At 60.6% G+C, this 60948-nt stretch overlaps 1 protein-coding gene across 1 annotated transcript; it reads right to left on the bottom strand.

The window, feature by feature from the left end:
- Positions 1–1583: 1583 nt before the first annotated feature.
- On the bottom strand, positions 1584–27929 carry WNT7B (Wnt family member 7B). Its single transcript, XM_049771661.1, has 4 exons — positions 27644–27929; positions 14615–14841; positions 5608–5879; positions 1584–2063 (listed from the first exon to the last, which is right to left on the bottom strand). Exons 1-4 carry the CDS (start codon positions 27724–27726, stop codon positions 1584–1586), a joined length of 1062 nt encoding a protein of 353 aa, XP_049627618.1. The 5' UTR covers positions 27727–27929.
- Positions 27930–60948: the final 33019 nt, after the last annotated feature.

The raw sequence follows: 60948 nt of genomic DNA, 5'->3' as shown, positions 1-60948 counted from the left end.
AGCTCATGGAGGACCCCCTGAGGCAGGGTCAGGAGGGCGCCTGTCCAGGGTGCCCCGCGATGACTGGACAAGGCGGGAAGCGAGTTTGTGGAAGTGCCTGCTGCAGTCTGGAGTTAGAACCGGCTACACCTTAGTGCTAAGAATCCTCTCGGGTGACTGAAAACATAAATAGTCGTCCCAGCCCAGACTGCCCGGTGCAGGGGTGGGGTGGCTTGGGCCCATAGTCTGGCGTGGGGCTGCGTGGCCCTTCGTGCCCGGGCAGGAGTGGGGACTCTGGCCCCCACTGGGCTCTGGGGTCCGGGTGTGTGTGTGTGTGTGTGTGTGTGTGTGTGTGTGTGTGTGTGTGTATGCAGTCCAGGTTCAGGGTCTGGGATATCAGAGGTGTGTGTGTGTGTGTGTGTGTCCTGAGGGTCACTGGCAGGGAACAAAGCAAAGGGGCGCCCTTGGGGCCACCAGTGTGTCTAGAGGGGAGGGAGGCAGGAAGTCCTGCCATGGGTGGGAGATGGAAGGGGAGGGCAGAGGGCAGGGGCGACAGATGGGCACGGGCCTGGGGACGCCACCCGGGCCCACCCCACCCCACCCAACGGGCCATCTCAGCCCTGACAGCAGGACCAGCAGGGAGATGTGCAAATCGGCACGGGACGGGGCTACACTCGGAGGCGGGGCTAGGCCCTCGGGGCGGGGCCACTGACAGGACCGCCCCAAGGGGCGTGGCCTCAAGGTTGGGGCGTGTCTGCGCTCCTTGGGGGTGGAGCTACACTTTCAGGGCTAGAGACTGTTCCCGGGTGGGGCTTCACCCTAAGGGGCGGGGCTAAGACCTGGGGCGTGGCCTTAACCGAGAGAGGTGGGGCTAAGGCCTGCTGAAAACGCCCCTCAGGAGCTTGGCTAACCCGGGGGCGTGGCTTTGGCCCCGAGGGGGCGTGGCTAACACAAGGGGGCTGTGTGGGCCAGGCTGACCTGGGGAGGTGGGGCCTCGCCCGGGGGCGTGGCTAACCCGGTGGGTGGAGCTTCACTCTCGCGGGGCGGGGCTAAAGCCAGTGGGGAGGCTGAGGCGAGACTATCCCCCCTGGGGGCGGGGCCTCACCCTGAGGGGCGGGGCTGTGCGGGCCAGGCCGTCATTGGATAGGTGGGACTACTCGGCAGGGCGGGGCTTCACCCAGCGGGGCTTGGCTTCGTCCGGAGGGCGTGGCTCAACGCACTGGGTGAAGCTTCAGTCCCGAGGAAGCTGCAGGGTGAGATGCTCCCTAGGGCGAGGGCGGGGCCAGGGCCGGTGGGCGGGGCCTCGCAGACCGGACGGCGCCCCGAGGGGCGGAGCGCTTCCCCGAGGGGCGTGGCTTCCCCGCGGGGCGGGAGCGAGGGCGGGGCCAAGACAGGTGGGCGGGGCCTCTCGGGCCGGTCCGCGCCCCGATTGGCGGAGCGCTCCCCGAGGGGCGGGGCTCCCCCGCGGGGCGGGAGCGAGGGCGGGTCCAAGACCGGCGGGCGGGGCCTCGCGGGCCGGACGGCGCCCCGATTGGCAGAGCGCCCTCCCGAGGGGCGCGGCCTCCCCGCGGGGCGGGGCCTCCCGGGCCTGGGCTCCCGCGCGCTCACTTGCAGGTGTAGACCTCGGTGCGCTCGCTGCAGGTGTTGCACTTGACGAAGCAGCACCAGTGGAACTTGCAGTTGCACTGCCACACCTTGGTGTACTGGTGCGTGTTGTAGCCGCGGCCGCAGCACATGGTGTGGCAGCCGTCGCCGCCGGGCGAGGTGCGGTTGCACAGGCGGCCGCGCGTGCCCACGCTGCCCGTGGCCGCGTCCTCCTCGCAGTAGTTGGGCGACTTGTCGATGTACACCAGGTCCGTCTCCAGCGGCTTCTGGAAGCTGCGCAGCTGCTTGACGCGCAGGAAGGTGGGCTGGCGCAGGCGGCTGGCGCGCACCACCTCCACCTGCACGGCCGCGTGGTACTTCTCCTTGAGCAGGTGGCCCACCTCGCGGAACTTGGGCAGCGTGGTCCAGCACGTCTTGGTGGTGCAGGAGCCCGACACGCCGTGGCACTTGCACTCCAGCTTCATGCGCTCCTCCAGCACCTGCGGGCGGGCGGGCGGCACGGCCGGGGGGGCGTCGGAGGGCGCAGCGTCCCTGCCGTCGCTCCCCCGGCTCCCGCTGGTGGCACGCCCCGGGGCCCTGTCCCTGGGGAAACTGAGGCTGGAGGGCAGAGGGTCCCGCCAGGCTCTGCACAGACAGCTCACAGGACCCCTCACTGAGCCATAGGAGGGACTCGGGGAAAGGTGGCACAGGAGGGGTGGGGTGGTGGTGGTCAGGAGGTTGCAGCACCCCTCCCGTCTCCTCCCCCATCTCCCACTCGTGGCACCACCCCAGGGCCCCCCGGGGAAACAGAGGCTGGAGGGCAGGGCATCCCGCCACGCTCTGCGCAGACAGCTCACAGGATCCCGGGCTGAGCCATAGGAGGGACTCGGGGAAAGGTGGCACAGGAGGGGTGAGGTGGTGGTGGTCAGGAGGTTGCAGCACCCCTCCCGTCTCCTCCCCCATCTCCCACTCGTGGCACCACCCCAGGGCCCTGTCCCTGGGGAAACTGAGGCTGGAGGGCAGAGGGTCCCGCCAGGCTCTGCACAGACAGCTCACAGGACCCTGGCCTGGGCCATAGGAGGGACTCGGGGAAAGGTGGCACAGGAGAGGTGGGGTGAGGTGAGGAGGTGGGGTGGTGGTGGTCAGGAGGTTGCAGCGTCCCTCCCATCACTCCCCCGGCTCCAACTGGTGGCACCACCCCCTGGGACCCCGGGGAAACTGAGGCTGGAGGGCAGGGCATCCTGCCACACTCTACACAGACAGCTCACAGGACCCTGGTCTGGGCCATAGGAGGGACTCAGGGAAAGATGGCACAGGAGGGGTGGCTGGAGGGGCGGGAGGGGGATCGGGAGGGCGCAGCATCCCTCCCATCACTCCCCCGTCTCCCACTGGTGGCACCACCTCAGGGTCCCCCCTGGGGAAACTGAGGCTGGAGGGCAGAGGGTCCCGCCAGGCTCTGCACAGACAGCTCACAGGACCCTGGCCTGGGCCAGGGGAGGGACTCGGGAAAAGGTGCATGCCCCCACCTTCTGGCCTGCCTGTAGGTAGCACAGAGCCTGGAGTGTGGATTGAGCCTTAGGATGGGGTGGGATGCAGGGGCCTGCATGCGTCAGTGAGGCCCGAGTGTGTGTGTGCGTGTGTGTGTGCGCGTGCGTGTGTGTGTGTGTGTGTGTGTGTGTGTGTGTGTGTGTGTGTGTGTGTGTAAGGGTGACCGGCAGGCACCCCCTCCCCTCCCAGCCCTGCCGCTGTTGTTCTTTCTCTCCGGCTCCTCGGGCACCTGCGACTGGCCCAGCCGCTGTGTTTTCCTTAGGCCCGGCTCGGAGGCCCCGCAAGGCGGTTCCCAGAGCCAGCCCTGACCCCAGGTACTCATTTACCCAGATCGAAAGGCCCTGCCAGCCCAGCCCGATGAGAGATGGGGAATCATTAGCCGCCGCCGCCGCCGCCCAGGGGCCATTTGTCAGCTGTCTGGGTGCCCGCCGGCCGCTCCCTCAGCCCTGGGACCGCCCTGGCCTGGCCCACAGGCCGGAAGCAGAGCGTGAATGAGCCACTTGGTCCCCTTCTGCACAGGGCACTCTCAGGTATATGAATGGGGCGGGGGGGGGGTCAGGGCAGGGCTCTGCTCCCCTGTGCAGGGTGCCAGGGGAAGAAAACAGTACTCTCAGGCCTCAGGAAGCACTTGGATCTGGGGTTTCAGGGCCTGGTGACAATGCTATGGGCTGTCTGTGTGGAACGGGCTCCCACACCCCCGGCCATCCTGTCACCTTCATCCTATGCCCCATTTCACCTCTGAGGGACCACACAGAGCTCTTCTCCCCATTGCTGAGCCCCTGAGCACCCCCCACATCCCAGGTCACTGGTGCGGGTGGGGGGAGGGATCCAGGTTTGAGATTGCAGACCAGGGGGTGTCCAAACTCAAGCACCCTCATCCTTGCTGCCCAGGGCATCCAGAAAGGCCTGGGAGGGAACCCTGAACCCATGGCTGAGCCCCACTTACTCCCCCCAGCCGGCAGATGAAGCTTCTGAAAGGTGAACTTTCCGGCCCAGCTCCCTGCTGCCCTGAAACCACCCAGAGACTGGTCCAAGGACATGAGCACAGAAAAGGGATAGGCTCTAAGAACAGTGCTCAGTGGAGGGCACTGGTGCTAGCATTCCCCACCCTGCACTGGGCTTCTAGATCATGGACCCATCCTTGGACCCTGGGGCAGGGAGCCAGCATCCCCTGTGACCCAGAAGGGACCCCCCCGGCCTGGGAACAGGGTTGAGCCACTGGGAGGGGGATGGCGTGTCTCCCCAGGTCCATGACAATGAGCCGGGGCCCCCATGGCTCAGGGGCCCCACCAAGTTGGCTCTGTTTCTCTCGGGGCTGAACCAGACATCCCAGAAGCTTGGGGTTCCCCACCCCAGACCCAGAGATGCTTTCCCCCCACTTCCTGCTGCTCCAAAGGCTGCAAGGACTTGAACCCGGGTCTTAGGACCAGTACAGCTCAGTGGCGCCCAGGGGTTCCTCTAGGGAGGCTCTGCGCTCAGAAATTGCTCCTGGCAGGCTCGGGGGAACTTATGGGATGCTGGGATTTGAATCGCCATCTGTCCTAAATCTGCTGGGTGCAAAGCAAATGCCCTACCGCTGTGCTACCTCTCTGACCGACCCATGGAGCTAAGATCTTTGTGCCTCTGCTCGGCTCAATCCCCTGCCCTGCACCCCTGCGGTGCCACCCTTGTCATTGCCTCTGCTTCTCTCAGCTCCACTGTGCACAGGGGTCACCACCTCCTCCAGGAACTCTTCCTGTGCATTCCCGGAGCCTGTGCTCTCCTACCTTTCTGTCTCTGTCTTTCTCTCCTCCCCACCCAGTTCAGGATCAGCATAGACACGGCAGCCTGAAGGTTGGGTGAGGAAGGGGGCAGACACATGGGGGTTGCCTGGGGGGTGCTGTAGAGACAATACTGCCCGGCCTATGTGGTGCCCTTCAGGCCCTGGTCGCTCCCCAGGCCGGGAGCCACGTTCCGCTCAGCTGGACGCTCTATCTCGGCCATCTTGCCGCCGAATCTGGGGCCCTCGGCGCCTGCGGAACAGGGCCTGGCCAGCCCAGTTTCTTTCCCACTGCAGGGACCCCACAGGGGATGCCCCTGCCCCATCCCCTCAGGGAACGTCCAGGCCTCCTCCCCCAGGAAGCCTCTCCAGATACATTGGTTCTGCCTCTCCTTCTTTCCCCTGGGGATAAGAGCAGGGAGCTGGGGTTGGGGGGCCCTGGGTATCTCCCCGCTCTACCAGCCCAGCCTCCTGCCAGCTAGAGGCATCTCTCCGTCCCCATTCCTGCAGCACACCAGCCTCAGTTTCCCACCTTGAGCACGGCAAGGCCAGCCTCCGAGCGCAGCAGTCAGGGGCATCCGTGCCTGCACCCAGGGGTGGCCAGCTGCCCCCAGAGCCAAGGTGTGAGTGCTCAGCATGGGTGGAAGGTCGAGGCAGACCGGCACCCCATACCTCCCGCCTGCTGCCAACCAGGCCCACCGCCTCCTGCCAGCCCACCATGTGTGCCCACTGCCCACCTTCCTGCCCGCCTCGTTGTTGTGCAGGTTCATGAGGCGCCGCGCGTTCTTCTTGATCTCCCTCGCGTCCACGAAGCGGCGGGAGAAGTCAATGCCGTAGCGCACGTCGGCCGAGCAGCCGCCCCACTTCCAGCCGTCCGCCTGGCCCGAGTAGCCTTGCTTCTCCCGGTCGCAGCCGCAGTTGCTCAGGTTCCCTTGGCTGCAGGCGGCCGTGACGGCGTGGGCCACGCCTGCCGCGGTGATGGCATAGGTGAAGGCGGCCTCGCGGCTCCCTGCGGCGACAGGACGGTGACAGGACGGCTTGGTGAGGCCCGGGCCAGCAAGCAGGAACCTTCGCACGGGTTGGACGGGCCCTGCACGCGGGCTGAGGGGCAACGCTGGGAGAAAGAAAGGCTGCTCCGGCTACTCCCTGCTCCCCACGGCCCAAGCCTCGATGGGGGTTGCAAGGCCTTCCCCAAACTACACAGGGCCCAGTTTGTCACGGTCAGGTCAGGCCAGTCTCACCCTCCAGGCCTGGCCGCTCCCCCTGCTTTCCCACGCCTCTGACTTCATCCCTCAAAGCACTGTGCCCCCCTCCTAGCAAACCTCACACGCGCCCAGCACTCGCCTCGTCTTGCGAGAGAAAACGTGCTCCCCTTTTGGTGCCCAAATCTAAATGACTTTGCACGTCCTGCTGCAAGGCGGCCTCCTCCAGCCAGCCTTCCCAGAGTGCCAACAAGAAGCCGTGAATTTCGGGCCCAGAGAGATAGCACAGCGGCGTTTGCCTTGCAAGCAGCCGATCCAGGACCTAAGGTGGTGGGTTCAAATCCCGGTGTCCCATAGGGTCCCCCGTGCCTGCCAGGAGCTATTTCTGAGCAGACAGCCAGGAGTCACCCCTGAGCACCGCCGGGTGCGACCCAAAAACCAAAAAAAAAAAAAAAAAAGAAGCCGTGAATTTCATCTCTGAGGCCCCTCACAGGTCGAGGTTTTAGTTTCTGGAGGGCCATGGAGTCACTGCTGGTCCTGGCTCCCAGCCCTGCCTTCACCAGCCCAGCGGACCCTGCATGGTGCCCAACCCAAAGGCCAATGAGTTGGGGTCGCTCAGTCTCAGAGAACCGAGGGACCGCACAGGGCAGCAGGAAACTGAGCCCAACTTCAGGAGTCTGAGAGTGGGAGAGCCATTGGGGGACCTGGAAGTTGGGACCCTGGGGCTTGGGGAGGCAACACGGGCTCCTAGGCAGATCAGCCCGACCTGTCTCTTGGGCAGGTGAAGTCAGAGAAGCTACCTGGAGGAGGCGGCATCTTCTATAGGGTCTTGATGGGGGGGGTGAGCCACACCCAGCGGCGCGCAGGAGTCACTCCTGGCAAGCTCCAAGTCACACTTGTATTGGCATCATAAGGGACCAGAGCGACACTAAGGCAGGGAGGGCGTTTCCTACCACGCTGCCAACCAGCCAGGAATGGGAATAGGGTCCTGAGAGACTGCCAGGAGTGATTCCTGAGCGCAGAGCCAGGAGGAACCTTTGGGCGCCGCCGGGTGTGACCCAAAAGCCAAAAAGTGTGACTCAGGCCCTGGGAGGATGCGTAGGTGGGAGTGTGTGGTGCAGGTGTGTGGTCTGTGACTGTGTGAGGTGCCTGCGTGTGTCACAACAGCTGTGGCGCGATATGTGTGGTGTGTGTCCTTGTGCACGGCATACACATATGTGTGTGACATCGTGGTGCATGCAGCCATGCTTTCACATGTGTCTATCGAGGGACAGAGCATACAGGTGTGTGGTCTATGTACAGTACATGTGATGCATCTGTGTGTGTGGTGTGAGAGCACACACGGTGGGTGGCGTGATGCTGTGTGTCTGGTACATGTGTGCAAAGCCAGGGTCTGGACACCCCTGGGACGGAGGCTCTATTTGAGTAACCAAGCTGTGGACTTTGCTCTCAGTACTCGGCAGACAAGGTTCTGGAACCTTCAGGAGCCGCCAGTGGGGTCCGCAAAGTCTCCTGTCAGCATGAAGCTGGGTGCCCCAATTCTGCCTCTGCTGCCACTGGCCCTTCCCCCCTGACCCAGGAGACTCGGGGGCTCTGCAGGGTCTGGAGGGTCCGGAAGCAACAGACAGTGAACCTGGCCATGAGGGGGTCCTGGGACCCCTGGAACTTGCCAGCCACATCACCCAGCAGAAACAGGAAGGCTGTGCTCAGGACACACCTGGAAAGACGCCCACTCCTGCCCTGGCAGCCTTGCCCAAGGACCTGCCCTCTGAAGGCTGGAGAGCTGGGCAGGCCCGGGCACTGGCTCTGTGAGCAGTAGGCCAGCTTGAGCACTGTTGGGGCCACCCGGGAGCACGGAGCTTGTGCTTCTCTCAACACAAACCCCAGCACCAGCCAGAGGGTTGGCTGGATGGACTTGTCCCCTCTGCCACTGTTTCCCACTTGGAGGGATGGGGACATCAGACTCCGGCTCTGCGACCCCACCAGGACCCCGCAGGGATGCCCCTTTCTCGAGCCAGAGCCAGGGAGAGGGGCCGGATCATGTCCAAAGGGCAGGTCACACTCCCCAGCACCCAGCACCCAGTGGACATGTTTAAGAAGCCGTGGTGCCCTCCAAAGGTGCTTTTTCCCCTTCCCTGGGGGAAATGCCCGTCTGGAGCACTGTGGGGAAGCACTGAGCCTCCGGTGCTGAGCCAGTCAGTCTGACCCGCAGTCTCCTCCCAGCCCAGCCCCATCGGTGCTGGGTCCTGTTCCTGGTGCTTCATCCACAGACACGGGGACCACAGGCTTGATAACCAGGTTCTTTCCCCAAGCCTCACTTATGCCTCATGTGGTCATGGGGAAGGATCCGAGCACAGCCAGGCACACGGGACAGGGCATCTAGGACACGCAGCAGAGGCAGGGCCAGGGGTGCTGAGGACTGCTCCAGCCCTGCCCTGGGAGGCTATGAGGTTCCCTGCTGGGCCCTGGAGCTGCTCTGGGTGACTGGACCAAGCCCACTAAAGCCCATGCTGCAGGGGAGGCTGGCAGGGTCCCTGTGGCTGTGGGAGCTTTTTGGGGCATCTCAGCTGGTAGGCAGCAAGCCGGTCACCACACAGGGTCCCACTGGGCTCCCAACACCTTGTGACCTGCTTCCCACCTCAAGAGCCAGGCCTGGGTTCGAGCAGGGGTGAGTCCTGATGGCAGAACAAGAGCTGCTCTGGGAGGAGACACAGCGGCGTGGAAGGGCAGGGCCAGCGTCTAAGAGAGGGACAGCCCGGCTAGGACACTGGGACAGTGTCCAGAGGGAGGGACAGCCGGCTGGCCAGTGTGGAGGGGCATATCTGCTCTTTGGGGTTTGTCCCCGCAGAGGCAGTGGGGGGTGACATGGGCACCCCTGTGTGTCGGAGGGCTCCCAGGTGGAGGTGTCTGTATTTGCTCATGATGAGGAGTTGCTGGGACTTCACAGAGCAGGGCCCCCCACCTTAGGAGTCGGGATACAGCAGAGCCTCTGGGAGGTGGGGCATGCTATTGAGAAAATGGGGGGGCTTTAAGGGGAGCATGCAGCTGTGGGTCAGGAGCACTGTGGCACGTGCACAGGGAGGAGAAACGGGGGACCAACCTGAGGAACCCGGGGAGGTGGGAGCACCCCGAGTCTGCTCTGGGATCCCCCTCGTTGGCCTGATCCCCAACCACCAGGGGGAGCTGAGGGCCCAAGTGAGCGTTTCCGCCCATCATTGCCTTCAGCCTCAGTTTCCCCATGCGACTGGCCTGGCGGGCTGCATGCTGGGCTTCAGAGCCAGTCAGAGCCCGTCCGGCAGGGGTCCGGAGTCTTCCAGACCAAGGGCTGGCCCGGTGGACATGCTGGGGTGATGGGGACACTGGTGACAGGACACTGCTGGGTGCCGGGTGTGTGCCCAGCTCCTCCGTGGACAGGCTGAAGCCCAGGGGTGCAGTGAGAAGCCCCCAGGACTCCACAGTTCCCATCATTGAGCCGTGCCTGTGTTCGCGTCCTGGACAGAGGGCTACAAGGGGCAGGGGGCAATCTGGGGAGGCTTCATGGTGTCCTCCAACCCCCACTTCCTGGCCCCTGGCCCAGCCTGAACTTGTCGAGGGTCACTTGATCCTGTGGTCGACCCAAAGCACTTTACTAAGAGCCTAAATGAGGCCTGAAATATGGTCCTTCGTGTGCACCCCTGAGGAAGCAGAGCCTGAGACCCGGCCAGGCCTGGGGCTGACATGGGTGTCTCCTGAGTCCATTTCTGGCTCTGTCAGGGAGCCGTGATGGCCCTGGGGTCCAGGCAGCCCAGAGATCTCATCACCCATCAGCAACAGGCCCCTGGGCTGAGGGACAAGTGGGGGGACATGAGAGGAATGAGTCTGAGAACAGGGTGCGCTGGCCAGTGTTGCATTGCCGTGTGATGCTTATGCTGTATGTTAGTGGACACAATTGTCTCTGTGATGCATCACTGCACATGTGTGTGTTTATCCTGCATATGGTTGTGCTCGTGTGTGTTCCATGTGTGAGGCGTGTGCCCACTGGCACTGCCCCGAGAGCCCGTCCCTGGGCCTCTGCTGCCCCCTGCCCCATTCCTGCCTGTCCCTGTCCCGCCCGGTGCTGACTCAGTGTCTCAGTGCTAGGCTAAGCCCTTCGCTGCCGTTGTCATAAACAGACTCTGGAAAAAGTCCTGCCAGGCCCCAACACGCCGGCACGCCCGCACCCCGGGCTTTGTTCTGACCCAGCTCAGCCCTCCCAGCCTCAGAGTCAGCGGGTGGGTCCTGCTGGGGTGGTGGTGGCAGGAGCCAGGGTGGGCAGAGCTGGTCCCTGTGCCAGGAGTGGTGGCCCACAGCCCTCCTGAGGAGACTGAGTCTGTCTGGGAAGGAAGACTCTGGGGCAGTGCTCCCTCACCAAGCCTCGTTCCAGGTACAGTCCCAGGTGCAGGTGGACTCTTCCCTTTTGGGGTAGGGACCACTGGGTCCACCGCATGTCCTAAGCCCACCACGTTCCCCTCAACCACTGTCCCTGCTGTCCTGGCCACTAGGCCCCTGCACGAAGGGGAGGACATGGCAAAGAGGGTGCACCCTGGGACCCGGGTCTGCAAGGCAGAGGGACACACCAGAGTGTGGGCGCCTATTTGGCCCCAGAGCTCCACAGCATCTTGGGCTCAGGGTTCCCCAGCAGGGCGACTCACAGCTTACATGCCAGCTGCCATGCCAGCCCAGCACCACTCCACGCCACAGCTGTGCTACGTGGACTTGGCACCCCAAACTGGACCACCAGGAGGCAGCTGTGAGATGTCCCCACCCACCCATGTTCATGCTCTGACCACTCGTGCTCATGCCCCGTCCACCCAGAAGCCACCAGCAAGAAGCCCCGCCCACCCACACTCATGCTCCGCCCACCAAGGAGGCAGTTTGTAAGATGCTCCGCCCACCCAGGCTGCAGGACATCTGTAGGACAGTCCTATGGAGACCTGCCTCTGCTCAGGGTCTGCCTGCCTGTCATGTGGCCGGCAGGGCCCCACCTGCCCAGCCATGACCATGTGCCAACATGCTGGGGGCTGGGACACTCCCTTTACCACAGAAGCCCCCAGATCCCGCCTGACACCTTGGGGTCACCTACATGGTCCAAAGCACAAAAAGAAGGTCATTCATTTCCTTACTGACCTTCAAAAATCTCCCCTCGGGGTCTCTGGGACCCCCGTGGCTTAGACTGGACAGCACAGCCTTGACATCCGGTCCCACCCAGACCTCGTCACCAGATTCATGATCAGGACCCAGCATGGAGGGACCGACCCTGGGGAGGGGGGCACTCGGGGCTAGGCCTGGCCATCTCTTCCCAAGGTCAGGGCTGTGAGCCCCCCATCCGTCCGCCCCAGGTGGAGCTGGCCCCAGGGGGCCTCTCCTGGGTTCCGCCTGCGTGAGAGTGGCAGCGGTCGTGCAGCCCCATGAGGCCCCATTAGGGCCACCCCTATGCCTGGTCATGCCCAGGGCAGCACATGATGGACTTGGCGTTCCATGGGCGCTCGGCTGGAGGGGCCCGAGGCTCCCAGGGCAGAGGGTCCCGGGGCTGGACTGGGCTGGGCAGGGGGCGGGGAGTGTCTGGAGGGCATCACGGGCACAGTGGGGGTAGGGCATGCTGCGAGAAGTCCCTCAAATGCTCAGAACCTTCCAGACCTTCTGCATTCCTGGTGTCCAGAGTCCTAGCCCTGCTCCACCACCTTTTGGGCTCTCCTCTCAGTGCTCCCAGAAGCCCCGAAGAATGTTATCGGGCCTCCGCCTTCTGTCCACGGTGGCCTTCGGACCCAGAACACGGGATTTGCCTCCCCCTCTGCACGGAGGCAGGCAGGAGAGCTGAGGGCACTTTCAAGCCTGAACAAAACTCAGTTCTGCTAACGGGAGAGGTGGGCCGGGACGGGCAGTGACACAGTGGCCACGAGCCACCCAGAGAGATGAAGAAACACATGGTGGGGGTGTGGGGAGCAGAACAAGGAGCCCAGGGTGGGTGGGGACACCTGCAGCGCAAGGTCACCCCTGCAGGACGTGTGGGCAGGAGTGAGCTCCCCATCCCTGGAAGCATCCAAGCTACTGCATCAGGTGGAAGAAGCCATGCAGGAGGTCGTGGGTGGAGGGAGGGTCTGTCTCCATCATGACCTGAGGCTGCAGGGAGAGCCCGAAGGGGACGTTTCACCCCCCCAGGATGTCCCTGCCAGGGCCCTTCACTAATTGGCGTCACTCTTGCCGCTGCCCCACCCCCATGCCCCGGGCACCTACATGCCCTGCAAAGTGCTCTCGAGTCCTGGCAGAGTCTCAGACCACCAGCACAGCACAACTATGGGGAGGGGAGGGGGAACTCGGCCCACTCTGCCTGTGGGCGGGGCCCGAGAGCTGAGTCCTCAGGGTGGGGAATATACGAAGCTGCAGGGCGAGGGGTACAGGCCAGCGGGATGGGGGTGGGGGTGCATCTCCATTGGTGGTGGTGGGGGGCTTCCAGGATGCAGAGTGCGGGAGAGCATGCCTTGATGCTGAGCTGGGAGTGCGTAGAGGTGGTGACACAGCTGGGAAATTTGGGGTGCAGGACAGGGGGGGACTCTTCTGAGAGCTGAAGTCAGCCTGGGGCGAAGGTTCGCCAGAGAGGGGGGGCGGGCTGGGTTCTCAGGGACCACTGCAGGGCTGGGAGTGAAGGAGACAGTAGTGGCCTGGCCTGGTGAGGTCAATGAACCAACCTTAGGATTTGGGGGCCTGAACAGGAGACAGAGGGTCTGGGGGTGAGGTAGGGGGTTCAGCCACCTCAGAAATGCTCTGAGGAGCCAGAGCAAGAGCGCTGGCCTTGCACACAGTTAACCTGGGTTCGATCCTCGCATCCCCTAGAGTCCCCTGAGCTAGGAGTGATTCCTGAGCGCAGAGCCAGGAGGAACCCCTGAGCGCCGTTATGTGTGACCCAGAAGCCAAAATAAGAAATTTTCTGAGCCCGGAGAGATAGCACAGCGGCTTTTGCCTTGCAAGCAGCCGATCCAGGACCAAAGGTGGTTGGTTCGAATCCCGGTGTCCCATAGGGTCCCCCGTGCCTGCCAGGAGCTATTTCTGAGCAGACAGCCAGGAGTAACCCCTGAGCACCACCGGGTGTGACCCAAAAACAAACAAAAAACAAACAAACAAATTTTCTAAAAGTAAGGGGGTGTCCAGGGGCCCTCAGAAGCAGGGACTGAGACCTGAGTGGACCCAGGAAAGGGCACCACCCACTGTGGACAGAGCAGCCTCCTCTCACCAAATGGTCCCTGACTTTCCTCACTGCTGGCCCCAGCCCCCATGTAGCAGTGAAGTGGCCGTGACCTGAGGCTCACTGATGGCACTGACTCAGTTTCCCCAGCTGGGCTGAACAGAGCTCATGTATTCAGGGCGGGGCAGGCGCTGGGGCAGGCACTAGGCAGGAGAGGCAGAGGAGGGCGGGGGTGGGGGCTCCCAGCTGGCACCTGGAGGGTGGGGCCTCTCCTGGGTGGTGGCCCCCCAGGAGGGGAGGTGCCATGCTCTGCCAGGAGCCACCCACAGGCAGCTCACCGCAAAGGGGCCCCGGGGCTCCCCGTGCCCTCCCGCCTGCCCCATCCAGCCCTGCGAGGCTCACGCTGGCCCGCGGCCCGGCAGCTGCGCTCCGTTCCGTGTGCCCAGGGAAGGAGGCGAGGCCGTGCCCACATGCTGGGGGGCCCCCGGTGCCCGTGGGGGGGTCTGGAAGGAATCACGGGGCACCTCAATTTATCGCCCTGCACATCTGACCCCACCAGGGCTCCGAGGGGCAGGTCCCAGCACAGTTCTGCCCTGGTGCCTGGGCCCCCCATCAGCTCAAAACAAAGTGAGTCCCAAGTCCTAAGGCAACTCCTGGATCCAGGTGGGGTTCTGAGAGTCGCCCCTTCCCCTCAAAACCAGGCCAGGCCCCCCCCACCTCGCACTCAGTGCAGGGCTACAGGGCATCGAGACTCCACCCTGTCCTCCGCCCCTCCGGGCCTCCTGCCCAAGCAATTCTGAAACTCAGACACCCCTGCTAGAGCCGGACTCTCGTCACAAAGCCCCTTCCCTTCGCAAGCTCCGGGATCCGGGCGGTCACGGGGATATCTGGCACCCCATAGCAGGCCTCGGGGACAGTTCAGTCCTCCCACAGCTGGAACTCCGGATCTGGGCCTGCTTTTGCTCCCAGCTCCTGGGTCTGCGTCCCCATAACACACACCTGCCCACCTCCATCCAGCTCATGGGGGAACCAAAAGGGGCTTGAGGGCTGAGGGCTGAGGGCTGAGAGCTGAGACGGTCAGGGGCCAGAGAGACAGCAGAGCGGGAAGGACGACCTGGTCTGTCTCCGGCATCCCATAGGGTCCCCTGACCCCACCAGGAGTGGTTTCTGCGCACAGTCGAGGAGCACAGAGCCAGGAGTGAGCCTTGAGTACAGAGCCAAGAGAAAGTCCCGAGCACAGAGCCAGGAGTGAGCCCTGAGCCCGGCAGCTGGGCCCCACACAGGAGGCTCTGCAGAGCAGCAGGGGGTGGGGCCGCCCTCCCTCCCTGCGCCCCAGGCCCTTACCTACTCGCAGCTCCTGCCCGAAGACCGTCTTCTCGCCCAGGGCCGAGCAGTTCCAGCGGCCGAAGCGGAACTGGTGCTGACACTCGTCGATGCCCATCTGTGCCCCCTCCCCGATGACGATGATGGCGTCCGGCCGGCTCTGGCAGATGGCACGCTGCCGCGGGGCCAGGCCCGGGATCTTGTTACAGATGATGTTGGCGCCCAGCGCCACCACGGACGACAGTGCCCTGCGGGGGGACGGGGGTGAGGGGCGGCCGCACCCACCTGTCTGCACCCTCACCCCTCCTGCCATGGGGGCCCCCTCGGGCTACAGAGGGTGCCCCCAGCCCCCAGCCCCCAGCCCAGCCCAGCCCAGTCGTCCTTTGTTGTGAAGTCTCAGCAACACCTTAATGACACTTCAGGGCCAGAGAAACAGGACCCATAGGTCTGGGCTGCCCTGGTCCCTGTGAACCTCCCTTTCCATGTCTTCCTCTCTCCCTTCTCCTTCTTCCCTCTCTCTACTTCTCTCCCCACTCTCTGCACATCCTCAGGGGACATTGGACTGTCCTCTTCCCAGGGTTCTTATGAGTGAGACCACTTTGTTGGGACCTTCGCCCCTTGATCCTCGGCTGAGTGCCTGGGCCAGGGCAGTGGGCTGTATGGTCTTTAATTTTTAGCTTTGGGGTGGCAGCGGCCACTTAGAAGGGGGGGTCACTGGCCACCAGCCACTGGGTTTCCAGCAGTAAACGGGGTGGCGGGCAGGTGAGGAGGGCGAGGCCCCGCCCAGGCCCCAGCTTGGCCACCTGCCCCCCTCCGCAGCCCCGGCACTGGTGTTTTTCCAGGGATTGTCTCCGAGTGCCCTGAGCCCACTGCACGTGCGGGGACCCAGGCTGACACCCAAGACCCAGCCCGCCCGCTAATCTTCCCAGACCCCCCGGGTCCCCGCGGCACAAAGGCGGGGAAGCCAGCCAGGGCTGGGAGCGGGCTGGAATCCGGGGAATTCAGCCCAGGGTAACTGTAGAGCCCCGGAAAACGGAGCTGGGGAAGTGAGAAGGATGGGAACCAGTGCCCAGCCGACCCGGCCTGCCATGCCAGGGCTGAGCCAGGAGTGGGGGCCAGGAGGGACCCTCCGCCCTGGGGTGAGCTCCCGCATCCCCTGCCCAGCCACCGGGTGCACCTCCGACCCCTAACCTCCGAGGGGCACCAGGATGGGCACAGGGAGCCCGGGTCACTTGGGTCCTGCCTGACAAGTCTGTCCAGTGGGCGCACCCGCTGCTCAGCTGCATCCTGAGCCCATCCCAAGCATGGGGACACAGGGCTCAAGTTGGCAATCACAGGCCGGGTGCACAGGGGGCCCGGGGCGCAGTCACCACATGACTCCTGAGCACGGCCAGCTGGAGCACCAGGGAGAGCTTCACTACTGGGTGTTCTGCCCATGGGAGCACCGTTGTTGGGAGCACCACTTCTAGGAGGAACAACAGGCTGGACCATGTCTAATAAGGACACTAGGAAGGCCACCGCTGATGAAAGCATCAAGAGGATCAGTAACCCCGAGGAAATGTTTCCACACACAACAGAGAACATCATTGGTGGGAGCACTACGGATGGGAGCAGCACCATATACATGGGAACAGCTCTGAGGGGAGCATCAACAGCTGGAGCACCACTAACGGGAGAATCACCAGCTGACGGGAGGACCCCATGCTGGAGCACCACCAGTGATGGGAGCATCACCGATGAGCCCTTCACTGCTGGGGGGCCTACTCACAGGGGCAGTAAGCTTCACCCATGGCCCCTCTAAAGAAACATCAAGGTCCCCTCCAGGACAGAGAAGACAAACAGGGGATCAGACATGGTGCAGGCTGGTTGGACTCAACACATCTTCCCAGTCACCAGCTGCTAAGGGGCAAAAGTTTGCACCTGTCCAGCAGCCACTCGCAGGGGGGAAACAGGAGGCCCAGAGCCACCCTACAATCTGGGATAATTGGCAGCTTGGTTGGGGGCATGCTACAAGCACCCTGGGCAGTCACCCTCCCCCCAGATGGACCCTCCTCTCACCCCAAGGTGGGGAAAGCCCTCTCGGTGGGGTTTGGGTCTCCCCGCCCCCCCCCCAGTGCCCTGCTAGGCTAAGTGGTGGCAGCGCAAAAGGGGCGTGGGGAACCTGGGTTCAGACACTGCCTTTTCCATGGAAAATCTGCTCCCTGCTCAGCCCCGCAGCCCAGGGCACAGGGCTCAGGCAGGGGCCAGGGTGGGCACAGCACGGGCACGGCGTGGGCACTGCGCGAGCACGGAAAGATCCTTGGCCCAGGTCCAGGCATGGGAGGGAGTGGAGAGGGCAGGTCTCAGACCAGCGTGGGCAGGTGGACACTCTGCCCTCCCCTGCTTGGCCCTGGGTTCGAGCCACCACTGGGCAAGGTGCTGCCTGAGCACCAGGAAGGGCCGGAGGGGGAGTGGACGAGCCCAGGACTGAGGTTCTGCAGGAACTGGGGGAGCCTCTCGGTGAGATTTCAGATGGGCACCCCTGATTTCCCGGAAATGCTGGAGGAGCAGACATAGGTCCTGGGTGTGACAGCTCTGTGGCAGGACCATGGCAGTGCCCAGAGATCCTGGGCCAGGGACTCACGGGACCCCTAGCCCAGCACCCGCTGCCCCAGCCACTCACGGTCCCAGTCGCCCACCCTAAAAGCCAGCAGAGGGTCTGCACGTCTCTATCTGGAACCGAGTCCCATCCCCCAAGGACGCCGGGCAGGAGGGGAAATTGGGCAACAGGGAAGACATGAGGCCCCAGAAAGTGTGGGTTTCCTAGGAGATGTGGCTGGAGGAGGACATAGGGGTCCCCGGGGTGCCTGTGTGGGTGACGCAGCCCCACGCTGACCACACACAGAGCTCTCGGCCTACCTGGCACCAGCTGCTGCCACCCAGAAAAAAATCTTTGGAGAATTGCTACATGCAAGGCAAGAAGGACCCTGCCCCTGTCCCTGAGGCTCAAATGTCACCTCATCCAGCCAGAAGTCACTGCAGCCCAGCCCAGGGCCACCCTCCTGGGCTCTGCACCAAGCGACACCTGCTCTGAGCCTCGTCCACTCAGAACTGGGCAGCCATGGGCAGGCCCCTCCCTAAGATCCCTGAGATTTCACCATGGCACAATGATACACGATGTGGCATGTGTAGTGTGTCATTGCGTGTATATAATAATATATAACAATATATATATAACAATAACAATATATATAACAATATAACAATATATATATATATATATATATATATATAGCATGCAGCGTATCTAATGAAACGCACGGCTAGGGCTGTAGTCTAACGTAAAACATGTGACACACCTTCCTGCACCATGCATGACATGTTCCTGTGTCTGTGTGTTCCTGTGGCTGTCCCGTGGAACACAGAGTATATTCCGTGCCGTGCATGTGAGTTACATGCTCTGTGTGACCAACATTATGTGTGCAAAATAAAACACTGAGCTCTCTGCTGTGTAATGCAGGTGCCGTTGTGTGATGCAGTGGGGACCATATGGCATGATGTAGAACATGCGTATGGGAACACATGTGAGGTACAACACATGACGGGAAACAGTGAATCATGCAGCATCCCCAGTGTCGGGCACCACCATCCGTGCTGTGAAATCTGCAGTGTCCTGTGTCTCCTCTCGAGGTCTCCTGGTCCCTCAGGGCCAGTGCTATTGGAAGCCTTCCCCGAGGTCCCAGGGCTGGTGCTCTGTCCCGAATGAACCATCAGGGCTCAGGGTGACTGTCCCCACACACTCCTCCCAGGGGACGAGGACTTAGCAGGGTGGCTCTTCTGTGGGGGAACCCAGGAGAGGGGCCCAGTCCCCCAGCCCACTGAATACCTGAGACACAGGGCCTGCCTGATCCCTGCCTCTTTCTGCCTGTCGGTCCCCACATACATGCCCAACTCCATGCCCCACGACAGATCTACAGGACCCTGGGAGGGACACGCCAGGGACACGCCAGGGCCCCAGACATGGTCCTGCCCACACCGCTACCCTCACACCCTAGCCCCACCTCTGCACCCTCACCAGCTCTCGAGACCCCCGCAGAGACCCCTCAGATAGCCCAGGCCCCTGCTCAGGCTCCCAAAGTTCTTTTGGGGGCTTCCTGGACAGTGATGCCCGCCTGCCATGAGGGCTACAGGGTCGGGGACCCCAGCCCAGCCCCCAGGAGCTGGTCAGATCTGTGGCTATCTCGGGCCGTCCCTGGCCCTGGGCCTGCTGCCCACTGCCCCCCTCCTGGCCCCAGGCGGGCACTTTGTAATTCTTCCTTTTCGGGCATCCTCCAGCAAAATATTTGAAGAATGTTCTAATTATCTGCGATCAGCCGGGGAGGCGGGCCGGGTCCACTTAGGCAGAAAGGACTCAGCAAATCCCCCCAGGCACCACCTGCTGCCAGCATCCGCCGCGCCCGCTGCCCGCAGCCTCTTCTGCAGGTGGCACGGGCCTTTGCGGCCAGAAATGGGTCCCACATGACTTTAGCATCAGCCGGATCCCACGGAGTCCTAGGAGGGAAACCGAGTCAATGCCCTCAGCCGTCCTCTCGGGACACGGCTGGGCAGGAAGGTGTGGAACGGGGCAGAGCTGGTCCCAGCCAGTGCCCAGGGCACTGCCAGCTCACGAGCAACCTGTGTGCCTGAACCTATCCGGCCCTTCCTTCACCAGGGCCTCAGCTTGCCTCAGTTCAGGGCAAAGAGCCTGGGGACACCCCCAAGCCTGAAAGAGGCATCCCAGGTCTGTTCTGAGTTCTGTTGGCATCTTTAAAATAGATGACTGAAAGGACAAGGGTTGGGCTGGGGGACACAGAGCGAGGCATGAGAGGCCCCCGGTCGGGTCTCTGTACCACGAGCATTGCCCTTCACACAGCACAGCCGGGCAGTTGTTATTTATTATTTTGGTTTTTGAGTCACACCCAGCAGCGCTCAGGAGTTCCTCCTGGCTCTATGCTCAGAAATCGCTCCTGGCAGGCTCGGGGGACCATATGGGATGCCAAGATTCGAACCACCAACCTTCTGCATGCAAGGCAAACACCTTACCTCCATGCTATCTCTCCAGCCCCTCTATGTTTTTTTGTTTGTTTGTTTGTTCTTTTGGGCCACACCCAATTGATGCTCAGGGGTTATTCCTGGCTAAGCTCTCAGAAATTGCCCCTGGTTTGGGGGGACCATATGGGACGCCGGGGGATCGAACCGTGGTCCTTCCTCGGCTAATGCTTGAAGGCAGACACCTTACCTCTAGTGCCACCTCACCGGCCCCTCTATTTATGTTTTTTTTTTTTTTTGGTTTTTGGGCCACACCCAGCGGTGCTCAGGGGTTACTCCTGGCTGTCTGCTCAGAAATAGCTCCTGGCAGGCACGGGGGACCCTATGGGACACCGGGATTCGAACCAACCACCTTTGGTCCTGGATCAGCTGCTTGCAAGGCAAACGCCGCTGTGCTATCTCTCCGGGCCCTATTTATGGTTTTTTTTTGTTTTGTTTTGTTTTTGTTTTTTGGGTCACACCCGGCAGTGCTCAGGGGTTATTCCTGGCTCCAGGCTCAGAAATTGCTCCTGGCAGGCACGGGGGACCATATGGGGTGCCGGGATTTGAACCAATGACCTCCTGCATGAAAGGCAAATGCCTTACCTCCATGCTATCTCTCCGGCCCCTATTTATGTTTTTTAATATGCCCATTCTGGGCCAGAGCAACAGTACAGCAGGGAGGACATTTGTCTTCCATGTGGCCAACTCGGGTTTGATTCCTGGCATCCCATAGGGTTCCCTGAGCACTGTCAGGATTCCTGAGTACAGAGCCAGGTGGAACCCTTGAGCACCACTGGGTGTGGACCCCCCCAAAAAAACCCACAAAAATTAATTAAAATAAAATAAAGCAACAAGCTTCTTCCTCTATTGGTTGGTTACAAAGGCCGGAGGGGCTTGGGGTGCAGAGGCAGGCCCTGGAGGGCAGCTCACCCTGAAATCTGCTCCCAGTCCAGATACAAGACTGGCACTCCTGAGTGACCAGCCTGTGGCCTCCCCCCACATACTGCAGTTGCCTTAGAAGACTCCACTAGGAAGTCTTGGGGTACAGATGGACAGTGATCCTTTGGGAGGCCCCATGCAGGAAGTGCCTACTGGGAACTGGGCCCTTCTGGGTCCTCCCTGCCATATCCCTGTACCTCAGTTATCCACTTCCTTCGGGCGGGCCCAGGACGACCTCCCTGGAGATTGCCAGGTTGGCCCATCTGCCCACCGGCCAGTATCGCACCTGCAGAGGGGCAGAACACCAGGCTACACCCTAGGGTGGCCCTGCACTCACCCTGCCCACATAGCTGGCATTCCTGGCCTGGCATCTGGGGACCCACCCTAGCACGCAGCCAGGAGGCCCCGAGAACTGGGCCACAGACGAATCTGGCTGTGCTGAGGGTGCAAAGCTGGGGTTCCCATCACCCCTCGAGTCACTCCAAGTTAAGAGTGTTGTGGTGAATCTGGGGGACTGGACAGTCCTGAGTCCCCATGACAATTCCTCCATCCTCAGGCACCTACACTTCTGACTCCAGAGCCTTTCACTGAGTAGCCAGGCCCACAGGACCTGGCCAACCACTCTTCCTGCTTCCTCTTCCAGGCAGCCTTCTCAGGCTTATTCTCTGTCCTCCCTGCCAGGGGCCTGCAGTCAGAGTTGAGCAGCTGCTTAGCCATGCTGAGCCTTCATGCTTCTTTGAGAGGCTCCAACCTTACTTATGCTATGAGCCCAACCTCTCGCCCTGCTTCTGGGTGGGTCCCCAGTGGGGATAATGACACCCAGAAATGCCAAGTCCCTTGAACAGCACAGCACGGTGAGAGACCCCGAATGCAGCTGTAAGCCTGAGCTGGGACAGAGGACACAGGGGTGGAAGGAAGGGGCAGCCGGAGACCTGTGGCCCGGTGGGACATCTGTCGCCCACCCTGTATTCTGGGCCTGCTCAAAGCCAATCCCTTCCAGGAGCAGAGGAAAATTGGGGAGTCACTTGGCGGGCACAGTCACGCCCAGCCTGGAGCTGGCAGCTCCCAGGCCGAGGGCAAAAGGGGCTCCTCAGTGCCCCGGGCAACCTCCCCATGGGTTCCCCGGATGTTCTGAGCCACTGAGGGGCACGGGCTTTTGCTCCCCTTCTGTGTCTGCCACCCTCTACCTACTGCTGGAGCAGAACCAAAACCTGGCAGCAGCATCCTGCATCCTGTTCCCCTGCACACCTCACCCTCCACCCCGCTCTCTCCATCCTGCACTCCACGCCCCATTGGGGTGAGAATCAGGAATTCAGTGCCAGGGACCGTGGCCAGCTGATCCAACGGAGCCCCACCCCCTCAGGGGGCACTGCAGTCTGGCACATGCCCCATCTGGGCAGCTGGGGCACAGGATTAAACCTGGACGGCAGCAGTACAGCAGAACAGACGTTGACTCCTGGGGAGGCCCGGGGGGAAACTCTGGTAGGATCAAGCCAGGAAGCCCAGAGTTGGGGCATCAAGAAGTTGAGAGGGAGCTGGAGCGGTGGCGGGAAGGGTAAGGAGTCTGCTTGCCGGCACTAGCCTAGGGTGGACCATGGTTTGATCCTCCGTCGTCCCATAGGGTCCCCCAAGCTAGGAGCAATTTCTGCGCGCAGAGCCAAGAGTAACCTCTGAACGTCACCGGGTGTGGCCCAAAAACCAAAAGAAGTTGGGAGGCTGGAATCAGGCATACAGACCTGCAGTAACCACCCCCGCCTGGAGCCCCACCTTAGCCACAGCAGCTCAGAGTCTGGGGCACTCTGGACAGGGAACCCCAACTCTGGCCTCTGCTCATAGACGGGGACCCATGGAGGTTCCTGGAGAGGGGCTTTGAGAGGAGCACTCTGCCCTCAGCACCAGCAGTGCAGAGTACCGCACTCTCAGCACCCAGCAGAGACAAAGTCACCTGCCCTAGCCCAGCCCCCTCGTAGCTACACCCACAAAGTAGCCTAAAGCCCCGCCCACCGCGGCAGCCCCACTGGACTCCCTCCCACAATGACCACGCCCCTTCGTGACCACCATGATCCTACCTGAAGCCACGCCCACCATGGCCATGCCCAGAACATTCATTTATTTATGTAAATAATCATATACATAAATATGCCTATGTATTTATACATGTATGCATGTAAATGTATACATAAAATATACCATATAAATAAATACCATGGCCATGCCCCTGGACACGCCCTTCAGCTCCACCCACCATGGCCCATCCAGAAGCTCCGCCCTTAGTGGCCCCGCCCACAGGCCCCTCCCCTTGACCGTGACCACGCCACGACCCCCCCAGGTGTCCCTGGAGCCCCGTCCACTCTGGCCACATCCCAATGCCCTCCCTCTGCTCTGGCTGTGTGGCCCATTGGCTGGGAGGGTGAAGAAGGGCGAGGGGTCCCTGGAAGTGAGGCTGCCTCAGTGCCTGCTCCACACCTACTCTCATGGGCAGCAGGTGGACAGGCCCCAGTCCCTCCAGGTGGCGGTGGACTTGGGGTGGGGTGACAATGGGGGGGTTCCCTGGGGTCCAGAATTTAAGAGTCAGCTGGGCCTGTGCATCCCGGCTCCCACCACCACTACTTCCAGCCCTTGCCCCAGCCAGGTCACCCCACTCTACCACGGAGACTGGCCTTCTGGAAGCTCCAGGCATCTCTGTCTAGAGACACCTGTAGAAAAACAGCGCCCCCCCATCTTGAATGCCTTCGGGGCTGGAGAGCTCCCTGCTTCCCTCCCTGCTTCCTTCCCGCTCAGCGGTGGGCACCGGGGCCCCTGTGAGGGGTCCAGCCTCTGTCGGGTGGCCGAGGCCGAAGAAGGAGGCGCACCTGTGCCCACCCCCACCGCCAGGGCCCCACAGAGGACAAATGGTGGTTTTGTCCTTGGCGGCCCGCGGCCGGCACCACACAATGACCCTTTCATCCGGCCGGGAGCCGGCCCCGGTTTCATTTGCCGAGGAGGCGTCTGGTCTGCTGTCCCCTTGCTGGGGGAGGGGACGCCGAGCCGGGAGAGCCAGACCCCCCAGACTACACAGAGCAGGGGCCCCTCTGTTCGTCCATCTGTCTGTCCGTCTGGGAGGAACAAGACCTCGGAGGTCGGGACGGGCCACAGATGACCCTTTGGGTCCCTGGTCTCCATCTGAAGGAGGGTGGGAGTGTCCAACGTGGATACCAGGCTCCCCATCCTCTCTGCCGCTTCCCCCAGGACAAGGGTGAGGCTGGGGGAGGGAGGAAGGGGCGTATCCGAGTCATGGGGTCCCTTTGGGGCCACACGCAGACATCAGGCCTGTTATCAGGGTCTCAAAAGTCACCCCCTTCGGGCCGGAGCGAGAGCACAGCAGGGAGGCATTTGCCTTGCACGTGGCCGAACCAAGTGTGATTCCCTGACATCCAATGTGGTCCCTTGAGCACCACCAAGAGAGATTCCTGAGCACAGAGCCAGGAGTAAGCCCTGAGCGCCATTGGGTGTGGCCAACACAACAACAACAACAACAACAAATAAGTTAACTTCTTTGGGGTCACCCCCTCCCTTAAGCACACCTGAAGGAGTTTCTGCTCAACAGAGGGGAGGCTTCTCTCAGGCCAGAGTCGTGGGTGGATCTCCAGTCACCCCCTTGGCCTGTGTCCAGCCCCAGCCCCTCCATGATCCAGTTCATCTCATGCCCCTGTTAACTCAGGCAACTCCTTGTCACCCTACATCCTGGCCGGGAGTCCCCCCTCCAGGAAGCCCTCTGATACATTCCCTCCCCTTCAGAGAACTTAACACTTTTTTCCAAAGCACAATCACCCCGACTCTTTGTCACTGTCTGGTCCCCTCACTTCCTGCCTACCAGACTAAACTCTGCTCTGTTAGATTCTCACAGCCAACCTGAGGTTAGGGAGCCCTCAACGACACAACACCCCGAAGTGGCTGTGCTGGGGTGTTTCTCCAGGACACAGGCTCCAGCGATGTGCCATCCAGGGTCCCTTTAGAGTTTCTGCACCTCATACCTGCCTGCCCCAAGGGTCAGAGGTCATTCCTAGAAGGTGCCACCCTTCTAGTATGCCGCGATTTCTAATTCATGTCCTAATTGTCTCCAATCCCTGAACTCTATCCTGGACCTCAAAATGGGGTCTCGGGGCCCTCTCAATCCCCTGCCTGGTGAGTCTGCAGAGGCGGAGGGTCCCGGGTGCTGAGGTAGAGGTAGAGAGAGGTCCCACGGATACTTCACACGGCTCCACTCACTCAGGCCCATGGCTGGAAGCTGTTTCTCTGGGGGCGTCCCCACACCCCGCAGCCCTGCCGGGTCCTGCCTCTGAGCCCCCAGAACCCCGGGTGCCCGCACCAGCAGCAGAGGCGCAGGGCCAGGGCCAGGTGGTGGGTGAGTAACCCCGGCCTGTGACTCAGCGCCAGCTAGAGAAGCCCTGAACGACCGACCAACCGGAAGACCTGGGATCGCGGCAGCCACCCCACATCTGGAGGGGCGAGGCCGGAAGGGACCTGCCTGTGGACGTCAGAGCCCGGCTTGGTTCTGGCATGAGGCCCGGGCAGCCCCCCCCCCACAGCTGGGCCACCCCCGGCAGGCACAGAGGCACCGGGACGGGCAGCACAACTGCACCGGACCACAATCCCGGAGTCCAGGGTCCCGCATGGGAGGCTTCTGGAAAGTTTTCTGTGGGGCCTCACCTGCCCCTGCCCTTCCTCAGGCCCAGCAGGGCTTTTCCCTGGGCCTTCCTGAGGCACTGAGGGACGTTCTTAGAGACTCAACACGGGTCAGCCTCCACACCCGCAAGTTTCCGCAGCATGCACGCACTTGAATACTCACACACATGTGTATACGCACATGCATCCATACACAATATACCCACACAGTTACACATACACACATATGTCCACTGTACATTTCTCATGTGTACACGTGTTCGTATGTATGCGCACACACTCATACATGCCATCTTATGCTCGTGGACACACACACACCCAACCCTCGTCACACACAACTCCCACTCACATGCCTTCGCACACACTAACACTTTCATGGCGCTCCTGGAGGCCACCTTCTCCCCAGCGGCCAACAGGGCAGGGAAGCCCCCCAGGCGGTCCGGGCTGGCCCTGGGGTGCCCCTATGTGGGGCAGGGCAGAGTCTGCCGTCTGCCTTGTTGCCCCGCCAACCCCCCCCCCCAGCCCAGCCCTGGCTGGGGAAACTAAGCCGGTGAGAGCTGCTGCCAGGAGCGTCTGCCAAGCAGGCTGGCACTGCGCTGGGGGCGTGGGCACCGGCAGCCCGACTAACGGCCCAGCCATGGGCCTCCAGGACCCAGCGTCAGGAAAACCACCTGCCTCGGAGCCCCCACTTCCACCAGCTCCCCGGCCCCTGGCCTGCCTCCTCCTCAAGGGCTCTCAGCTCAGCTCAGCGCCTTACTTACTTCAAACTCACCCCGTCACCCGGTCCCGCCCCCGCTCACCTCCCCAATAGCCCCAGACCTCAAGCAGCTGGCCCCAACCGAGCAGAGCTTGCTGACTGCAGCAAGGCTTGCCCATGGGGTGGGGTGGGGGCGACTCCTCGCCTCTCACAGCGGAAGGGGTGTCCAGCACCCCCAAGTCCCTGGAGGGAGGCCAGGAGGCAGGACGCGACGCGCGCCGGCTGCGCGGGCACTTGAGTCCCCAGCGCCGGTGGATGGATGGACGATCGCATCGCGCGGGTCCCCAATTCCGCCCGCGCCCCGGCTCTCCCCCCTAGCCCGGCCCGGCCCCGCCCCGGCAACACCACCGAGCGCTGCCGGGGCTGCCCGCCGGGCTTGGAGCGCTCCTGCTCGGCGCGGACCTTGTAATTATGTCCCACAGCCCGGGAAACCGCCGGCCTCGCAGCATCTGGCTGCGGCCGCGAACTTTTGTTTCAAGATGCGCGACTATTTATAGACGGAAAACGGGGAGGATAGTAATTTCCTAGGAGCTGGAGGAGCATTGGCCGCGTCTCTATTAAAAGGGGGCTGGGGGCGCGGCCATTTATTAGAGCTGCGGCCGGCGGGCGCGCGTGGAGGAAGGAGGGCCGAGGCGGGAAGGGGAGGCGCGCGGGAGCGGGGAGGCGGTGGGTCCCCACCCACCACCCCCGCCGGTCGCATGGAGGCGACCCTGGACGTGGCCCGCGTGTAAAGGAGGGGTGTGGGGAGAAGGGAAGCGGGAAGGGGAGGGAGAGCGGGCTCTGAGGTTTAATCAGTAGCATCCAACTTCGATTCCCCTCAAACGGCGGTTCCATAAATCAAACTGCTTTTTCAAAGCCCAGGCCAGCGCATATGCGTCCCATTAGGAATCGGGGCGAAGCCACCGCTGGGCCCGCCCGGGAGTACCCACTCAGCTCCTTGGGCCCCCGACAGGCCCAGCCGGGAGCTGGCCCCGGACCGACACCCACGCCGCGCACAGCGTCTTGGGCCGGACACCTAAGCGCGCGCCGGCTGCAGCCTTGCGCGCTGGGGTTCCCCGCGCCATCCCCCGCCAGGTGAGGAGCCGGTGGCCTCCGGACCACGGTGGGAGCCCCAGAGTGTCGACAGCTGGGGAGCTAGCTGCCCGGTGAGGCGCAATGCGCACGTGTGTGCTCTTGTGTGTGTGTGTGTCTCTGTGTGTGTGTGTCTGTGTGTATGTGTGTCCTTGAACGCGAGCGGGACAGCGGGCGTTGCGCGGTGCCCTGTGCCGGGTAGGATGGACCTTCTGGGCTTCGATGGGCAGCACGAGAAGGGAGCTTCCCCCACCCCTGCTGCAAAAAGCTCCCCACAGACAACGCCATTCCTAGCCGGGTACCTCTGTTCCGCGCGCCCTCGCGCTCTGAGAGCACAGCACGGCCCGGGGTCACCCGGGGAGGCGCGGCGGCCGGGCCTCCCCGCTCCGTCTCTGCGCCCAAAGCCTTGACTGTGTCCTTCTCACCTGGGCTCCAGGCTTTCACTAAGCCCGCGAGGAGACCCAAACCGGCCCCCCCCCCCCACCACCACCACTCCGCGCTCAGGGGTTCCCTGCGCGCCCAGCTCCTGCGCCGGGGAATTGGGAAGCCAGCCGCCCGCGGCCACTCACAGGTAACTGCCGCTGGACAGCAGGAGGAAGATCTGCGGGCAGTAGACGGACAGGAGCGCGCGCCGCCTTCTCTGCAGGAGCATGGTGAGCGGGCGCGCCTGCTGGGGCCGGGGCTGGCCGGGTCCCCGCGCACTAGGGCGCCCGCCCGCCTTGGCCGGGGTCTCCGGGGCCCCGCATCGCGCTCACTCGGGCTGGGGCTTCAGCGAGCGAGCGAGCGCCGGGGCCGGGGCGGTGGGAAGGGGGAGACACAGCGGGTGCGCCCCGCGCGCCGTCCGGCTCTCGGTCGTCCGTCGAGCCGGCTCTGTCGCTCGCTCGCTCGCTCCGGCTCACGACGTCTCCAAAAGTCTCCCCAGGCGCGCCGCTGCCATTGGACGGGCCGCTCCGACGTCCGCCTCCTCCGCGGGCGGGTTTTTCAAAGGGGAGGCCGACCCGAGCGTGTGGCGGGAGCCGCCCCCGGGGCTTGCCAAAACGGCCTTGGCCCCGGAACGCTCCCCCCACACCCGCCCCAACTCCGCCGAGCCCAGCAGAACCGCTCTGGCCTGCCCCGGAGGGTGCGTCTCCGTCTCCGGGGAGGCACCGCGGGGTAATCGCGCGGAGGCGGGGGCTGCTGGGGGGCTGTGCCGCGGGGGCAGCGCGTGCCCCGTCCGAAGCAAGCGCCTGCGTGCGCCTGGCAAGCGTGGGGACGTGGTGCCCAGTGCGGCTGCCCTCGGCCTGTTGCGTGCCCGCCTGGTAGGGGGCCCGCACTCAGCGCGCAGCCCTGCGCGCCTTCCAGGCAGGGCTCACCTGCGCTCTTGCGCACTGCAGTCCCTGCGCCTGTCCCCGGGACAGGAGAGGGTCGTTGGAGAGGGTGGCCGGAGGAGAGGGGGTAGAGGTGGAGACACCCCACCTCGACAGGTGCACATGGTCCCCCAACCCCGGCTCCCACGGTCTTCTTCCTTCCATGTTCGCTCTCTGAAGCTAAGGCTAGAAACCCTCTGTTGGTTGGACACACTTTTCTCAACAGCCTTCCTGGAATTCTCCCCACCCCACCCCCCACCCCGGGGCCACTCCCAGCTGGGCTCAAGGGACCCTGTGGTGCTGCGGAGTGAACGGAGGGAGCCATCAGGCCTTGGATTCCCGTCCAGGCCCCTTCCTGGCCTCTTTCCCGCGAGTTTTCAGGGTTTGAGTCTCCCCCCCTGGGACAAGGAGACTCAGCATCCAGGGACACTGGCAATGGGGGTGGGGACGGTCTCTGCCACCGTCTCTGCCCAAAGGGCAGCTCGTCCCCAACCCCGTGGGACATGAAGCCCTCCACATTCCACCCCTCGGACCCTCCACCACTCATTCCAAGGGCAGCAGACAGAGTTGGTCGCGTTTGGTTTCCCTGGGCAAACAGTGCTCAGAGTGGATCTTTCTTTCATGTGCAGACTCCCAGAGCCTTTAAAAGTCCCCCACCTCTTTGCTGGCACCCCATGGAAGATTTTTCCGGGCCTCATTCACAGATGCCAGCTCGGGTAGAGCATGGGGAGGGGGTGCTCACTGGAAACCCACTCCGGGAGCTTCAGACCGTGAATTCCTCTCCTGGACGCACCCAGGATATTTATTGGTGGGTGCCCCTCCACACCTGGGGCTACAGCACTTGACCACCCCCAGATATGAGGACCCTGGTGGTGGTATCTGCTGAGGGGTCTTCCCCAGAGAGCCCAGACCCCAAGCTCGGCCTGGGGATACCCTCTGGGTATCCAGAGGGGTCCCCTCTGGCCTCTTCTTTCTGCCCCCAAAAGTCCAGGGGCTGCCTATAGGTAGAGTTAGGAGTGCTGGGAGCCCTGGTGGGAGAGTGACGCTCTTTGCACCCCCCAGCATAGCCTACATGATCTCCACGTCTCCTCAGATGTCCACAGGATGCTGGTGGGCCAGGCACCACCCCCAGGACATGGGGAGCCAGACAAGTGTTGGGGTACAGCAGGGCCGAGAGCTGGGGCAAGGGGGGGCCCTCACTAGCTGTCTGCAGGGGCCAGCTGAGTTCTGGAGGCCTGGAGAGGCACCTTCAGACCTGGACCCAACCTGGGCCTTGTACAGCCCCTCTGCTCTCTGGGGGGTACAGGGGAGTGGGCACTAGTGGTTTCTGCCCATAGCAGAATCCTGTGGGATTGGGGCGCTGGAGTGTGGAGTCCTGGGTGAGGCCCTTGGCATCCCCAGACCCAGCTCCGGCTGTCACCTTGTGGCCCAGGTTACTCTAGTGTGGAGGACGCTTCCTCCCGGGGACACAGGAAGGCAGAGCCCTGGAAACTGGGGGTTGCCGACTGCATGTCCTAGGAGGGGCCTTGGCGGAGCCCAGAAAACAGGACAAGCCTGTCCACAGGCCAGTGGCCGCCCGGCACGTCGCGTCTCATAAACAAACAAGCGGGGACGCGGCCTCCACACACCGCACGGCCATAAACAGCCGCCAGCGTCCGCTTGCCCTCCCGCCGGGCCTTGCACTGCAGAAGCGGGGAGTCCAGGGCTGGTCCCTTCCAGCCCGTGTGCGCCTCCCTGACCTCAGCTGCTCTACCTGCGGGCTGGAGGGCAAAAGGAGAGCGAAGCTTCCAGCGCTGGGCCCAGGGTACCCGCGCGGGCCTCTTTCCCCGCAAGGCTGCGCGCCGGGGCTCAGCGCCGGGTGTCCGGGACCCCTCGCCGCCGCCCGGCGCACCCCGCACGGTCGCAGCGCTCCCACCCACCCCCACTGGTTGCGAGGCCGAGACGGATTCCGTGTAAAAGAGATCGTAGCTCAACAGGTAAGGACTGGGTTCAGGAATGTGGAAATACGACTCGGCGCAGCTACCGCTGGGCGAGAGGGGCCCAGCGCGGGCCGGGGCGCGGGGCGCACGGCGAGTCCCCGGCGGCGGTGGCGGTGGCGGTGGCGGCGACGGAGGCGCTGCCCATCCCGAGCCCCGCGGGCCGTCGAGGGAATTCCCACTCCTGCGGGTGATGGGATGGACCCAGAGACCCGGGCCTCGCGGTGGGTGGCTGGGTGGATGCCCCGGGGGCGCGCGCCTCCGCGCCACCGCACTCCACTCCACGCTGTCGCGCGCGCGGGGCCAGCCACCCCAAACCTCAGCGGCCGCCCCCTGGCCTCGTTGCACCCTGCAGGCGCTCGCTGAGCGCTCGGCCGGCCGGCAGACCGGGCTCGGCGCCCAGCGCAGTCCGGGGGAGGCGAGGCGCGTCCCACCCCCGGGGCTGGAGCCCAAGACCGGGGAAAGGACGCGCCGGCCGCCGGGCTCGCCGCTACCCGCGCGCCCTGCTCTCCCTCCTCCAGCCTCCGGAGGTGCCGGGGATTCTCGCCGCCTGGACGCGGGTCCCACGCGCAACCCTGCCCCGGGGCCCCGCGCGCCCTGTGCGAGTGCCCAAAGGCGTGCCCACGCGCCCTGTGCAAGTGCCCAAGGGCCCCTCGCGTGCCCAGCCCCTGCCCACTCACCCGAGCTTCACATACAGGACGCCGAAGCAGAGGAACACGTAGAAGATCCACTCGCGTGAGTTTTTGTGCATGTTCCAGGGCGAGGGGCTGCGCCATAGGCAGCGGGCCGGGCCGGGCCGGGTCGGGTCGGGTCGGGTCGGGTCGGGCCGGGCCGGGCCGGGTCGGGGGGCTGCGCTCAGCCGGCGCTGCGGCTCGGGCGGCGGGCGACGCGCGGGCACCGGGCGCGCGCTGCCACCATGGCGAGCCCGGCCCGGGCGCCCCCGGCCACGGAGCCGCGACCTCCCAGGAGCCCGGCGGGGCGGCCGCGGGGCCCCGCGCGCGAGGGAGCGAGGGAGCGCGGCGGGCGGGCGGGCGGGCGGGCGGGCGGCGGGCGCGGCTGCTGCTGCCTCGGCCGGGCGCAGCCGCCTGGGGCCGTGCGCGCCTCTCGGAGCGCCCCGGCCGCCAATGTGTCCGCACTTGTCCGCCTCCCCAGGTGACTCGCGGCGGCCGGGCAGGAGAAGCCGCAGGTGGGAGGATCCACCCCGCCCGCCCGCCCGCCCGCCCGCCTCGCCCGCTCGCGCTTTGCTCGCTCCCCGCGCCCTCCCTTCTCTCCTCCCTCCCCCCGTGGCACAGACGCATCCACCGACCCCCTTCCCTGGGCGCGCGCGCGGGGCGGGGAGCGGGGCGCTGGGTGCGCCCCGGGGAGGCTGGGTGGGAATCGCGCGGGGAGACACCTGCGGCGCGGCGCGGGTGGGGACCCGGCCGGCCTGGTCTTGCGTCTGAGGGTCGGTCGGTCGGCCACTCGCCTCCGCTTGGGCGACGGGAGGCCGGGGGTCTCGCCAGCACATCCCCCACCTTTGTGGACGCGTGCCATCCAGGGCGCTCCTGGCTTGCACAAGCATCCTGGGCTCCCCCCACCCAGCCGGGATTCCCCCCACCCAGGGTACGGCCCTGCTGATTCCCAGAATCAGGGTCACTCCACCACCACCACCTCCTGTCCATGTCTCGGCAGGAGCTGAGTGGAACAGGGTGGGGACAGGCTGGCCATCGAGGGACCCCCTCCCCGATGAGAAGGGCCGGAGGGAGAGAATGGGACAGTCAGGCTTTGGGGTACGTTCCAGGGCTGCTGTCCACCCCCTACTCAGTCCCAGCTGTGGCCCTGGGCTGAGTCTCGGAGGACCGTGCTGTCTGCGCGGGAGGGGACAGGCCTGGGTCGATGCCCAGGTCCCCCGGAGGGGATGTGACCAGGCAGGGGTCCCACCCGAACCAGGACTGAAGGAGGGGCTGCGTCCAACCACCCCGAGTCCTCTCCAAAAGTCTGGCCAAGTTGGGGACCTGACACGGGGCCACCTCTCGCTGGTCTCTCTGGGGATCCCTCTGGCCCTGGTCACGCAGAGCTGGCAGGTGGATAGGGCCCACTGGACGGGGATCTTGGGGACCCAGAGCAGGGACCTGACAGCTCGCCACCCAGTGCCAGGTCCGAGCACCCAGTCCCTCTGCCGAGGGACGCGCGGGCCGATGCTGCCCTCTGGAGGCCACGGGCGGACGCGTGGCCGTGGTATTGGGAGACCCAGGTGCGTGGAAGAGCATGCAATAAACCTGTCCTACTCAGGAGGACCCTGGCCCAGCGGGGCGGGGGTCCGAGGACAAAGGAGCAAGGGAGAAGGCGATGCGAGGGCTCAGGGGTGGCGGGGCGCCTCCACTGAGGGCCCGCCTGGCTGTGCCTCAGTTTCCCCCAGACAGAGGGATTCACAGCTGCGCCTCCAAGGGCTCGAGGAACCGCGAGCGGCCCGGTGCTACCCTCTGCCGGCAGCAGAGGGAGACGGCGCCTGCCAGCAGATAGGCCTCGCCGGTTCCTGGGCAGCCCCCAAATCCTGGGTGGCCCAAAAATCTCTTTCCCAGACCTGAGTCAGGAATCTGTTTTGGTTCTGTTTTTTAGTTTGAGGCCACACCCGGCGGTGCTCAGAGCTGACGCCCGGCTCTGCTTAGAGATCACTCCCGGAGCTTCGGGGACCAGATGGGGTGCTGGGGATCCAACCAGGATTGTGTGTAAGGCACACAATTTCCCTCAGAGGAAAAATTTTTTTTTTTTTATTTTGAGCCCTCAACGCAGATACTTCCAGAACATCCCTTTCTGAATATGAAGGGCTTCTTGGAAGAAGTGGCCTGAGTGGGTATAAACTACGGGAGGATCTGGATATTTGGGGAAAAGACGCGGCTGCTTCCGTGACTGGAGCAGAGGTGAGAGAGGAGCCTGGAGTGGATCTGGGGGATACGGAGCAAGGCAGGGGCAGAAATTAAGATTTGATGTGTCCAGGAGACCATGTGAGCCCCAGGGTATGGTCCTTCTCCCGAGGCCAGGATTGCCTTTTGAATCCTCTCCATGTCCCAAGGATTCAGAGCAGAGGTGAGGACAGACTTGATTCTTAGAGGGGTTGGATGGAGATATAGGGGTGAATTACCCCGTGGGTAGGTGGGAGGGTGGACAGAAGGACTAGGAGATGGATGGGTGTGAAGTAGGTGCATGGATGAATGGACGTGGATGGACTGATGGGTGAACCAATGCGTGGAGGAGGGAGGGAGAGGATGGATGGATGGACAGAGATGGATGGATAGACAAATAGATGGATGGATGAATGGATAAATGGGTGGGTGGGTGGGTGGATAGATGGATGGATGAATGGATGGTGGCTGGCTGTATTGGTGGAAGAGTGACTGGCCTGCTGGCTGTATTGATGGATGGTGGTTGGTTTGACGGATGAATGGTTGGTCACCCCCCAGTGCAAAGAGCCAGTGAGCTTTACTGTGGGTGGATAGGTGGAGGGATGGGTGAGAGTGTGGTGGCTGGCGAGCGAGTGGATGAGTGGGTGGATGGGTGGGTGGGAGGGTTGGTGGCAGGATGGTAGGTAGGTGGGTGAATGGGTGGACAAACCCCTGTGCAAAAATATCCAGTGAGCTTTACTGTGGATGGGTAGATGGGTGTATGGTTGGATAGATGGGTGAATGGTTGTACGGCTGGATGAATGAGGGAATGAATGGATTAATGGATGGATGGGTGGATGGAGGCATGGATAAATGGGTGTATTGTGTGGGTGGATAGATTGGTGGATGGATGGATTGATGTGCAGATGGATGAATGGGAGGGGTGGGTTGTTGGACAGACGTATAGGTTGATGGATGGGTGGGTGGATGAATGAGTGGATGAATAGATGATGAAGAGATGGATGAAAGGATGGGTGGATGGATGGGTTGATGAATAGGTGAATGTGGGGTGGATGGAAGAATGGGTGGGTGTATGGGTGGATGGATGAATGGGTGGGTGTAGTGTTAAATAATTAATGATGGTGCTGGATGGAGATGGATGGATGGAGAGACCTTTCTCTGCCATCCCAGGCCACGTGGCTCTGCAACCCCCTTCAGCCGGTGGGTCTGGAGGTTCATGAGAATGGCGGGTAGAAATCTCACTCACAGTCAGGCTTCAGGAAGTATCAGCTTTATTCATACCCTATCCACCACATGTGTGGCCTATATCATAACCTTTTAAGCATTCAGCCATTCTAGGCTAGCCCTGCATCTTAACTCCTTTCAGCCATCTTCCCTTTGACCTCCATGCTGGCAAAAGGCCAAAAGCCCCTAATCCCCTGGGTCAAAGGCCTTATCTTACCTTTCCAAGACCACTCCCAGGAAAAGGCGGGTCTTGCAGGTAAAGATACACGCAATATCTGCTTTCCAAGAGCCCTCCTAGGAATGGGCCGGTCTCAAGTAGATACACCTAAATCCAGGGTGGAGTTACAGGTGGGTAGAAGGGTGGATGGATGAATGGGTGGGTAGATGGGTGGATAGATGAATGGATGGATGGATGGGTGGGAGGGTTGTTGGTTGGCTGAATGGATAAATGATGGGTGGACACCCCCCTGTGCAAATATCCAGTGAGCTTTACTGTGGATTGATAGATGGGTGTATTGATGAATGAATGGGTGAATGGATGGATGAGGGGTGACTGGATGAATGAATGAATGAATGAATGGGTGATGAATGGTTGTAAGGATGGTTGTAGATATGTATGGATGGGTGGATGGATGGATTGATGAGTGGATTAGTGGATGGATGGGTGTATAAATGGGTGTATGTGTGGGTGGATGGATGGTTGCTTGGATGGATTGATGGGTAGATGGTAGATGGATGGGAAGACGTGGCTGGCTGGCTGCATGAATGGATGTGTTGGTGAACAGATGTATGGGTTGATGGATGGATGGTGGGTAGATGGGTGGATGGATGAATGGATGGGTGGGTGGGTGGGTGAGTGAGTGGATGGATGGGTGGGTGGATGGATGGATGGATGAATGGATGGATGGGTGGGTGGATGGATAGATAGATGAATGGGTAGATGAATGGGTGGGTGTATGGTGTTGGGTTGGTAGATGGATGGATGGATGAGAGGGAGTGAGTGGCTGTTTGCATGGATGAATGGGTAGGTGGATAGATATATGGATTGATTGATGGATGGGTGGGTGGTGAGTGGGTTTACCCCTCCCCCAACTTCTGCCTATCTTACCTGAATGGTGAGGCCCTCCCACAGCTGGGAGGGGTCTGTGGTTGGTAACAAAGGGGTTGCCTTGAGGAGGGGGAAGGGAGATTGGACACAGGATGAATGCAGTGCAGCAGCAAAGAAGCTGCTTAGCTTAGAAGCCACACATGGCAGTTAAGGCCTTGTAATAAAGCTGATATCTCCTGAAACTTCTTCTGACTGCTGTGGATCATTTTTCTGTTATCCTGCTACCTACAGACTCACCGGCTGAAGGGGTTGCAGAAGCCAGGCTGAGCCGAGAAAGGCCTCACCATCCACTTCACTAGGACTATATATTTAATAATTAATACAACAGGTGGGGTGGATGGGTAGATGGATGGATGGGTGGATAGATGTGTGGGTGGATGAATGGGTAGAAGGATGGATGGAAGGATGGGTGGCAGTGTTGGTGACTGGCTGGCGAGTGGATGGATGGATGGATGGGTGGGTGGACAAACCCCTGAGCAAATATACAGTGAGACTTTCTATGGATGAATAGATGTGCTCATTGATGAATGAATGGGCGTATTGATGGATGTATGGGTTGGTAGATGTATGTGTGGATGGATGGATTGATGGATATATGGATGGATGGGTAAATAGGTGGGTGGATGGATGGATGGGAGAGGATGGGTGGCTAGCTGCATGGATTGGTGGATGGGTAGACAGATAGATGAATGGGTTGATGGATGGGTGGGTGAGTGAGTGAGTGAGTGAGTGGATGAATGGATGGATGATGAATATATGAATGGATGAGTGCATGGATAGATGGGTAGAGGAGTTGGTAGCTGGCGAATGGATGGATGGATGGCTAGACAAGCCCCTGTGCAAATAGCTAGTGAGCTTTACTGTGGATGGATTGATGTGTAAATGAATGAGTGGATAGATGGGTGAATGGGTGGATGGGTAGAAGGAGGGTGGGTATATGATGGGTGTGTGAGTTTGTGGATGGGTGGGTGAGAGGATGGTGGATGGTGGATAGGTAGGTAGAAGGATGGGAGGGTGGGTGGACTTTTGGTGGATGGTGTGTGGATGGATTGACGTGTAGGTGGGTGGATGGATAGATGGTAGGTGACTGAGTGGCTGTATATGTGGGTGGGTAGGTGGATTAACCCTTGTGCAAATATCCAGTGAGTTATGGACAGTTGAAGGACAGAGCCTGATCTAAGCAGCATCCCCCAGAACCTTCTTTATTTTAATTCTTACGACCTCCTATCTCAGAAGGTCTGGTCCCATAACATCCCCAGTGGTGGTGTCAGAGATGAGGTACTGGTTCCCAGGCCCCTGATTCTGCCCTGAGACTTGCAGGAGGACACGGACAGGTTCTAGGCCCCATGTGGGTAGAGGCTGTTCGCTGAGGCTCCAGGGGTCCCTGCAGTGGGAGGAAGGATGCTGGTCCCAGGTGCACCCAGGTCTCCCTCCCCTCCTTACCTCCCCCTCAGGTTGGTCCCTGGCCATGACAGGTCACTGCGAGAGAAACCAATTTTCTGAGGCTGAACCCACTGTCGGGGGGGGGGGGTCAGTCCCACTTTCCATGGACTGCTCTCACTTTCCGTGAACTGATTCTACCTTCCATGGACTGGTCCATGGAGACGGGACACTGATGGCAGAAATCTGAGCTGCCTGGAAGGTGAGTTCACCACCACCACCCCCCAAGAAAAAGCCAACAGCTCCTGCTCCAGGTGGGCACCGTGGTCCATGTGACCGCTTACCATGGTCTCTGAAAAGCCCGACAGAGACACCAATGGCCAGAGTGATTTAAGGAAGGGACCTCCAGTCCCCCTTCAGTCCTGGCTGTGAGCCCCTCGGATTCTGTCTGGCGTCCAGGATGCCCACAGAAGGGTAGGTGGTCATGTACCCTTGACAGCCGGCTGGGGTCTGTTTTCTGGGGACCCTCAGACTGGTGTCTCACACAGGGACACAGGGCAGGGCTGACTTATGTTGGTGGTGTTGAGGAATGAAGAGATGGTTCCTGAGCCCAGGATGGAGAAGGAAAATAAAAGGCATTTCTGCGTGCTTGGGTGCTGGGGCCGGTGGAGCGGAGGAATAGGGGGGAGAGGGGCTGGGGAATATTGGAATCCATGGGGTGCAGCTGAGTCCTGTCAGCCCTGTATTATTGTGTCCCCTGACCCCCCACTTTCTAGCTGGGGCTGCAGATGGGTGAAGAGTCAGGCCCTGCGGCTGGACGGGGCTTAAATGGGGCAGCAGCAGAGAAGGGTCCAGGCTGTCATCTTCGGACCTGGGTGTGGCTCCCCAAGCAAACGCCATCACCAAATGGCTTCTCTGTTCAAGGCCCAACTGACAGATGAGATGGACGCGGACCTCAGGCAGTGACTCCACAGAGCGATCCGGGAAAGTGTCTGACCCTCTGCTTGGACACAAAGCCCCCCCAAAAGTGCATCCAAATTCCAAAGCTTCCCTTACTGCCCAGAAAGTAAAACAAAAGAGGGGACAGAGTGAGAGTAAGCGGGTGAGCCTGGTTCTATTCCCAGCACCCCATAGGGTCTGCCAGGAGTGATTCCCAAGTGCAGAGCCAGGAGTAACCCCTGTGAACTGCCAGTTGTGGTCCAAAACAAACAAACAGACAAAGAAACAAACAAAAACCAAAACAAGGGGCAGGAGAGATAGCATGGAGGTAAGGCGTTTGCCTTTCATGCAGAAGGTCATTGGTTTGAATCCCGGCGTCCCATATGGTCCCCTGAGCCTGCCAGGAGCGATATCTGAGCATGGAGCCAGGAGTAACCCCTGAGCATTGCCGGGTGTGACCCAAAAACCAAAAAACAAACAAACAACCAAACAAACAAAAAAAAACAAGCCATAAGAAGATCTCAGAACCTGGATGACTCACATATGTCTCAGCCATGTGCTTTCTTAGTCCAGGGATTCGAACCCTTGGCCTTGGCTCAGGACTCTACACCCCGCAAATGAGCCATGAGGAGTAGCAGCAATAAAGGTGAGGACAGTGGCTTTACCAATAAAAGGTACAGTACTGCTTTAGGCTTAACTTGATCCAGGATTTGGGGAAAAAATGGCGGGCGCTCCCAGCTTGTCTGGAATAAGCTCCTTCCCTGAGGGTGGGGGAATCCCTCTCTGTGCGAGGTGGGGGGGATCCTCACCCAGCTCTGGCTGCCATCTTCAGTTGTAGAACTGGCACATAGAGAGGGTCCTTCTCCGAGGGTTGGTCTGGCGCGGACTCCCTGCCCCGTGCTGAAGCATCGCCAAGAGACATGTGGGAGAACATGGAGCAGGAAAGATGCCCCGCGCCCTCTCCTCACAGGGCTTGGCTTCAGTGTGAGAGATGGGACAGCACGGAAGGCACTCAGTTTGCATGTGGCTGACCTGGGTTCGATCCCTGGTATCTCATATGGTCTTTGGACGCCCCCAGAAGTGCTCTCTGAGCAGAAGTCAGAAGAAAATACTCCCAGTTTTGTCTTCAGGGGCTGGGAAAGGCTCAAGAGTCTGGAGCTTTGCAGACAGAAACTCTGGGGCTGATCCTAGCCTCACATCTCCCTGCAACCCCAAGTGTGAGTGGACCCAGGAGAAAGCCCCGAGCATTTTCAGGTGTTCGCTCCAGACTCCAGATTCAAACTCTAATAACTTTGCTTCTCATAGACTCAGGTGTTCGCTCCAGACTCCAGATTCAAACTCTAATAACTTTGCTTCTCATAGACTCGTTAGGAGCCGGAACTCCATGCAATGAGGTTCAGGAACTTACTGATCCCCACAGAGAGAGTGACTTATTGACCTTCCCTGGGAGGGAGGTTTCTGCCGCATTCCACAAATAAGGAAACTGAGGCTTCATCCAGAGCCTTGGCTGTGCCCTGACATTGGAAGTTCACATTTGTTTTTGGTTTTCTTTTTAAACTTGATTGATTAATTGGTTGCTCCAATTGATTGGCTGGTTTTTGGGTCACACCCAGCGGTGCTCAGAGGTCACTCCTGGCTTTCTCTCTCTGCACTCAGAAATCACCCCTGGAAGGCTGGGGGACCATACAGGATGGCCAGAATCAAAACGGGCCCCTTCCAGATCAGCCACATGTAAGGCAAATTCCCTACCGCTGTGCTATCTCTCCAGCCTCTCTGCATTTGGTTTTTTGGGCCAAACTTGACTGTGCTCGGGGCCGACTCCTCTCTCAGCACTCGGGATCCCTCCTGGGTGGGCTCAGGGGTGCTGGGATTAAACCTGGTTCAGCCCTGTGCAAGGCCAGCATCCTGCCCCATGGCTGGGAATTACAGAGAGTGGAAAGGCCACTGAGTCCCCCAAAAGTGCCAGAGATGGGCCCGGGTCGTTAGGGCAGCAGGGAGAATGCTGGCCTTGCATGTAGCAAACCAAGGTTTGATCCAGCACCCTGTAGGGTTCCCCAAGTCTGTCAGGAGTGACCCAAGCACAGAGCCAGGAGTAAGTGACATGCAGCAGGGTAACATGAACCGCCAGGTATGACCAAAACTTTTTATTTTATTATTATTGTTGTTGTTTTGTTTTTCTTGGCCATACCCAGCGGCACTCAGTTGTTACTCCTGACTACGTGCTCAGAAATTGCTCCTGGCAGGCTCTGGGGACTGTATGGGATGCTGGGGATCAAACCCAGGTCTGTTCCGGGGTTGGCAGCGTACAAGGTAAACACCCTACTGCTGTGCTATCTCTCTGGCCCCAAGTTTTTAAATTAAAAGTAAAAGGTGCCTAAGAGACATTGGAGGGAAACTAAGCCTTGTCCTGGTTTTATTTTATTAATAAAATAAATAAAATATTTTATTTTATTATTATTGGGGGGGTTGGGCCACACCTAGTAGCGCGCAGGGGCTCCACCTGGCTCTGCTCCCAGAACTGACTCCTGACAGGCTCAGGGGACCACATGGGATGCCAGGATCAAACCCAAGTCCACCCAAGTCGGCCGCATGCAAGGCAAATGCCCTATTGCTGTGCTATCGCTCCAGCCCTTGTCCTGATTTAAAAAACAAATGAAAGCCCTGAAATCCAGCCCGGAGGCTATTTTGTGAGCTTCTGGGGTTACCCGGGTGACCCTCTGCCTACTCTCTCCCATGGTCAGCCTTGAGTCCTGGAATATCTGGGCTCAGACGTGTGTCCCCACCGCCATGTGGTCCACACCGCTGCTGATCCTCTCTGGGCCACTCCCACTCAGCTACCTGGCCACTCCTACTGGCCACTGGGGCCTGACCCTGACCCTGCCAGGAGCCCCAGCAGGCCAGAGAAGCTGGGAGGGCCAGGGGTGTGGCCAAGGGCCACTAGGGGGACTCCTGGCTCGGACCCTGGGACTCCATACTTGTGGCACAGCCCAGGGTCTGCTCAAACTGGACGTGGTGGAGCTGGAGCACAGCGGAGAGGGGACTGGCCTGCACTTGGGCAACCCAGGTTTGAGCCTCACACACCGCAGGGTCCCCAAGCATTCTAGGAGTGATTCCTGAGCACAGAGGAAGAAGTCAGCTCTGAGCAAGGACAGAAACCCCAACCTGACCTCTGTGTGGCCCGGGGAAGAGTCCACACACCTGCCTGTTGGGGACCGCACAGACTCCTGAGGTCCCCCAGACCCTCCACAGGCCCCACAGTCTCCCAGGAACCCCCACACTCTCTCAGGACATTCATACTCTCCCAAGAACCCCCCAATTCTCCTGGAACCCCACACACCTTCCTGGGACCCCCACTCTCCCAGGGACCCCCACACTTTCTCAGGAGCCCCACAATCTCCTGGGGACCCACAAGACTCCCAGAGACACCCACACTCTCTCGAGGGCTCCCACATTCTCCCAGGGACCTTGCGGAGCTCGTGATCTCTGAGGGTCAAGAACCCCCACCAAAAAAAAAAACCCACCAGGCTTCAGTCCCTACCCCCAGCCTCAGCATCAAACCCCTGGGGCTCCCTGGACCCCCCCCCCCGCCATGTCCCTCCCTCCTTAGGGCCCAGAGAAGCGGGTCCCTACACGTCCCCTTAGGATTCTCTTGAGCCTGGCTTGGACCACACCGGCCACCAGGGGGCAGCGCCGAGGCGCGGGCGACCTGCAGTGCTCAGCGGGGAGATTGGGGTTGTGAGCACTGAAACTCTCTCTGGGAGTTCCGCTGGGCCGCACCCCAAAGAGCTGAGGCTGAAGGACTGGGAGTAGGTGTGGGGGGGGGGTGCAGGAGACCAGACGTCGCAGCTGGGCAGCCCCCATCTGCCTCCTGGGCCTCCTCACAGCTGCTGGGCTTTTTCGGGCGTCTGAATGGAGCTGAGGGACACCCAGTGACCCCAGAGAACAGGGACACCCGCAGAGACCCTCACCTGAAACGAGGCAGGCCCAGGGCTGCAGTCAGGCTGAGGGGACCCTCGACCAGAGAGGACGACGCCTGGTCGCTCCCATTTCGGCCAGGGGGACCCCAAAAAGAGACCAGATGCCGCCTTTACCAGGCTGAGCCTGGATTGGGCCTCAACCTCACACCCTCCACATCTCACACTTCACACCTCACAGTCCCTGGTCTCTTCCTTTCGGAGCCATAGGGCTGGGTGCACCCTGCCGGGACACCCACCTCTCTGGGGGGACTGTAGTAGAAGCCTCATGTCCCAGGCCCCAGGGGGACTGGAAACGTGGGGCAGGAAAGAATTCACACAGGTTGGGGAGCTGTGAAGAGGCCCAAGGGCAGAAGGGACCCAGGACCAGCAGGGGTACCTCAGGTTGCTCTGCCTAGACCTGACCATCCCATGGGGGTCATCGCGTGGACTGTCCTTTGGGGGGTCAGATCTTCCAGCCAGACACATGTTTGGAGTCAGTGATTCTGGAGACGTGCCCCCCCCCCCAGCTGCCTCCCCATTCATGCTGAGCCTACCACAGTGGCCCAGGGTCCGGGGGTTGCTCCCACTTTGCCAACAAGCTCTGCTGGCCCAGCTCAACCCTCTCGGAGCTTCGCATCTGTCTTGGTCAAGGGGGGACCCCAGCCCGACTTTGAGACTTCACCTTCAAGACTCAGCCAGCCTGGGCAAGGGCAGGTGCCCAGTTCAGGTCAGTAACTCCCCCAGGAAGAGGGTGGGGGCATCAAGGAGACAAGTCCTGGGGGCTTTCAGACCATCGAAGCAGACAGGGCAGGGCCCAGGTGATTGGCTCCGTGGGGTCCCCTGCTGGGGTAACTGGTCCTTACTTTATTCAGGATGACTCTTCTTTTTTTTTTTTGTTTTTTGTTTTTTTGGTTTTTGGGCCACACCCTGTGACGCTCAGGGGTTACTCCTGGCTATGTGCTCAGAAGTTGCTCCTGGCTTCTTGGGGGACCATATGGGACGCCGGGGGATCGAACCGCGGTCCATCCTAGGCTAGCGCAGGCAAGGCAGGCACCTTACCTCCAGTGCCACCGCCCGGCCCCTTGTTTTTTTTTTTTGTTGTTGTTGTTGTTTTTTTGTTTTTGTTTTTGGGCCATACCCGGCGGTGCTCAGGGGTTACTCCTGGCTGTCTGCTCAGAAATAGCTCCTGGCAGGCACGGGGGACCATATGGGACACCGGGATTCGAACCAATCACCTTTGGTGCTGGATTGGCTGCTTGCAAGGCAACGCCGCTTTGCTATCTCTCCGGGCCCAGGATGACTCTTCTTTGCATGTGCTTGTCCCTCCTTGGCGGGAAGCACCTCTGGATTGGCCCCTACCATGGCCTGTTTTGCACCTTGAGGTGCCCCCTTCTCTTCCTAAGAAAGACCTCGGAGCAGAGTCCCATGGCGGGCCTGTCTGCCTGCCGGTGCCCTTTGCCTGCTGGCAGAAACTTGTGGTGGAAGTTCCTGAGCCTGTTTATCTCCCTAACCTGTGTGGATTCTTTCCTGCCCCACATTCACCAATCCTCCCGGGGCCTGGGTCATGAGGCTTCCACTACAGTTTCCCCAGAGAGGTGGGTGTCCCGGCAGGGTGCACCCAGCCCTATGGCTCCGAAAGGAAGAGACCAGGGACTGTGAGGTGTAAAGCGTGATGTGTGGAGGGTGTGAGGTTGAGGCCCAATCCAGGCTCAGCCTGGTAAAGGCAGCATCTGGTCTCTTTTCGGGGCACCCCTGGCCGAAGTGGTAGTGACCAGGCATTGGCCTCTCTGGTCAAGGGTCCCCTTAGCCTGGCTGCAGCTCTGGGCCTGCCTCCTTCCGGGTGATGATCTCTGCAGGTTTTCCTGTTCTGCGGGGGGGACCGGGTCTCCCCCAGCTCCACTCATCCCTCACCCCACTCCGTGCCTGACCCCTGGTTTAGACCTGGGTGGAGGTCATTGCCAGAATCCAAGGCTCTTGTGACTCCAGAAGCGCCCAGCAGAGGGCGCACTGGCCCCGAGAGCCCAGGGAGAGGCCAGGCCAGGCCAGGCCAGCGCTGAATGGGGTCTGTGAACCCCGAAACATTCTCATGCGGTGGGTCTGCGTGTCCTGGACTGGAGCGACATGGACACAGAACATGAGACATGGGACATGGAGCATGGGACATGGGACACAGGACGTGGGAATGGGCCTGCTGCAGCCCCAGTGAGGCCAGCAGGTGGACAGGGCAGTGACCACAGCTGACGAGGCTCTGGGCCCAGCAGTACCCAGCGAGGCCCAGAGTGTGGGTGAGACACATAGACAGACACACAAACACACATAGAGATATACACAATCACACATAGGCACACAGAGTCACAGACACAGAAAGATAGACATATGCAGCACACAAATGCAGCCCAGACACACACAGAGACACATAGGCACACTGAGATATACAGAGACTGACATATACAAACAGGGACCTGCGCCAAGTCTCCAAATCACCCAGTGGTCCCCGCTGCACCCCCAGGATTATCTCTCACCACCCCGATTTCCTCGCACAAGGCACCTGGGCCTCCTTGGTGGTTCCCACGGGGAGGGAGGGACATGCAGGGACTACTTCCTATGGGGGTGTCTAGCCCGGGGCCCCCACGTTCTGTCCTTGGGGCTGCCCACTCCCCACTCTCTTTCCATCCTGAAGCACCCAGAGTTAGGAGGACCCCCAGCAATATCCCGGGGTGCTCAGACCGGTGGAGAAAGTGTCATTTCCATCAGAATTCCCCCCACCTAACTTCTGAACCCCACCCATGTGGTCCCAGCAGCCCAAGGAGACCCCAAGTAGTTCCCTAAGGGAAGCTGAGTCAGCTCAGGCAGGCATTGGGGTTCACTCTGTCTCCCCCCACCAGGTTCCTATCTGGGCTGCCCTGCCCCTGCCCTCCCTACCACAGCTTCCTCCCTGCACCCCAGCGCTCCATCCAGGGAGCCCTCAGCACCTCTGGGTGTGGCCGTAACAGACAAGGCCTGTAGGGTATCCTCTGCAGTGACACCCCAAATCTAGGTTCCCTCGAACCCTTGAGGCCCATTCAGAGTGGACATCATGCTGGTGAGTGGAACCCAGCCCAGCTGTGGGGCCATGGATAGTGTTTCATTTGGAGAGGAGAGGAGGAGGAGAAGAAAAGGAGGAGAGAAGAGAGAGAGAGAGAGAGAGAGAGAGAGAGAGAGAGAGAGAGAGAGAGAGAGAGAATGAGCGTATGAGTTGAGTATCAGGGAGGGGCTGGACCCACATTGTCCGTAAATCCGCCCTGTTTGTTGTCTCCATGTCTGTCAAACTCACCACCCCCTATCCTGAGCACTGTCCCCAAGTCCATCGTGGAGGAGGAGACTGTGGCATCTCTTCTGCACCCAGGCTGGGCTCCACCCATCCAGCTCCACTCAGGCCCAGCGGTCAGGGGTAACTCCCGACCCGGCTGTACCCAAACATGGACCCATCCACTACCTTCAGTTCATGGGGGTGCTCAGGAGCTTCTAGAAGAAACATCTTTGTTCTGCCCATCTGAGGAGTGCCACACTCGATGGAGCATTCTTCATTTCCCACTGGCCACGGCGGGTCCCAGGAGAGAGGACCCCTCCCCAGGGTGCACCCAGGTCTCCGGCACCCCAGCCCGGCCCTGCCTCGTCCCTGCACGCCTCTTTTCTGACCTCACCCCTTGCTAAAGTGCTCCCAGCGACCCACCCAGGGGCTGCCCATGTCCTACCCCGGGGACCAGCCCTGCACCCCCAGGAGGGCCCCACACGACCTGCTTGGTGGCTAGTGGCCAGTAAGACAGGCGGAGTGCAGAGAGGCCAGGCCGGGAGCACTGTGGAAGAAACACTGGAGACCAGGGCAGCCCTCACTCCTCGGGTCTCTCTGTGTCCTGAGCAAGTGCACAGGGGGCCACAAGGCAGGGACAACTCGAGGTTCCCAGACCTGGATACACGGTTTGTGGGTTCCCAGACCTGGGGGCGGGTCTGGGCCGGCGCTGTGCCCGGCGGCCAGCAGAGGGCAGCGTGAAGCAGCGCAGGGCGGCGGGGCGGGTGGCGGGGTCAGCCCAGGACACAGCGGCCTTGGCGGCCAGCCGGGCAGGGAGGAGGCGGCGGGTCTGCCCCACCGGAACCTGGGCCCCCGCTCTTCGCCCTGCCAGGGGGAAACTGAGGCCAGGCCCTGCTCCACCTCCCAGACTGGGCCAGTAGTTGGGGCCACTGCTACCCATTGCTACCCACCCCCCCCCCAGGACCAAGTGGCCTCCCACCACAACCAGGGGTTCAGTGCAGCAGAGAAGAGTGTTGAGTGTCCCTTGCTCCCCAGTTCCTGCCCCCAACCCTGCACCCCCTTTCCTCCCAGCCCCCGCAGGAAGCGGATCAGGAAAAGATTTTTTTCCTTCCAGGAAGACACAGAATTCCCAGCCCTGGACCCCCCACTTACTGGTTGGGTTTAGGAGTCTCAGGCCGGGCTGGCGGGGAGGGGGGCACAGTACCCTGCCCCCTTCCCACCACATGATTCACACTGTGCCCCAGCCTGGCAGATTTGGGGCTGATGGGGAGCCCCTCGGAGCTGGGTTGGGGGGGGGGGGTCTGGCAGCCTCGGCCCCTCCTGCCTGAATGACCTCAGGGAACCGCCTAGCCGGAAAGGCCTTGCAGGGGTGGGTGGAGGGGCGACCCACCCACCGCCCAGAGATTGCCAGGCAGGCAGCTGGCTCCCATCTCGCCTCGGGGTGACCTGGCAGGCGGGCAGGGGGTTTCTGTCCAGGCCGGAACCCGAGCACTGACCACGGGAGGAAGCCAGATGGAGGCCCCAAGCTGTGTCTATCCTCCCCACACCAGCCCCTTCCCTCCTGTGGCCCCTGGAGGCCTGCCGGGAGGACGTGGTCAGCCCCCTTCAGCCCGGTGACATCACCCCAGGACGGGCCGCTGCAGCTGGGCGTGTGGTCAGGGCTGGGGGAGGGGCAGGGCAGCTGTGGCCGTGGATCCGCCTTGCCAGTCTCACTGTTTGGGGTGTGGGTGAGAGCCCCCCAAAGCTAGGTGCCCTCCCAGGCCCAGCAACACCACCCACTCCCCTCCCCAGAGCCGGGGAAAAGATCGAAAAACCCTGCAGAGGAGCAGGGAGAAGAGGCCGGTAGAGCAAAGAGATTGGGCCTGCGCCAGCTCTTTGTCTTCCCAGTCAGGACATGCAGCTGCCAGGCGCCCTTAACTCCCTCTGCACCCCTCACTCCACATCCACTCTGGGGGAGGGGAAGTCCATCCAGACCATGTGAGCTCATGAGGTCTTGGTCCAACCCTAATGGGTTTTGGGGGGAAAATACTCCTATTCATCCTGCAAAACCTCAAGGGAGATACCCTCTCCTCGGAAAGTCTCACAGGGCAAATGTTGGTGCCCTGGAAGAGCCTAGCGGGCCTGGGCTACTTCTCCTCACTGGTGACTATAAAGAGACTCACAGCAGTGGGCGCAGGAAGTGTCAGCCAGCCACCTGGAATGGGCCTGACGTGTCTTCCGGGCCAGGGAAAGTTCCCAAGGAGGGAGGAGGAAGCTCATGGCGTCTGTGCACTGCTCGGAGCCTGGCGGCCCCACAGTCCTGAGGAGGTGGCCCGTGGCTATGGGATGGCCAGGTTGGTGGCCTTGAAGGTGACCTACTCCCTGAGGAAATATGCTCAGATGCTCCTGGGGCCCAGGCTCCAGGAGATTTGTGTCACATCTGGGCGACCAACTCAGCCCCTCAGGAATGAATGGATAAATGAACGAGTGAATGAATGAATGAGTGAATGAATGAGTCCTCAGCTCATCCATTCTCTGAGCGCCCACTTACGCTGCACCCTCAGGCGGTGCCAGTCGGCGCCTCTTCAGGGACATGGCCCAGCTCTCACGGGCTCCGAGGCTGTCCCGGAACTGGCCTCTCCCAGGCCCAAGCTAGTGGCTAGAGATGCCAGAGGGGCCAGCGGGCAAGGAGGGGCCATGCTGGTCCTCGGAGCCTGCCCAGGGGGTGGGTGAGGGCACCCAGATGCCAGGCTCCCTGAGCAGAGGGCGGGTCGGCAGGCGGGCGGGCACTGGCTGGTACCGTCCCGCCCAGGGTGCTCTGGGGCCGGGCCAGCTTGCTAGGAGGCCGGCAGGGCCCAGCAGGCTCGGAGGGCGGGTGGCAGTGGTTGCCATGGCTGTGGGCGTCTGCTGCCCGCCCGCCTGGGAAAACAAGCCGGGCAGCGCGTGACCGCGGGCAGCACAAAGGCCGTGCTGTTTGGGGCTCGCCGCCAACACCCCGGCCCGTCTGGCGAAACCTGGGTTGAGACTCAGCTGCCCGAGCCCTGTAGGTGCCATGGCCCCCCCAACTCCGCTCTGCAGCCCATGGGGTCCCCGGCACAGCTGGCTGGAGCCGCTGAAGATTTGGGCTATGCTGATTTGGGGAGCCTCATCTCCCCCAGTTGTTAGCCGAGCCATCCTCTTCCCTTCCTTGTCATGGGGTGCACACAGGGGACCCCCACATTGGTCGTGGTGTCCAGGGTGTCCACAGCAGTCCTGGAGATGTTCTGATTTGGGGGGACCAAGAAGGGTCAAGCTGGAAGCTTCAGGCCTCCCCAAGCTGCCTCGCACCCTGATCACCCCAAGGAAGTGGGAGGTCCAATAAGTACCAGGCGCTGAGCACCTCGAGGTAGGTTCAGGACCCTCTTGTCTCCAGGGGTCCCCCAGATTTTCCAGGATCACTGGAGTCCTAGTTTCTGCAGCCACAGGCAGACAGGGAGTCTCTGAGGCTCTCAACACCCCAGTGGGCTCTAGGTCTAGGGCTCAGGGTTCGAGGGAGCTGGGGGGTGTCACCAAGGAGGGGGCCCTGAGTCCGAACCTTCTCTCAGAGGGGCTCAGGGTCGGGCTGCTGGGTACGACACTGCAGGGAACCTGCCTACCGGATCTGGGTCATTAGGAGCAAATGACAAGGTCGCTTGTAGCTCTAAAGATGGGGTGGAAGTCCCCTGGGATACTCCACCTCTGCCAACATGAGAAGATTCTTCTAGAGCCTTCTAGAAGATTCCCAGGAATGGTTGATTCAGGCAAGGTTGGTGCTATGGGCTCTCTTCCTCCTCCTCATTTTCCTTCTCTTCCACCTCCTTTTCGTTTTCCTCCTCCTCTTTCCTCTTTTGCTGAGCTGGGGGCTGACTCAGCCCCTGCCACCTTCCCTGCACCCCCAGCAGCCCGGGGTCCTGAGCCCGCCGCCAGCCGCCTGCCTGATGCCCGCTGGGCCGGCTCAGGGCCGTGTCAGAACTTGCAGGCTCAAAGCTCGGTTCTCTGCCCCACAGGGCTTCCCACGGCTGCCCTGCCCATGAGATCTCCGGTCGATAAGTTGGCTTCCAGGTGGCACCATCCAGGTGGCACAGGCGGGCCCGTAGCCCCGGGCAAGTCTCTGCCTCACCCTGCTGCCACCAGGCCCTCGACAGGGCGCGAGTCCACGCCCTCCGAGTCTGCACCCGCTCGGTCTTGGTCGGTCTTGGCTCGGTCTTGGGCCTGCTACAGGCCGGCTGGGGGTGGGGTGGGATCCCAACACCTTCCCAGCCCCTGGGGATGGTCCCACCTCTTTGTATCGTCACATTCGTCCTCGAGAGTTCGAGTGGCCGCACCTCTCTGGGTTCTGGGAGTTTCCTGGACTTTGGAGACCGAATCACACCAAGGTTCCCACCCTTCCAAGAATTGCCAGTTTCCAGGGCCAGAGTGAGAGTACAGTGGAGAGGGTGCTTTGCACTTCGATCCTCGGCATCCCATAGGGTCTTCCGAGACTGCCAGTTCCTGAGCCCAGAACCGGAACAATCTCTGAGCATCGCTGGGTGTGGGCCGAAAACAAAACAAAACAAAACAAAAAAAAGGAAATGCCTAGTTTCTGGGGATGCAGGAGGGAGGAAAGTGGCTGGGGCTTCTGGAAGTGGGGTGTCTGTCATGGGGCCGAGGCCACCCACCAGATCCCTTATTCCTATATGTCCCTAGCAGGAGGGTGTCCTGGGGTGTCCGGGGAGTCTTCAATGCCACCCCTATGCCCAAGTGGGCTGGGCCAGGCCCTCTTCATAAAGTTCTAGGGCCTTTTGTTCACTGGTGGGCCAGAAACCAACTAGCCGACATCTCGGCCCGCTGTGCCTTCCAGACTCAGCAGAAACCCAAATTTCGGTTATTTCTGCTGCTCCTGGAATAGGGGGGTACTATGCCCCCTGACCTCTTCCCACCTTACCCCAACAATAGAGGTTTTTGCCAATATCAGAGAAATCACACACACACACACACACACACACACCTCTCTTGGTGAACTGAGTTGGTCCCATGTCACTTTTTCTGGTTGGAAATGAAGTGACTTGTCTCCCCAGTTTTTTGTGCCATTGTTTTGGTTTGGTTTGGTGTTGGGGACAGAGAAACCAGAGCTGTGCTCACGGATCACTCCTGGTGGTGCTCAGGAACCCATCAGGGAGGGCCGGGGTTGGGACCTTGGTTGCCAGGTGCCCTCCCCACCACACCTTTGCTCCGGCCACCTCTCCTCATTTGAAGACCTTCTGCGGTGTCATCCTGGCCACTGGAAGTGTTGTGGGCAGAGACAAGCACTGTGGGGATACGAGACCCAATTCACCCACTGGACAGAATCCAGGTGTGTTCTCTGGATTGGAACCTCTGCTCCTTACCAACCTGTGTTCTCCAGCTGTTTCTCTGCTTTCAGAGCTGATGGGAACTTTGGAAGGGCATTTCTGTTCCTCTGTTCTACTCAGTCACTTTTTGCTCTTTAATAAAAATGAGCAGAGGGGCTGGAAAGAGAACACTGCAGGGAGGACGTTTGCCTTGCATGTGGCTGACCCAAGTTCGATCCCCAGCATCCCATAGGATCCCCTGAGTCTGCTAGGAGCGATTTCTGAGCACAGAGCCAGGAGTCCTGAGCACTGTTGGGTGTGGCCAAAAATAAAAGCAAAATAAAGAGCAGACAGCACTTTCTTGTTATGGGGGATGGGGGCTATTTGCCAAGAATTAAACCCAGAGACTTCATCATATTTTATGATTCTAGAGGTGGGGACATGGACCAGCAGCTCTGTTTGGATCCGGGAACCTGCCTCATCCCAGGTGCAAACCAGGACCCGGGGTGGGAAATGTCACTCCCCATGTGTGTGACTCATTCTCCAGTGCTTACTTCCCAGGAATCTGGAGCTGCTGAGGCTCCAACCTTCTTCCCGCTCTGCCCTCCCGGCTGCAGTTAAGCTCCCCAGCCTTGGCCTCACCCTGGGGGTTCAGGAAACAGGCACCTCAGTGCCCAGATTCACCTGTGCCACGCTCTGATCCACCAAGGTACCTGGGATGGGAGTGGCTGGAAGATTCTGGACTGGCCACTCCCCAAACTGGACCGAGGAGGGGATCTGTCCTGAGATTTCTGAGCAGGGGGCCACAATCATGCCTGATGGAGCCACTTGGGAGCAGATATAAGATTTTCTTTTTTTTTTTTTTGGATTTTGGGCCACACCCGATGACGCTCAGGGGTTACTCCTGGCTATGTGCTCAGAAATCGCTCCTGTATAGGATGCCAGGGGATCAAACCGCAGTCTGTCCTAATCAGCTGCTTGCAAGCCAAACACCCTACTGCTGCGCCACTGCTCTGACTCTGATTTTTTTTTTTTTAATTTTTAAAAAAAGTTGTTAGAGGGGCTGAAGCAGTGGCGCAGAGCAATAAGGCGTCTGCCTTGCCGATGCTAGCCTAGGACTGACCATCATTCTATCTCCCACGTCCCATATGGTCCCCCAAACCAGGAGTGATTTCTGAGCGCATAGCCAGGAGTAACACCTGAGCGTCACCAGGTGTGACCCAAAAAACAAAACAAAAATTAAAAAGTTGTTAAAGGGGGGCCGGAGCTATAGCACAGTGGGTAAGGCTTTGACCTTGCACATGGCTGACTCTGGTTCGTTCCTCAACATCTCGTATTATCCACCAAGACTGCCATGAGTAACTCCTGAACACTGCCAGGTGTGGCCCCCCAAACCAAAAATTAAACAACTATTAGAAAGTGTATTTCATTTTCTTTTACTTTTGGGGGGGTGGGTCTCACTGCTCAGGGGTGCTTCCCAGGGCCAGCCACTGGCCAGGCAAGTGCTTTTCCCTGCACTATCCCTCTGGCCCCAGGAAATCATATTTTTTTTATGAGGCACGCAAAGAACTTGTGAGTTCAGATCTCCTCGGTGCTCCCCTTTGCTGGTCTGTTTTGTCCCAGGTGAGTCTAATTTCTAGCATTTTACGGCTACTCACTTTCTCCACTTCAACCAGGCCCACCCATATCCTCACTTTCTCCAGGAAGCCTTCCCTAACTACCAGGCCCTGCCTAAGTGTAAAACCAGGTTCCTTTCGTAGACTGTGAGTGTGGCCTGTCCGGTGCATGACCCCCTGGAAGGAGCTCCCTTCTTTTCCCCTGGATGGTGTGTGCTGAGGGCATGACCCTGTCTCCCAGAGATTACGAGATGACTCTGGTACCAGCTCTCTGGTGCCTCTCCCCTGTCTCTGCCATCGGATCCTGACTGACAAAACACCTGCCCCCGGACTCGACTCCCAGCACCCCACACCCCACTGCTCCCTACGCCTCACAAGGCTCCCTAGATCCTCGCACACCAATTCCTCTTCCATCCATCCCTCCCCTTTTCTGCCTCCTGCCAGGGGCTGAGATCCTCAAGGACTGGGTCAGTGTTGGGGTCTCAGCCATGGGGAGGGAGGAATGTACCTCCCAGGAAGGCCTACAAAAGGTTTGGGGGTGCGTACAACTCCAAACTTGTTTCATCTACAGTGCCCTTTTCAAAAAAAAAATCTATGCCCTTCCCAATCTACCATCTTTCAGGGAACAAACAGAAACACCCCCAATTGCACCAGAGGTGGTGTCTTTCCTTCTGCTCCAGGCACCCCTCCTGCTTTAGGAAAAATTGTTCTAGTCACACCTTTCTTTGTTTACCTTATTAAAATACTTTTATCATAACATCGTGATTTTTCAATTAAGTCGTTCTTAATATGGTCGTTTCAGGCATCAGATGTTCCAACACCAGCCCCACCAGAGCGACCTTCCCCACACCACTGTCCCTGTTGTCAACCCACCTTCCCAGCCTGCCCCTCCAAATAGATTGAGTTCATGCTGTTAGTTACAACACAAGGCAAATCAATGCTGTTGTTGGTTTTTTTGTTCTTTAAACAAGAGCCACAAAGGCCCACCTGAAATGCTGCTTCTCTCACCTAAGCTGCTGTAACTGAGGTCAGGGCCTGAGGAGTCCCCGGGCTGTGGTTGGCGCTCACTGAGCTGCTGAGTTCCTCCTGTTCAGGCTCCCTGAGCTTGAGAGATTCCTGTGGAACTTTCCCGTCATATTTCCCAGGATCTCCCTGGGCTGACACGACTGTGAAATGTGTGTTTGTGCACAAGGCTCTAAAGAACTGGAACAAATTTGGGGGCTCTGCAGTTGGATAAGGTGAAGTCATGGAGGGTGTCGAGGGTGGCACTGGGCTGCTGTAGTGCTATTAGATAAAGGGATTTTCAGGCCCCACCCTGCCTCCACTTTCTGAGAAGGCCACAGAGAGATTGGCCAGGAGCAGACTAGCTGGGAAGCGTGAAGGCCACTGTTTTCTTTTGGAGCTTGGTTGAGGAGCTGGAACATTATTCTGCTGGGAGGTGGCGGGTATACTGTGCTTCTCATTTTAGGGCCACACCCGGCGGTGCTTGGAACTTACTCCTGTCTCTGCTCAGGGATCAGTCCTGCAGATGCTCATGGGACCATCTGGGGTGCTGGGGATTAAACCCAGGTGGGCAGGGTGCACAAGGCAAAGAAAGGCCCTTTCAGCTGTACTAGTACTATCCCTGCGGCTCCTCTGGTCACACCTTTTAAGAAGCAGTCCTAGCGTGGGGTTGATTTGTGTCTCATGCAAAGGAACCCCCCACCTCCTTGGTCCCAAGCCCCATTTATGGCTCCCCGAGCCCACTCAGGAGGGAAGCACTGAGTACAGCCCATACAGTCACATCAGAACTAGAAATGAAAGAGAATTTTAAAAAGAAAATGAGCCAAAGCAAGAAGGGAGAGGAGAGGTACTGGAGCGATAGCACAGCGGGGAGGGTGTTTTGCCTTGCAGGTGGCAGACCTGGGTTTGATCCCCGAAATCCCATAGGGTCCCCGGAGCCTGCCAGGAGCGATTCCTGAGCCCAGAGCAGGAGGAACCCACCCCTGGGCACCTTGGACCCTAAGGTGTGGCCCAAAACCCAAATACGCAAAGGGCAGGACAGAGGGGCAGAGTGTGAGTGGGCACCTGAAAGAACTGTGCCACCTGGGGCTCCAAAGGGGGCAGCAGCCAGGAGTGCGGGGTGCTCATGGGGTTCAGGGGGGAGCTTGGGGTCCGGGCGCGCTTGTGGGTGGTTGTGCGCGCGGGTGCGGGAGGAGCGCGGCTACTGCGCGCTTGGCACGCGGGGGGCGCACGGGGCGCGCGGAGGCCGGGGTGCTTGGCGAGGACGCCCGGGGGGCTCGGCGCGACCCCAGCCCGGCCGGCCGGGCGTCCGTGGGGCACCGGCATTGGCATTCCGCGCCGCTCCCCGGCCGTGCCCGCGCGCAAACGTTCCCAGCCCGGGGACAGTGGCGCATTGTTCGCCGGCCCGGCCCGGCCTTGGCGCGGCCCCTCCGGATTTGCATGCGCTCCAGTCACAAAGGGTCAAGGTCAGGAGCGCCCCGCGCTATTCTTCGCCGGGCGGCGGGCCCCCACCCCCGGGCCCCCGCGGCAGGCGCTTTGTGTCTCGGCCCGGCCAGCTGGGCCGCCCGCGACTTGCCAGCCCGGCCCCCAGCGCCGGCGCCCCTCGCCCATGCTGATCAAGCTGGCAGGCCCGGCGGCTGCGCCCCGCTCCTTCCCACCCACCCTGCCCACCTCCACCGGGGCTCTGGGGATGCAAGTGGGGGCCTGGACGCCTTTGTCTCTCGGCCCTGGCCAGTCCTGGGGCCCACGCCGCGTCCCCAAGATTGGAGCGGGGACCCCCAGCACCTAAGTGTTCTCCAAGAGGGTGGACCAGGCCTCCAAGGACCACACCCCAAATCCCCTACTATGAGTTTGGGCCTGATCTCTGAGCCGGGAAGCTCTCCCTCGGGGCACCCACAGGGGCCCAAAACTTGAGGGGTGGGTGGCATGTTGGGTGGGGTGCATTTTCATGGGGGAAATGGTGAGCAGGAGGTGCCACAGAGCCAGGCAGCCCCAGTTAGTCGCTGAGGGGAGGGGGTAGCAGACAGAGGGGCCTTAAGCTCCCCGGAGGGAGGGGAGCCCTTGCCTGGCTTGTGAGGGGAGTCAGGGGGCATCTCTCCGACTGTTCGGGACAGGGACCCACCATGTCTCCGCTGGGCACCCTTCTTCCCTCTCAACCTTTGCTGGCTGCTCTCACCACACTTTCCTCTGTCCTACCCACCCTTCCTGTGGGCTCTGTGTTCAGGGGTCACTTCTGGCAGGGCACTGGGGATCCGCGGTGTGTCAGAGATGGAACTCAGGTCAGCTGCTTCCCCAGGATAGGGCGCAGGGTCCCATGCTGAGCCCAGGCAATCCGACCACATCCTTGACCTGGTGGTGAACAGCAAATGTGGGGGCTTTCGGGGACCTCCAGGGCTGGGTCCTGGCCTGGCCTGAAAATGAACTCAGAGGCCTGGGACAGTGACCATCTGTGCTGGGTTTGATCCCCCTGTTGGCACTTGGAAACCCAAGTGACCCCTGGTACAAGTTTCCGGAGCACCGCCCATGTGATCCCTCACAGGCTCCCAAAATCTCCCTTCAAATGTGCTGTCCACACAGCTGACGTCCATGCTGGGTATACAGGCACTAGCAGAGCAACGCCAGGAGTGACCCCAACATAGAGTAGCCCCTGAGCACCACCAGGTATGTCCCCCCAAAATACACAGGTGAGCTAGTGGGCCAGAGAGATAGCACAGTGGTTAGAGACTTGCTTTGTCCACTGCCAGCCCAGGTTGGATCCTCGGCATTAGAGGGTCCCGAGAGCACTTAAAGGAGACGTGATTCTTGTAAGCAGGGCCAGGAGGAACCCCTGAGCATCGCTGGGTGTGGCCTCAAAGTAAAAATTTAAGAAGTGTGCTGCTGAGTCAGATGCATTAGATCTTAGCGAAAAATGAAGATTCTGAAACAGAATGTCTGCCCGTCTGGCTCTGAGTGGATGGGACCCAGACCAAAACAGGCCCCAGATAACCAGAAAACTCTGGGTTAGGATTCTGTGATTTTTCTCAGCAGTGAGCAAAGAGTGTGTGTCCTGTTTGTTACCAGGACAGACAAGACAGAGAGATTCCTTGGCCCAAAAGGAAAGACCAGTTCAGATGAACATCCCAGGGACCCACTGCACCCCAAAGCCAGCCTTTCCGCCCAGCCACGGTGGCCATGGAAAAGACAGGGCCACGGAAAAGATGGGCAGGGTGAGGGCTCAGTAACTGGGATGCCCAGAGGGCTGGTGCAAGCCTTTGGAGTTAGGGCTCTGTATGCTGCCTGCTGCCTGCTCAGAGCCTGAATCTAGAAGAAACCTCGAGAGGTTTCCCGCAGCTCTGAGAGACAGCGGTGGGGCTTTGCCCAACACCCGTGGCGACTCCGTTTCAATCTCTGGCTCTGCATTTGGGTCTTTGGGCCTCGCCAGGAGGGATCCTTGAGCACAGAGCCAGGAGTAAGCCCTGAGCACTGCTACACTGTGCAAAATAAAAAAAAACCATATATTTTATAAATATTTATGTGTGCTTGTGTGTGTATATATACACATAGATAAAATATTGGGTTGGATCCCTGAACTGGAAAAACATAACACATGGCATAAAATTCACCACTTGCTCCTGCAGACCCGATCACTGCAGACAAACTCTCCCAGCCTCTGCTAACCTGGCTTCCTTAACCATGGTTCCACTTTTTCTCCCTGTCTGGGTTCGAATTCCATCTAAGAACCTTAGCATCCTGGAATTCCATCTAGGAACCTCAGCATCCTGGAATTCCATCCTGGAGCCGTAGACTTCCTCCAGGTAGAGACCCAAACCTCCATCACTTCCCCCATGACAAATAAATAAAAATAAAAAACAAAACTAATCAGGAAAATGTTCTTTGGCTGAAATTTCAAAGTTAAGATATCAGCAAGGGGACTTCTGAGAATTATGTTATGGGTGATTGTCGTTCCACTGTAACTTTACCTTGTCCTCTTTCTTTGCATCTTTGTTCTCATAATGAAAAATAAAAAATTATATAAAAAATAAACTAATCAGGAAAATCGAAATGGAGCTCAAATAATCTGCTGGAAGGAATAGCAGGGGCTGGGGAGGGAGGAAGGGAGGGAAGGAGGAGGAAACAGAACCCCGCAGGCCACGCCCACATCCAAGAGGCGCCGCCCCCTTCCGGAAAGACCCGCCCGAGCTCGCCTTGCTGAGACAAGGCCCAAGCTTGGCCCGCACCTAGACGCGCCTCGTGTCTTCCGGAATCGGCAGTCCGAGGCCACGCCCCCTCGTCAAAGCCACGCCCCAGAAGCCACGCCTCCTCCCGCCGCTCCCCGCGCTGGAGCAGACTTCCGGAGTCAGCCGCGCCTAGGCCACGCCCCCCTGAGGCGAGATCACGCCCTCGAGCCAGGCCACGCCGTAGATCCGCCCGCCGCGCGGGTTCAGCTTCCGGAGTGAGGCCGCGCCCCGCGCCCAGGCCACGCCCCTCGAGCGACCACGCCCCCTCTGGTAGCCACGCCCACGCCGGTCCAGGCTTCCGGAGCGGGACGGAAGGGCGCGGCTCCGGCTGATGCTCTGCGCGCGCTCCCTCCGCCTTCATCCCAGTCCCCGCCTGCCCGCCCGCGGCGTGTGCAGGAGCCCGGGAAGGGGTTTGGGTCCGAGAGGCAGGCTCAGCTCTGCAGACTAGCTGCGTCTGGCGTCAGGCCTGCACAGGCCCCCTTTTGCAGGTGGAGAAGAGGGGGCCCCTTGCGGCCCTACATCTGGACCCAGACCCACCCCCGCCGGGCTGCTTCTCCCCACTTGGCCCACTTGATGGCTGTCGCCTTCGGAGGGCGCCGGCTCTGGGCTCCTCCCTCCCTCCCTCCGTCCCTCCCTGCTCAGGCCTCACCAGGAGATGTGGCACCCGCCCAGCGCTGATCCATTGGTTCAGGGGTGCAGAGCTGCCCTCTGTCCCGGTTCCCCCGCAGTGAGGACCGAGGAAAGGAAAGGCGAGAGGAGGGAATGTCGGTGGTGCAGCCCAGCGGGGCTCAGGCCTCGTGTGCATGCACCCCACCATGCAACATCATAGAATCCAGCGGCCTAGCTTTAGCCACCAGGTGCCACACACCTCCCTGCCAGGCAGAGCCCCCAGGATGCCACACACCTCCCTGCCAGGCAGAGACCCCAGGCACATTTTGCATTCCCATCCTTTGGGCGAGTTTTGGAGCCAGCCCGGCCCTGTGCTCAGGCCTCTCCCTCTTGGCCGTGCTCAGGGGGCCATGCGGGGACATGTCCGGAGCCCACTCTGGCCTGGCCTTTGAGGCTGGGCTGGGCCTTGGCAGCGTGCAGACACAGGCCAGCCCAGCTCGGTGAAGCAAACCAGCGTTTCCGGCCTCCGAGTGTACCTCAGAGAGGAAACTGCACATTGGAAATTTTTTTTTCCCCTTTTGGCTTCATATTAAAGCACAAAGCCTGGGAAACATAGGACTCCTGTAAACAGAGCACATATGTTTCTGGAGAGAATGGGATGGTCCTTCCCTGCTCAGCTCTGGCTTCAAGGCCTTGCACCCGGGCTCACCTTTGTTGAAACTTTTCAATCAATTAATTGGGATGTTTCATCGGGAGGTTACTCCTGATGCAGTATTAGGGTGTCTCTGCCAGCGGTGCTCAGGGAACCGTACAGAACTAGAGATTCAACACAAAACCTCCCGCATGCAGAGAAAGTTCTCTGGCCCTTTGGGCCATCTCCTTGGCACAAACCCACTTTTGGGTTGGTTTAGGGGTCAAACCCAACTATCTAGTAAGTAGATTCTAAAAATACCCTGCTCTCTCGCTCTCTCTCTCTCTCTCTCTCTCTCTCTCTCTCTCTCTCTCTCTCTCTCTCTCTCTCTCTCTCTCTCTCTCTCTCTCTCACACACACACACACACACACACACACACTGCCAATCCTGTATATGGTCTAGAAAATATCCTGAACTTCCAACAAAAGTGTCTCAATCTTTGTCTCCTGGATAATTTTTCTTTTCCATGGTTGACAAGTCTATGGCTTTTCTGCATTTCCGGTGGTGTCCTACGTGTTTGCGGTTATGGGGTTTCTTTGGTGCCAGCCAAGCATGCAACCCCTACCCTATCATGTCAACAATGGCACCGAAGGAAAGCAGAGTGAGAGCAGCCGTGTTCTCCGTGGGCCGAGTTGGCAGCACCAGTGGCCAGGGACCAAGTGAGCTGGAAACAGGGAAGAGGGCCGGGGCACTGCTATGCCCCTCCCAGGACCAGGCCAGCAGCGATGAACCTGTGCTGGCAGCTCCAGTGCCTGGGCCTCCGGTCATCTACCAGGGCTCCATACACCCAGGTGACAGCCCCAACCCTGCTCTAGAGTGTCACACTGGGCCTGGACAGCAGGAGGTGATACGGGTGACACCGAGCACCCTGGAGTCCTGAGCAGGCAGGCAGGAGACACGCAGGGACAGTGACATCCCCACGGGTGCTCCGGACGACCTACACTGCCACCCAGGATACCCAGAAGTCCCACCTCTTTGCAGGAGCCATGTGTGACCCCCACGTTTGAAAGAGGCTTGAGTGGGGGTTTCCAGCTCCACAGAGGCAGAGGGGTGCCTCAGATGGAATGAACGGAGCCGTTCGCAGTGTAGGGCGAGGTCCCCACTCCATGAGCACGAACAGGCCCCAGCAGAGCTTCTGAGATTTCTTCTCCTCCTCCCTTCCGGCCCTTTTCAGGGTCCTACTGAAACCCAGCCCAGAGCCCAACATGTGTGCCAGAAAGTTGTAGGACATCTCGGGGCAACATGGCCACAGACCAGCCCAGGGTGGGCCTGGATGGCAAGCAGGGGTGGGGATGGGGGAGGCAGACATGAGCTTGACCTTGGGTGTTGGAATGACCTGGCAAGAGATGCCCTGCCCCGCCCCGTTGACCTGCCAGGCCACGCCCCATGCATACCTCACCCTCCCATTGGGCCCTGCCCCGCCTAGGTCCCGCCCTCTGCTCAGGCCCCGCCCAGGGGCCGCACCCGTCCACCCAGGCCCCACCTTAGCAACCTCTAGTTCCTGAGAGGTACTGGGTCTGGGGTCAGCAGCACTTGCTAAGAGGGGTCCCTGGGGTGTGCATGGGGAGATCAGCGCCCATCAGAACTTGACAGAGCCCACCCCCCACTTCCAGACAGAGACCAGGAAGCTCCTAATCTTTGACCGCATTTTCCTCCCTCCCAGGCCTATGCCACACTCTTTGGGGGTGAGGGAGGGACCCTGGCATTGGGAGAGGCATCTCTTCACCCCTGCAGGAGACACGGCCTTCTGCTCCCAGTGACTTCCCCATGGCCAGCCATGCGGTTCTCTTGAGTGGATTCTCAGCCATCCCCCTCCCCTGTGACCCAAAGGCCAAGATGACAGGCTGGGATGACACGAGGGGGGGGGGGTGTCCCCAGACACTGAGGCCACCACTGATCTCTAGTTCAGTACCTGGACCTAGAGTTTCTGGGTTGAGGAACCTGGGCCTACGTTATGGGAACACCCATAGGACTGAGGGCTGGGGCCAGCTTTTCTATCCTAGACACCCCGGTGAGGGACTCAAGTGGGCAGCCAGGGGAGGGCAATGGGTGCAGTTCAGTGTCTGGGGGTACTGGGGGGACAGAGAACCCAGCTCTGCCCTGAGGGAGGACACCTACGTTGACCCTGCCAGGAGGGGGCAGGCCAGGGGTTCCCAAGCTCCTCACTGCAACAAACATTACCAGTCTGAAGGCCAGAGAGACAGCACAGTGGTCAGAGCACTTGCCTGCCACATGGCCAGTCCGGGTTCCATTCCCGGAACCCTGGCAACCTGAGCAGCATTCCTGCGACCCAGTGTCTGGGGCTCCCCACTTGGGTGCTCCAGAATTGGAT

The sequence above is a fragment of the Suncus etruscus genome, chromosome 4 (genome assembly GCF_024139225.1).
Source record: "Suncus etruscus isolate mSunEtr1 chromosome 4, mSunEtr1.pri.cur, whole genome shotgun sequence".
NCBI lineage: Eukaryota > Metazoa > Chordata > Mammalia > Eulipotyphla > Soricidae > Suncus > Suncus etruscus.
This window is presented reverse-complemented; position numbering and strand designations above follow the sequence as displayed.

What these genes read in the sequence shown, in the direction of transcription:
- WNT7B (XM_049771661.1), bottom strand. Translation starts at nt 27,726, where the DNA reads ATGCTCCTGCAGAGAAGGCGGCGCGCGCTCCTGTCCGTCTACTGCCCG. An exon ending in CTGTCCAGCGGCAGTTACCT is followed by an intron (nt 14,842 to 27,643) that starts GTGAGTGGCCGC and finishes GTCCCCCCGCAG; the next exon opens with GGCACTGTCGTCCGTGGTGG. An exon ending in CGGGCAGGAGCTGCGAGTAG is followed by an intron (nt 5,880 to 14,614) that starts GTAAGGGCCTGG and finishes CTGTCGCCGCAG; the next exon opens with GGAGCCGCGAGGCCGCCTTC.